The sequence below is a fragment of the Monodon monoceros genome, unplaced genomic scaffold, assembly GCF_005190385.1.
Source record: "Monodon monoceros isolate NGI ecotype Baffin Bay Population unplaced genomic scaffold, NGI_Narwhal_1 Super_Scaffold_2, whole genome shotgun sequence".
NCBI classification, from domain to species: Eukaryota; Metazoa; Chordata; class Mammalia; order Artiodactyla; family Monodontidae; genus Monodon; species Monodon monoceros.
The window spans coordinates 66641287-66713375 of NW_021703776.1; positions in this window are offsets into that span (position 1 = coordinate 66641287).

Here is a 72089-nt window from a genome sequence, read left to right on the forward strand (position 1 = left end):
TGAATGCACAATACTAACTTAATAGTCCTGGGGATCATTTCTGAATCTTAAGTTCAAGAGGCAGATGTCTTATATCCAATAACCCTCAAAAACCCTGGAAATTTAAGTGTTGGTGTTTGATTATAAATCATACAAAATAAGAGATGATCCAGAAGATGGAAGGTTGGCAAATATCATTCTGATTTCTTTCAAAAATAGGGGAAAATTACATTTGGAAAACTATGAAGTGACAGTCCTAGTGTAAATACCTAGCAAAACTATTTAATGGATGTTTTAAATGGGTTTGAATGGTTGGAAAAAATATATTAGCAAGACATTAGTTTATAGAGAAAAACTTCAGCCGGGTGAAATGTGCCCCTTTTTTTTTCTTTGGCGGTCCGCGGGCCTCTCACTGTTGTGGCCTCTCCCGTTGCGGAGCACAGGCTCCGGATGCGCAGGCTCAGCGACCATGGCCCACGGGCCCAGCTGCTCCGCGGCACGTGCGATCTTCCCTGACCGGGGCACAAACCGTGTCCCCTGCATCGGCAGGCAGACTCTCAATCACTGCGCCACCAGGGAAGCCCTGGTCTTTCTTTTTAAGGGATGGTTATATGACAGGTAGGTTAAGGGGATGCTATAGACATACTTCAGCAAGGAATGTGACCAAGTTATAATATCCTTAGGAATGAGATGGAGAAATGGAAGCTGGCTCTTAACACAATGCAATGACCTATCTGACCCAGTTCATCTAATGTGGGACCAATTAGTGAGTGCCCACTGGCAGGCTCAACCCCATCTAAGGCTCTGAGACCATTTCTGACCCAGGTCAAGATTTAGGTCAGTAATTTAGTGACTTAGCATGCAAGTCAGCATGATATCTTGTTTTCCCAGACATCTTGCTTGAAATCTTGATTTGGCATCTTGGAGTCATTTTTGATATCCCTCTTACTTATGTTCATTGTCTGTTAAGTATTGATTAAATTTATCGTATCCAAATCTTCCCTACAGTCATTTGTCTTAGTGGCGATCTCATTTTCTTTCAGCTGTTGCAACAGCCTTCTAACCAGTCTTTTTGCCACGGGGGCTCTGCTTCTCCCAACTGATCCTCCATCTTGGGGTCACTTATCTTCCTAAAAGTCAAATCTGATCATGTTACACTCCTGATTAAATATCCCAAACAAAATAAAGTGAAAACTCCTTCATAACTGACCTAGATCTGTATTTCTAGATTTACTTCCTGTGTCTGTTGGAGTACTCAAACTTTCCAGTTTTAAAACTTACTAAAAAGCTGCAGTAATCAATACAGTGTGGTCATGGCACAAGGCGAGACATATAGAGAATGGAATATAATTGACAATCCAGAAATGAACCATACATTTATGGTAAACTGATTTGACCCAGGTGCCAAGACAGTTGAATGGGCAAAGGATAGTATTTTCAATAAAATTTTTCAAGCACAATTGAATAACAACATCCCTAAGAGTGAATTTGGACCCTTATCATATACAAAAATTGACTCAAAATTAATCAAAGACCCAAATGTAAGAGCTAAAGTATAAAACAGTTTGAAAGATACATAGGTATAAATCTTTGTGACCTTAGATCAGAAAATGGTTTCTTAGATATGACAACAAAATCAAAAGTAATCAAAAAATAGATAATTGGCTTCACTAAAATTAAACATTTTCATGCTTTAGAGCACATTATCAAAGTGAAAATATAACCCACAGTATGGGAGGAAATACTGTATATCATGTATCTGAAAATAGACTACTATCCAGAGTATATAAAAAGTTCCTATAACTCAACAATAAAAAATAAATTGAACCCATTAAAAACTGGCAAAGAATTAAATAGACCTTTCTCTGAAAAAGACATTTATATAGCCAATAAGCATGTTGATGCTCAACATTATTAGCCATCAGGAAAATGCAAACCAAAATCACATCCCCGAGGATAGATGCACTTCAAAAAGTCGGACAATAACAAGTGTTGGTGAAAGTGTATAAAAAATGGAACCCTTGTGCATACGTTTCACTTTGCTAGTAGGAATGTAAATGTTGCAGCTGTTTTGGAAAACAGTTTGGCAGTTAAATGCATAGAATTTTCACATGACTCAGTAATTCCACTCCTAGGTACATATTCAAGAAAAAGAAAAAGATATGTCCAAAAACGTGTACCTAGTATTCATAGCAGTGTTATTCATAATAGTCAAAAAGTGGAAAAAATAACAAAGTATCCATGAAGTGATGAATCGATCAAATATGGTATATCCATGCAATGGAATATTTTTTGGCAATAAAAACCAACAAGGTGTTTATACATCCTAAAACATGGACCACTCTCAAAAGCATTATGCTAAGTGAAGGAAGTTGGTTACAAAATGCCACATATTGTTGATTTCATCTATGTAAAATATTCAGGATAGGCAAATCTATAGACAGAAAGTAGATTGGTACCTAGAACTAGTCAGGGGGGTGGGATACTGCTAATGGGATCTGGGGTTTCTTATCGGGGTTATGAAAATGTTCTAAAATTAGATTGTAGTTATGGTTCCACAACTCTGAATATAATAAAATACACTGAATTATAGACTTGAAATAAGTGGTGAATTTTATGCTGTTAGTTATAGCTTAATAAAGCTGTAATGAGAAAATAAGTTTTTACTAAAGTGGTTAAAGATTTGGAGAAAGGTGAGAGAAAAAACATCTTAAAATTCCTTTCTCCTTACAATGTGTGAGAATGAGGAAATGCAATAAAGGCCATGAAAAATGTTTTATGTCATCTTTCTACTAAGTAATTTTCCTGGCATCTCATTGAGGCAGAGAGATGAAAGCTATCTTCAGTAACAAATGAAAGAAAAAGAGCAAAAAACTTTAGCAAATCATCTAATTTCCTGAAGAGGCAGACTGCTTCCTATGCTGTCACAATAACAAAGACAAGAGTACGCCCGTCATGTAGGCAATAACCCAGTATTTCATGAAGTATTTTAATTCCTAGACTTTACAGGATGTTTTTAAGTTTCAATTAGGTTAGAAATTGTCTTAGAGATCCATCCGAAGACGCTCTTATTGTATACACAAGGCTATTCGTGAAGCTCTGTTGGCCAAGCAGAAATAATCCAAATACGTATCCATCAAAGGAGCTGGTTGAATAACCTATGCTACATACACACAGTTGAGTATTAAGCAGCTATAAAGTAGACTGAGGAATATATGTACCATTGCAGGGCTATCTTCAGGATATATTCTTAAGCTAAAAAGCTCAGTGGAAAATGGCGTGTACAGTGTGTTATCACTTACCTAGGAAAAGAGGAGTGGACAGAGGTAGCAGTTTTAAAATAAATCTTATGTAGACTTGACTTTTGAATTGTCTAAATATTTTATCTGATTCTAAAACAAAGTTTAGAGACTAATCTTAGAGATTAAAAGTAAAATAAAATTAATGGACAAATCATTTAACTGTATTAAATTTATATTTTCTAAATGATCGAGGGAAAAACAAAACCCATTTTTACTTCAAAGGATTCTAGTTACGTATTTTGGCATATGTCAACTGGCTTTTTATGGTTCAATGACCTAAAAAGATTTACTTAATGCTTTCATTAGAATTTTTTACCTTACAGAACATGTATTAAGTGGCTGCATAGTACTAATTTAAATTTATCTGATTTAAACCTCACAGTGACACAGAAGTGTTATGATCTGCTTTTTACATCTACTTTGAGACATTGAATGACCTGCCCAAGATCAGTTCGACTCACCCAAGGTAGACAGCTTGACTGTGTAGTCTAATGCTCTTAACCAAGACCATACTGCCTGTTATTAAATTGATATTAATCTAAAGGCTATATAAGCATCATAATAGGAACTAATACTTAGACAATGCATGGTTCACTTTTATTATCTTTTCCATTAAGGGAAACTTTTTACATTTTACACATCAGTTCAAGTAAGAGTTGATTCAGCTAATTCTCCTACCATAAAACAGGTAGGCGTGAAATTTGAACATGTTTGTAATATTCAAAAGCATAACATTATAAAAGAAATGATTAATCGATAAAAGTGTAAATAGGACTCAAATTGTTTAATTACTATCTACAATTGTTTACTAATTGTTTTTTAATTACTATCAAAGGGGTAATTTTGGCCATTTTATAGATACATTTTGATTAAACTTCTTGGGAGCAGTGATGTCTAATGTATATTCTCATAACACCTATTACAGTGCTTTATATAAGTAACAAATGTTTGTTCAATTAATATATGAAAACTTGCTACAAATAACAGAATCCAGATTCTATAAGAAACAATAATCAGCTTTTAAATGAGTAAAGTTGATAGCCAAACTCATCAATTTTCCTCCATTTTCATTTTCTTTTTGCATCACTTACTCATTCCTTTCACAAACGTTTGTTGAGCAGAGTGCAGGAGGCTCTGTGCATTGGCTGTCCCCTTTAGAGCCCTCTGTATGCCTCTTTCACTAGCTGAGCGTTCTACCTCATCTGGAGTCCTTTAAGGACAGGCCTAAGAGACTGAGTCAAAGGACAGGTGGGACTTTCTTTGGCTGACTCTCTTAGGCAGAAATTACTAACTCACATGCATACAGACACCTGTCAGAAAATCTAAATAAGTGCAATGGGCCAGGTAAAGAGACCATAGGGTGTATGGTGGGTTCCCAACAAACTGGGGACAGCAACATTGCAGATCTCTCTGTTGTCACCATGATAGATTGTGGGAGCAAGGTTATAAGAACTTCCAAAAAAGATGGGAAACTGGATTTTTACTTGAAATATTATAATCTGGAAATTTTGACAGTGAAAAAAATAAATCAAATTACAAAGTGGAGAGCAAAAATTTTAAAATAACATGTGAACCCCTATGTAGTTCTGGCTGAATAGAACCTGCTTGCTGACTGAATTTGGCCTGTAGACCAGCGCCACATGGACCTCTGCTTTACAATATGTTCTGAATATCATATCCTTGTCTAGCATTCCATCTCTTCCCTAGGGGATGAATACTGGGGAAGTTTATACTGTTTAGGAAAGGCCTCAACTTGTAACCAGAGTCGTGACCTTATTCTATGATCTCACTAGGATAGTAGCTCAAAATACAATAAACCCAGCATCCATACAAAATCTACATAAGTTTTTATAAATTTTCTCTTCAAGACCCAGAAGCATAATTTTATAGCCTCTTCACACATGTGTAAAAGTTGTTTTTTTCTTTAATATTCCCCAATACTTCAGACTTTGGTTTCAGTCATTTGTACTTTTTTGACTTTGTTCTTAGAAACTAAGCACACTCAAACTCGAACGAGAGTTTGATGAAAAAGAAATGGTTTTGGAACGCATTAACACTTTCAGGCCTGTGGCCTGATTTCTGTTTCTTACCTGTTTCAAGCAAACGCAGTATCATTGTCTATTTGAACTGAGACTTTGCCTTAGTTTTTTTTTTTTTTTTTTTTTTTTTTTGCGGTACGCGGGCCTCTCACTATTGTGGCCTCTCCCGTTGCGGAGCACAGGCTCCGGATGCGCGGGCTCAGCGGCCATGGCTCACGGGTCCAGCTGCACCGCGGCATGTGGGATCTTCCCTGACCGGGGCACGAACCCGTGTCCCCTGCATCGGCAGGCGGACTCTCAACCACTGCGCTACCACGGAAGCCCCTGCCTTAGTTTTTGAACTTAAGACTGTCAGTTTTTAGACATTAGGAATGTTGTAGTTGGTCCTTTATGCTAAAAACTCTAGAGACTAAAGTCATAGGTAAAGACACTAGAGTCATAGGTAAAATAGATTGAGGAATATATGTACCATTGCAGAGCTATCTTCAGGGTGTATTCTTAAGCTAAGAAAAGGCTTCTTTTCTCATGCCGCTTATTTGCATAAAATGAAAACTGTCCGGCTAGACTAAGAAATTTGAACTTAAGTTTCTTCCTCCCCATTTCAATTTGGAAGGAATATTAGCGCACAAGCAATAACCCATTAAGAATGAGGAGTGGTGACTGATGTCTGACAGCCACTGGTCAAGGAAGTAATATCTCTGGTGAAAGGAATCATCAACCTTAACTGCAAGAATATAGGTAGAACACTGTGGTAGATGTTGGCCCATTCAATATCCAATTTACTTTATTTCTAGTGTGTCTTCTGTACTTCAGAGGGTAGACAATAAGACTTCCTTCAATACTAGGACTTGGGATGTAATGGGAGGTCTCTCAACTAGATGTACTTTCCTGAGACTTGAATTTGGAACTATGGAGAGGCTGGGATACATCTAGCAGAAAAAATGTGGCTCTGGAGCCAGTTGGTTGTCATAGCAACACCCTAATTCTACAGGCAGCTTCTAATTGAAGGAGGGACAGAAGTTCCCTTGGTGGTCCTGTTCTGCGCTGTAGTTTGGGAACCATTCCTAGACACTCAGACTCGAGTCTCTTTCTTCAACCCTCTTAATTCTATAAATCACCTAAAATCCTGTACTAAATCCCTTTCAATATAGTAAAGTTGGAGTGAAGTGTTAGTCACCTACTAAAGTGTCCTGCAGCAAGGCTAAGCACTGAACCTCAAAAGAAACACCGTGACTACATTTCTGGGTAAGGTACTGTGTAAGAAGAGAAAGTTAATTTGAAAGTGAAGGCAAAAGTTCAAGGAGAAGGATTCCTTGACCAAGCCTCTTACTGCTCATTTCAGAGATTCTGTCTCCAATCATCCAATCATGTTGAAGGAACTTCTAATCTCCCATTACTAACCCCTGGTGGTGGCAGTGGGGAGAGTAGTATAATTGTGATTCCTTGGTGACTGGCCAGTCATGTACCACACAAGATCCCCTTGTGCTATAAATTTCAGGGTCTCCGGAGCTTTTCCCATTTCAGAAAACTGTAGGGATAGCTCTGACAGTCTGAGCAGGGACTCACATGTACCCATTTGGTAAAGGCTCAGATATTACCTGAAGCCTTAGCTTATATCACCACTAAGAAAATAGTATGCCCAAATCACATATAAAAGCTTGAGACTAGGGAATCTCTAGGTTTGTTTTATATGCTTACCAATATGTCACCACTGAGCACCATGCAAAATGTAGGCCCTATCTCCCCAGGAACCTGCTTCAACAACTGTGTTCTTTCTCTGGATCACCAGTCTCTCCCCGCTGTGGGCCCTTCCTCCTCAACCTGTAAATATGCTTAGTTCTTTTCCACATTAAAAAGATTCAACCCAACCTCAATCCACACAATTTGCCAATATCTTGCCTTTCACTGTCTAAAATTCTTAAAAATGCAGTTGGGGGTATCCTGGCTGAGACTCTTGGCCCTAATCATTTTGAAAAACTTAAACCATAGACCCTAGAAACTTTGTCATTTCAAAATAGCAAGCAGATTTTTTAGGGGCAAAATAAAATGGTTTTTTTGTTCTGGAAAAATATTTAATTAGACATCTTTGTTAGATAAATATAAAGCAAGCATTTCCCTGTTGTTCTTGTGGAGAACAGAACACTATTAACCCAAATCTGATATTTTTTTGGACCTAGAAGTTAAGTATTATGTTGGTAATACAAACTGTTCTGTATTTCTGGAGTAGATTCACATCTCTGAGACGTTCTTTGCCTTTGTTAATGTGATGGGAGGAGATGAGAACTATTTTTGGTCCTGAATAAATTTAGAATGACTAGTATTGCAAAATGCTGCTTGGTCTTGGGGGAGTTGTGGGCATTCTTATTCAAGAGGTTAAGGAAAGAGATAAGTAGTTAAAGAAGTTAGATGCCTGCAGAAAGGACATGGAATTGTTACGAGGTGGATTACCTGCACCTGGCATTGAAGAGCAGTTGAAAGAGGGAACCGGACTGGTTCCAATACTCAATGTTATATAAATCTGATTGATGCAGAAAGTACTGATATTGGATAAACTGTCCATAAGGAAAGGCTATGATCCTATGAATGGGAAGAATATTTTCTCTAAAGGTGGAAAAGTTTTCTCTATCAATTATTCAACATTCTTGAATACACTTCATTCAAGTATTATATAACCTGGCACAGGAAATGGGGATTTAAGGTCCTGAGTGGCAATACTCCAGTAAAAGTGGTGTCATGGTCTGGCTTTTACATACCGTTCACTAAAATGAACCAGGGCTTATTGGGAAAAGTCTGCTTCCAGGACTGGGACAGAGAAAGTACAAGGTGAGCCTGGGAATTTTATTTTGCTAAAAAATAAGAATGTGCTAATAGAAGGGTGGGGACACGTCAAAGGGCGTAGAATCCAGCTCCAAGTGGCTCCCGATGGTCAAATATGGCATAACTTGAGCATCAAAATAAAAAAATGACAGTATTGATCATAACCAATTGAATAAAATAATAATACATGAGTTCATACTGATATAAATAAGTGAATAAGTCAAACATTTGATCATGAGTAGGATATTCACATAACCTCAAAATACCTCCCCATAAAAAGCCTGATTACAAAGAGATGAAGAGTAATTTCACAGCTACTATCCAGGCAGATATTAGTTTAATCAAGAGAATCAAAGCTAACACCACTAATGATGGGAAAAATGGAAATCATGTAGCACATAATAGATGAAATAAGAACACTATCACTTCTGTGACATTCCTGCTCAAGATGCAGAACCTGAACCTAATCATGAAAGCAGCAGATAAAGTGAGGAACATTCTACAAAATAAGTAGCCTATAATCTTCAAAGGTATCAAGTTTGAAAACCAAGGAAAGACAAACAATTTCAAACTGAAGGAAACTAAAGAGAAATGACAAATGTGTGTGATCCTGGACTGGGTGTCTTTTGCTGTAAAAGACATTAAGGACATACGTTAAAGCTTGAATGGGGTTTGATCATTAGATGGGAAAACTTTATCAATGCATTTCCTGATTTTGATGGTTATGTAGGAATCGACAAATAAAACACAAAAGGTTAATGTCATCCCATTTTATCAGTGGCCAGTAAGGCCTGGATATTTGTGTGAGAAAACGGTGATGTACACTCATTGCTTCTAGTTCTTTACCTCATTCATGCTTTAACATATCGTTAAGTTTTCCTTCTTTTCTTTCTTCTCCATTTTTAACTGCTCACCAAGGACTGCAGTAAAACCTTGGCTAACCGAACTTGTCCCACATAGCTTCTGTGTGATCTTAGAAACTTTACTTCACTTGTGCCTCAGTTCACTGTAATCTATTACCTGGGAAAATAATATAATTGTGGTTGAGACTTAAATACATATAAAATGCCTAGAATCTCTAATGATTAGCAATGTTGAGCACCTTTTCATGTGTTTGTTGGCAATCTGTGTATCTTCTTTGGAGAAATGTCTTTTTAGGTCTTCTGCCCATTTTTGGATTGGGTTGTTTGTTTTTTTGATATTGAGCTGCATGAGCTGCTTGTATATTTTGGAGATTGACCCTTTGTCAGTTGCTTTGTTTGCAAATATTTTCTCCCATTCTGAGCGTTGTCTTTTCATCTCGTTTATGGTTTCCTTTGCTGGGTAAAAGCTTTGAACTTTCATTAGGTCCCATTTGTTTATTTTTGGTTTTATTTCCCTTTCTCTAGGAGGTGGGTCAAAAAGGATGTTGCTGTGATTTATGTCACAGAGTGTTCTGCCTATGTTTTCCTCTAAGAGTTTTATAGTGTCTGGCCTTACATTTAAGTCTTCAATCCATTTTGAGTTTATTTTTGTGTATGGTGTTAGGAAGTGTTCTAATTTCATTCTTTTTCATGTAGCTGTCCAGTTTTCCCAGCACCACTTATTGAAGAGGCTGTCTTTTCTCCACTGTATATTCTTGCCTCCTTTATCAAAGATAAGGTGACCATACATGCATGGGTTTATCTCTGGGCTTTCTAATACAAATCAAAACTACAATGAGGTATCACCTCACACGGGTCAGAATGGACATCATCAAAAAATCTACAAACAATAAATGTGTGGAGAAAAGGGAACCCTCTTGCACTGTTGGTGGGAATGTAAATTGATACAGCCACTATGGAGAACAGTATGGAGGTTCCTTAAAAAACTAAAAATAGAACAACCATATGACCCAGCAATCCCACTACTGGGCATATACCCTGAGAAAACCATAATTCAAAAAGAGTCATGCACCACAATGTTCATTGCAGCACTATTTACAATAGGCAGGACATGGAAGCAACCGAAGTGTCCACTGACAGATGAATGGCTAAAGAAGATGTGGCACATATATACAATGGAATATTACTCAGCCATAAAAAGAAACGAAATTGAGTTATTTGTAGTGAGGTGGATGGACCTAGAGTCTGTCATACAGAGTGAAGTTAGTCAGAAAGAAAAACAAATACTGTATGCTAACATATATATGGAATAAAAAAAAAAGGTTCTGATGAACTTAAGGGTAGGACAGGAATAAAGACACAGACATAGAGAATGGACTTGAGGACATGGTGAGGGGGAAGGGTAAACTAGGGCAAAGTAAGAGAGTAGCATTAACATATATGCACTACCAAATGTAAAATAGCTAGTGGGAAGCAGCCGCATAGCACAGGGAGATCAGCTTGGTGCTTTGTGACCACCTGGAGTAGTAGAGGGGTGGGATAGGGAGGGTGGGAGGGAGGCTCAAGAGGGAGGGGATATGGGGATATACGTATACGTATAACTGATTCACTTTGTTTTAAAGCAGAAACTAACACAACACTGTAAAGCAATTATCCGCCAATAAAGATGATAAATAAATAAATAAATAAAAATGCCTAGAATCGTTCTTGGCATAGGTTAACTGCCCAAAAATGTTAGTTACTCATTATTATTAGAACTGTCTCCATCCCAGAATTCTTGCCTGTAATCCAGACCTATATATTCAAGTGACCACTGGACATTTCCACCTGGCTGTCCCACAGACACCTGGAACACAGAATGCCAACACCTGAGCTCTGCACACCAGCACTTGTTCCCGTTCTTCCCACACCTGTTTTCCCTATCCTCATGAAAGCCTCTGTCAGAAACCTGAATGCCACCTTTGACCCTTTCCTTTTTTAAAAGAAAAAAACTTATCCTATTCAATGGATGACCAAACAACGTTAATTTTAATATCCTTTTATCTATTCCCCTCTTCCACCTTCCTGATTGTCACTTAGCTCATCATCTCATTACCTCTCCCATGTTTTTGTTCATTTGTTTCTTTGTTGGGTGTTTGGGGGAGGGGGTTGTTATTTGTTTATTTTCTGAATGAGATGGAAGAACTCTTAAAGTAGAGGTATTCGTACAAGGGGTCTGACAGGATTGGAGGGTGTGGGTCTGTCCATGTGCCAAGACATCCAGAGAATCTGCAGTAGCCCAAACTCAGGTCTTTTTCAGAAATAGGCAGAGAGGAGTTCAGTTCTGAACATTGCAAAGCTAACTGATACCTCAGTCACCACGGAAGTTTCCTAGAATGAGCTGAGTTGCAGGAGGGAGTGCGCGGGCCCCGCCCACAGCTCCCCTGCCCGCTTCTCAGCCTGAGAGGTATCGGGAGGGTGGTCCCAGGACAAGTCTCCTGTCATCCATAAACATCTCACTACTTCTACCACTATGCCTGAGATACCAACTCAGGTGTGGAGCCAGGGGTTAGGTCATCACTCAGGATGAAACCCCTCACTCTCTATCCTGTTAATGACTGCAGTCTACCTAGTTTTCCTGCTTATCCTTGACTGTCTCCCATCATTTTTCTATCCTACCTCAAAAATAATCTTTCTAAAATGTAAATATGAACAAGTCCACCTTCCCCCCTTTAATGAAGTCACACTGTCTTTAACATAAAATACAACCCCTTAGTATGGCTTCCAAAGACCATTCTCTCCAGCTTTATGCTTTGCTCCCCTTCTTCCCCTTCTCTTGGCTTAATATAGAGTTCTGAACTAATCAGGGTATCCACAAGTGCCATCGACTCTCTCTTAGATCTTTGTGCAAATGTTGTTCTCTCTGGGCTGCTGTTGCCCATATTTCTTGCTTAGCTAACTTTTGCTCTCATTTGAGACTGCGCTCATACATAATCACCTCCAGGAAGCTTTGTCTGAACCCTGCAGTGGGTTACATGCTCTCCCGTCTTGTGCTTCTTTGGCAGCACTCATTACATGGTTTCATAGCTGCCTACATATTCTCTATGCCTGCATTACACTGAAAAGCACCTGAAGGCAGGGACTCTGGATGTGTGTGGATGTATGAGTCTCTTCAGCTCTTACATTGTATTTCTAGTGCCTAGTACATTGACAGAAACATAGAAAGTACTTTTTAAAAGATTTTTGAGTAAGTGAATAACACCAGCTGTATTAGTGACTTTCTCCCTAATTCTACATCGTTTTAGACTGCCATCTATTTATAGCAAATTGACAAATCATTCAATTACAATATATTGACAAGTCAGTCAATGTTTACTTTCTATTCCCAGTGTCTGGCTTTCAATAATTACTCAATAAACATTTTAAAATATGCAGTTTTTAACTAAGACATTGAATCAGATATTAAACTGTTCTTTAAAATTATTTCTTTAAAAATGTATACTTTGCCTATAAGATCTGGACCTTCTAGAGCCTTTAAGATGCCAGCTACTTTTTAATGGCTCGCTCATTAAAGATGAAAATGATTGTCTTTGTAATTTTTCAGGGGTTCCTTTTCTACCATGTATGTCAGTGGCATTGGAACAGTTCCCCACTCCAGCTTAGACTAATGAGTTATTTTCTATATATTTCCTATAGCTTTATAATCATCCAAACTTCACATGGTACCAAAAAGCAACTAGTGCATTTTATACCACAAGAGTTGAGTTCATAAAACAGAAAACATAAAAACAATCGATAAATCCTAACAATGAGTCTCTTAAAAGTATTTTATAAAAGCTCAGAGGAATATCTCCAGGAAAATGCAGACATAGCTTTTAAAAAGTTCTAGGTTTCTAGCTTGGGTGTAAATTAAGCCTCAATGGCTTTAGTTTATGTGATTAAAAGAGATACGACTCAAAGATATTTATATATTTTCAATGACCCTGGATTGGTATTATAAGTATTAATATCTAGCTTATAGGGTACAGTAAAATAAAGTACTAAGCATGGAATCACCAAGGACTTCAACAATGGACCTGTTTTTGGCATTTCTCCCCAATGATAGACAATATTTGATGAAAGTACCTTTACATCTAGGATCTTTCACCACTCTTAGGAAGTACTGACTCCACGGGTTAGCTCTGTGCTGCCACTATAGCAGAATCAGTCAGTTTGCATCCTCAGTTGAATGGTTTCCACTAAAAAATGACTGGGATGTAGCAGTAGAGGCATTCATTGAACTCCATGCTATGACTTTGATGCCTCTATCATCTCATATACATATTGAAGGTTAGTGTTTAGTTCAGGCCCTGGGTGACTAGGACGATAGAGGACATTTAAGACATCAGTAGGTTATTATGAAAACCAAGCTTACAGAAGAAGAAAAGTAGATGCTATTGTATCTAATGATCTTTGCCAGCACGACAAGATTCCCCAAAGTTGGAAAACTGACCCTGCTCCATAAGCAAAGGACATGGCCCATTGACTCTGGAAGGATTCTACAGTCAGAGGTCACCACACTGGAGCCTGTTTACATGGTCACTAGCCTGCAAATAGGCCTACAAGTCCTGGATGTTACCTCTAGAGAGAGACGTTTAAATTATCAGAATCATCAGGAGGTGAAAAAAGCCCACCATTCTATCCCAGGATTCAGGGGAAAAAAACCTGTACATATCATCAATGGGTAAGTTAGCTCATCTCTAAAGTACCTTCCCAACTTAATGTTAGGGCAGCTCGAAGTGCCCATGGTGCCTTCCTAAGAATATCCACATTTGTGAAGAAAGCATTAGATAGATTGAATTCTTTGTAACTCCAAGTCACTTACTCTGAGACTCAGAAGCAAAGTAGGATTTATCAGTAAGGTAAAGATGTTAATACAAACATCACAGTGTCTGATTATAGAAGCACCCAGTGGGTGGTATCCTTCATTATTACTATATACTTACATTTGTATTTCTTGAAATACTTTGATAGTTCTCAAAGCCTCTTGAGCAACAGGGAGTAGTATTATCTGCTTAATAAATACATTCTTGAGTAATCATTTCCACTAAGTTTCTTGCAAAGCTTTGCCATTTATTTCAAATGTGAACCTGTTGACAAATGAATGGCCAAAGTAACTACAGAAGGAACATCGTATCCTGCGTCTACCCAGAGTAAAACGACATGAAAATAAAAAGATGTAAAATAAAAATCCATGTGTTTATTTTAAACTATTTATTGAAATCTGCCTATAAAGTGCTCACCTTAATATCTGTAGGGCAAGAGAGGCTGCTCCTCTATAAGTGTGCAGTCCAATGAGAAAGATTAGATATTGCTGAGATAAGGGGACTAACATAAGACTTAGGAACACTATTTCTTCATGTCTGTTTTATGTCACAAACCCCCTTCTGAACTATGACTAAAGTCAACTATGGAACAAGCTATATAGTTTGTTTTGTGTGTTTCACTGTTTAAAAAAATTTCTAGCAGAGGTGATAACTATAATTTTTTAAGAAAAATTATGGCAAATTCAGAATTTGCATTCAGAATGCAGTATCAGTCGCTTTCTGTCCCTTATTTATTCTTATTCTTCCCTAAGAGATATGACTGCATACTTAGTGCCTAGTTCAGGGCAATGATTCCATCCATGGACAATTTTAGAGGATAAATCTAGGTGCTTCTCTCTTTTCTGCCTGCAGGGAACTTTAGACTGGGAAGAACCTATTAAAGAAATCTCTTGGAGGAAGGCCAACCATTGTTTACACATTTATAGTAATAATATTCCTAGGTCCCTGTCACAGCTTATTTATGGTTGCTCTTAACTTTTCAATATGCGTCATCTACATGGAAAAGGCACAAGCAAATACCAGAATAACAGTCCCTTTGTTATTTTTTTCCTCTAACTTCCTTACTCCCCCTCGACCAATTATAATAACCTGTCTCTACGGATTTTTTTTTTTTAACACTTCCTACTTTAGTATTAACAGTAAATTTAATTAACATGTCGTTTACCCGCACGTCTGTGTCATTGATAAGCATCTCAGAGTATTGGACTCAAACCACCCTTGCAGCACCTGATCATAGCAATCCCCCAATGATGAGTCTTCATGTATCACTGCCTTTGATTTTTAGTCCTTGAGATATTTTAAAAAATCCTGCATAGCTGTGTTCTTAACATTTCTTGAGTATATTTCTGAAGTAAGGTATTTTATGGGACTAATTTTTTGCATCCAGCTGTACCATATAAAAATCAATTGTCATGATTTGCTAAGAGTAAACTCAGCCTGCTCATTCCCCATTGATTTCTGATACCCTAAGTTCATAAATTTCTTTTTATTTCTGTTTTAATTTTTTTCGTTGCTTTGCTCAGATTCAGCGATATTATTTACAGGAATGCTCTCTTAGGAAACTCTTATTTACAGATTGACAAGTGAATATTCAGAAAAATCAGGCAGTCTCTTTATATTCCTTTTTAGGTTGGTTTTAATTATATCTGGCTCATTTTTAGTGGTGTTATAGGGTGGGAGATGAAAGAAGGTTGTCAGTTCCTTGGGGACCAAAACTGTGTCATTCATTCATATTCCTCACAGAGGTTTAAATAGCAGATATTAGCGTTTCCTACAACTCCCAGTAGACCGTAAGCTCTACTGGCATGGAGATCACTTTTACACACGGGACCCACAATGCCTAGCAAATATTGGCTGGCTTTCTCTCTCTTTTGCTCTCAATCTGTGTATTATTCACATGAGCATATGTTAATGGAAATTTTTTTCACTGATGGATAATTTATTTTTAGTGAAATGCACAGATCTTAGATGTAGAGTTTGATAAATTCTGACAAATGCATACACACATGTAACCCACATCCTATCGAAATACAGGACATTTTCATTATCCTAGAAAATTTCCTCATGTCTCCTCCCAGTTACAACCTCCCTGACAGAAGCACTCTTCTGATTGTTTTTCTAGTATGTACTAGTTTTGCCTGTTATAGACCTTCAAACAGTATGAACTCTTTTGTGTTCACATTTTACCAGTTTTTGATGTTTATCCTTGCAGCTCATCCGGCAGTATTTTCTTATTGTTAACGGGCATTGAACATACCAGAATTTTAAACCCATTCTCCTGTTGTTGGAGAATTACTATTAGTTTGAAACAACTAGCATTGTTTACAGTCTTTGGTTATCGTGAATTAAGCTGCTATGAACATCCTATACAAGTCATCTGTGTACGTGCATGTGTACCTATATTTATTTCTCTTAGACAAATACCTAGAAGTAGTGTTGTTAGGTCACAGAGGTAAGTATATGTTTATGAGAAACTGCCAGGTTGATTCCCAAAAAGATTATACTATTTTATGCTCTCACTAGCAGTGCGTGAGTTCCAGTTCCCCCAAATCCTTGCCCACAATTGGCATTGCCAGTCTTTTAAATTTTATCCTAATAGAAATATACAATGGCACAGCCACTTTGTAAAACAGTTTATGGTTCATCAAAATGTTAAACATAGTGTTACCATATGGTCCAACAATTCTGCTATGTACATAATAAGAAAAATGAAAACATACGTCTTCACAGAAACTTGTACAGGTACATTCATAGCACCATTATTCTTTTATTGAAGTATTATTGATTTACGATGGTTCAGGTGTACAGCAAAGTGACATTTTATATATATATTCTTTTGAAGATTCTTTTCCATTATAGATTGTAAGATATTGATAAAGCTCCCTGTGCTATATAGTAGGTCCCTGCTATTTATTTTATATATAGTAGCGTGTATCCGTTAATCCCAAATTCCTAATTTATCCCTCTCCTCCTTTCCCCTTTGGTAACCGTAAGTTTGTTTTCTATGTCTGTGAGTCTATTTCTGTTTTGTAAAGAAGTTGTTTATATCACTTTTTTAGGTTGTGGTATATATATATATATATACACATACTTATGTATACACCACATCTTCTTTATTCATCTGTCAATGGACATTAAAGTTGCTGCCATATCTTGGCTATTGAAAATAGTGCTGTTATGAATATTGGGGTGCATGTATCTTTTTGAATTTGAATTTTCATCTTTCCTGACTATATGTCCAGGAGTGGGATTGCTGGATTACATGGTAACTCTATTTTTAGTTTTTTAAGGAACCTTCATCCTGTTCTCCATAGTGGCTGCACCAATTTACATTCCCACCAACAGTGTAGGAGGGTTCCCTTTTCCCCACACCCTCTCCAGCATTTATTGTTTGTAGACTATTTGATGATGGACATTCTGACTGGTGTGAGGTGACACCTCATTGTAGTTTTGATAGCAGCATTATTCATAATAACCAAAAATTGAAAACAATTCAATGTTTATCAACTAATGGATAGATTAAAAATGATGTATATTCATGCAATGGAATATTAGCAATAAAAAGTAATGAAGTATTAATGCATATTACAATATGGATGAACCTTGAAATCATTATGCTAAGTAAAAGAAACCAGACACAAGACTACATATTGTATGATTCCATTTATACAGAATGTCCAAAACAGGGAAATTTAGACAGAAAGTGGATTTACAGTTGTCTAGGTCTTGGGCGGGGAGGGGAATAAGGAGAAATGAGGAGTAAGACATGGCCATGGGATTTCTTTCAGAGGGGACAAAATGTTCTAAAATTGAAAGTGATGATGGTTGCACAACCCTGTGAATACACTAAAAAACATTGAATTTTGTACACTTTAGATTGGAGAATTGTATGTTCTGAGAATTATATCTCAATAAAGCTGTTTTTTCCAAAAAGAAACTTATGCAGACGGGGAATAAGTGCAAAGGCCCTGAGGCAGGAAATGCTTGGTGTGACTGAGGAGTAACAAGAAGTCCTGGGTAGCTGGAGCGGAGTAAGCACAGCAGAGAGAGTAGTGGGAGAGGAGGTTGGAGAGGTAGGCAGGGGCCAGGATATATAGGGCTGTGTAGTCCATGAAAAGGAGTTTAGAATTTATTATGAATGTTGTAGGAAGCCACTGGAGGGTTCTGGACAGAGAAGTAGCATGATCTGATGGGTATAGTAAAAGATCACTCTGCTGCCTGTATGGGGTGAGAGCTACAGAATGGGAACAGGGAGAACAGTTAGGAGGCTCTGGCAGGAGTCTTAATGAGAAATGGTTGTGGGCGGGACCAGAATGAACTCTGGGATGGTCATGAAAAGTGGTTGGACTTGGGATGTATTTTGAAGTCAGAACTTACTGGCACACTGAATGTTTGATGTAAGGGAAAGCAAACCATCAAGGAGGAACAGGTGTTGTATATCTGTGTGTATATTTGGATGTGCATTCTGCTTTGTAATAAAGAAAAAGCTGACTTCATTATTTTACTTTGTTCTAAAGGCACAGTATTTTATTTGGAAGAGAAAACAAAATGCTCACATTTCTGTCTCTGCAAACTCTTGTTCGTTGGATGGGCATATTCACATAAACTCCGAGAATGTTCTTAATATTGTTGATGTAAGAAATAAAGTACCTATAAAGTTCAAACATATAGTGTTTTACATAAATAGTAATGACCTAAGAGAGAGTGCTTTGTGGAATCTCATATTTCTCTGTGAAAATTTCATGTTGTAGTCCTGTACTGAATGTTTGCAATTGATCACATACTTATTTTTACTTAGTTTTTAGACAATTGTTTTTTCTGTTGAGTGTTTTTTGTAGCCATTTTTACCTTTTCACATGGCTTCTTACATCTTCCATTTATATATTAAAGCTGATTCTACAAGTCTAAGTCCTATTTAAATTAAATCCTCGTTCTCTTTATGTAATCATTTCATAGTTGGCCTCTTTATAGCACTGAATTTATTTTCTAAATAGCATTATTAAGTACAATTTACACGTGGAAAAAGCATCAGCAACATTCAGATTTTGTACTTTAAGTGACCATTTACATGTGTGTTGTACCTTGCATGCATAGTTGTGAAACCAAGAGAAGATAGCCACAAAATTCATCAAGTGCAGTGTTGACTGCAAAAATCACAATGAGCTATAAGCCAGTTCATTTGTGTTTCCATTAGGATGCACTGAATTGCATAATTATGCTATCGTTGTTGAGTGGTGAGCTAACATAAAGGTGCCTGTGGTTATTGCTTAAGATTGTTATCAAGGTAAATAAAGGTCTTAAATATTCAAAATAGGGCTTCCCTGGTGGCGCAGTGGTTGAGAGTCCGCCTGCCTGACGCAGGGGACACAGGTTCGTGCCCCGGTCCAGGAGGATCCCGCATGCCGTGGAGCGGCTGGGCCCGTGAGCCATGGCCGCTGGGCCTGGGCGTCCGCATCCTGTGCTCCGCAGCGGGAGAGGCCGCAGCAGTGAGAGGCCCGCGTACCGCAAAAAAAGAAAAAAAAAAAAATCAAAATAAATTAGTCATCCTGAGACTCTTTTATTGTTGTAGATTTGCAGGCATTTCAGAAAATTCCTTTCTTTTGAGGTAAACCCTAGCTTCATCTTTCTCGTTCCCTATGTCGCTACTGTGTGGACAGGCAATCCTTCCAGTAAGGTCTCTTTTCTGGTTTTAACAATAGCAAAGAGTTTTCTAATTCCCAGAAGTGGCTGATATTACTGACTACAGTTCTCATCCACAAGACATTTTGGAAATCCAGTGATCTGGCCCTTATTCATTCAATGTGGGTAGGGTATAACCTTTGCAATCAATCATGCAGTATGGCTGACATTAAATGCTGCCTGCCCACAAGTCTCCTGCGGCTCCTTTCTCCAGCTCTATTTTTATTTCCACATCAGGAACGCTCTCCGAGGATGAAGAGAGTATGGTGGTGGCTTGTGACTGCCAGGGTGTTGAAGCGGGAGAGCTGCAAGCACTCCTGCTCTTGCTCCATGGATAGACAAGGCTGAGGACAGTTCCTGTTGCCCACAAAGAATTTTAGCTGGAGCTAGATGTCGGCAGGCTGAATCAATCAATCAGAGAAGGCAGGTGCTAGGGATTTGGAGGTGAATACTAAATAAAGGGAAGAGAAACCCCAGGGAAGGGAGAGAGCATAAATGTAAATGGGGCAGTTGCTCTTTCCTGTACCAAGGAAACATTGTGCTATGCTTCCTGCACGTAGCGGGGGGCTGCAGATCAACAGTTAAAGACACAAGTAAAACGCTGGCAAGCTTCCTGACTTAAGCAATACTCCACAAATGTTCAACAATATGAACAGCATTTATTGTTGTTTTGTTATTCAGTCTGATTTTTCCTCATAATGGAGATAGCTTGCATTTTCTTAATTACATCCCATACTGACCAGTGGTCTACAATTGGAATCAGCAATCCAGGAAGCGACTGGTCAGTTTACCTCACTGAAAAGCACTTGGAAATAATCCACACAGGCATCTAGGCCTGCCCTAACTTGGGCTCCACTCATGCTTTGCTCACACAAGCTATGATCATTAAGTTATATGCTTATAGGTCATAACTATACTGAGAGTAAATCCTTATATAGGTACTGTAAATGCCTGTCAATCAAATGTGAATGTAAAGAAAAAGTTATATATATTCTCAGCAGCTCTTTTAACAAACTAAGTGGGAGAGATGGTCTTGTTAACGCTTCTCAATTTTTTTAACGTTATATGACATGCATGAATTAATGTATCCAGCCATATCTACTTTTATAGATGTAGGAGTAGCAATGGTAATAGATCTCAAAGTATCTATTATCAATATTGTGATTCTCATTTTTGACCACTGAGTGAGTTGAGGGATATAATTGAAAGTTGACTGTCTTCTTGACAGGTAAGTCTAGAAGGCCACCCTCATTGTTTATAATGGATAAACCCTATTATCTCATGGTTTTCAGGGGTATTAATTGTACTTGATGTGTATGGTTCCAATGAGGAAGATGTAATATATGGCATTTGGTACTAGCTTAATATAAATCTTTATCATTTTACCACTACACATATTTTAGTTTTCCAAGGGGGGGAGAACAACAGTGTTTGTTATAAGAAAACTCTCTTACATAAATTAACATCTTTCAACTCCCAATTCCCAATGTAATTACAAAAAGCTTTTAAAGAAATAATCTGGTTATAAGGTTAGCTCTTATCACAGCCAGAGATCTAAAACAGGTGGAGTTGGCAAGACATAGGCAGTCATGGACTTATTTTTATTGATATATAATTCACATAACGTAAAATTCACCATTTCAAGCGTGCAATTCAGTGGCTTTTAGTATATTCACTATGTTGTGCAACTGTCACCACTAATTTCAGAATATTTCCATCACCCCAATTAGAAAACCCATAACCCCAAACCTACTAGCAGTTACAATTCTCCTCTTTCCCCTACCAATCATTAATTTACTTTCTATCCCTGTGGATTTGCCTATCCTGGACACTTCATATAAATGGAATCTCAAAATACATTGCCTCTTGTATCTGCTTTCTCTCAGAATAATTTTTTCAAGTTTCATCCATGTTGTAGCATGTAACAGTACTTCATTTCTTCTGTGATTAAATAATATAATAGTGTGGACATGACAAATTTTGTTTATTCATTTACCAGTTGATAGACATTTGAATTCTTTGAATTTGGGGGTTATTATTGAATAATGCTTCTATGAACATTCATGTATAAGTTTTTGTGTTAATATATGTTTTCAATGCTCTTGAGTATATACCTAGGATTGGAATTGCTAATTCAATGCTATGGTAATTCTGCTTTACTTTTGAGAAACTGCCAAACTATTTTCCAAAGTGGCTGCACCATTTTACATTTTCACTAGCAGTATATGAGAATGCCAATTTCTCTTCATACTTGCTAACACTTTTTCCTGCTTTTTTTGATTATAGTGATTTTTTTTTTTTTTTTTTTTTTTTTTTTTTGCTGTATGCGGGCCTCTCACTGCTGTGGCCCGTCCCGCCGCGGAGCACAGGCTCCGGACGCACAGGCTCAGCGGCCATGGCTCACGGGCCCAGCAGCTCCGTGGCATGTGGGATCCTCCCAGACCAGGGCACGAACCTGTGTCCCCTGCATCGGCAGGCGGGCTCTCAACCACTGCGCGACCAGGGAAGCCCTATAGTGATCTTAATCTATACAAAGTGTGATCTCATTGTGGTTTTGATTTGCATTTCTCTAATAACTAATGATGTTGAGAATTTTCTCATGTGCTTATTGGCAATTTGTATATCTTCATTGGAGAAATGTCTCTTCATTGATGAACGCTTGAAAATCGGATTATATGTCTTTTTATTGTTGTGCTGTAAGAGTCCTTTATATATTCTGAGTACCAGACCCTATATAATTTGCAAATATAAAATTCTAAAATTTATAATTTGCAAATATTCTCTCTTTCAATGGGTTGTCTTTTCACTTAATTGATAGTGTCTTTTGACACACAAGTTTTTTTTTAAATTTTAATAAAGTCCAATTAATTTTTTTCTTTGGTTGCTTATGTTTTTGGCATTACATGGAAGAAACTGTTACCTAATCCAAGTTCGTGCAAATTTACACCATTGTTCCCTTCTAAGAGTTTTATAGTTTTAGTTCTTATATTTAAGTTTTTGTTTCATTTTGAGTTAATTTTTATATATTATGTGAAGTAGGAGTCCAACTTATTTATTTTGCATATGAATATCTAGTTGCCTTGGTCATGAATTTTTTTTTTTTTTGCGGTACGCGGGCCTCTCACTGCTGTGGCCTCTCCTGTTGAGGAGCACAGGCTCTGGACACGCAGGCTCAGTGGTCATGGCTCACGGGCCCAGCTGCTCTGCGGCATGTGGGATCCTCCCAGACCAGGGCACAAACCCGTGTCGCCTGCATTGGCAGGCAGACTCTCAACCATTGCGTCACCAGGGAAGCCTGGTCATGAATTTTTAAGAGAGCAAATCCTTAGTAGTTTGAATAACTCAAGTGACTCCTAGGCTGATTCTGTGTCTTATTAGTTGTGCTTAATAGTTTGAACCCTTGAAAACTGTAAATAAAAATAGTTTTTAAATCATTTCCAATTAAACAGAAAATTTGAAGGACAGGAGAAATATAATGAAAAAATAAAAATCACTCATGCATCTAAAACTTAAGGCTAACCCGTTTAACTATTTTGCTATATGTATTTCTATCCTCTGTCTATGCATTCATATCATAATGTGCATACTGTTTTGGAAATCTCTTTTTAATATAATATGAGCATTTTACTGTGGCAATTTTTAAAAATTTTATTTACTTATAGTATTAGATTATGACTGTACTATCAATTTCATTCCAATTGTTATACTTTTTTTTTAAATGTCTCAAGTTAATCTTTTATTTATTTATTTATTTTTGGCTGTGTTGGGTCTTCGTTTCTGTGTGAGGGCTTTCTCTAGTTGCGGCAAGCAGGGGCCACTCTTCACCGCGGTGCGTGGGCCTCTCACTATCACGGCCTCTCTTGTTGCAGAGCACAGGCTCAGTAGTTGTGGCTCACGAGCCTAGTTGCTCCGCGGCATGTGGGATCCTCCCAGACCAGAGCCCGAACCTGTGTCCCCTGCATTGGCAGGCAGATTCTCAACCACTGTGCCACCAGGGAAGCCCCAATTGTTACACTTTTTAAAAAAAAGAAGTGTTACTATGAGTATTCTTTTACCTTAATGTGTTCATGTGACTCTGATTATTTTCCTACATAAATTCATAGGATTTGAATTTCAGTATCAAAGGCTTTTGAGTGATATTGACAACTCTCTAGAACTATTCCAGATGATGGTGGTTATTGTCTCCGGCATTTCTTTTTTATTCTTCCTTAGGATTTTCATCTCTCTGCTTACATTGCTCATCTGTTCTTGGATGCTATCTACTTTATCCATTAGAGCCTTTAGAATATGAATCATAGTTTTAAATTCTAAGTCTGAAAATCCAACATCTCTACCATGTCTGCTTCTTTTATATATATATATATATAAGTTTATTTATTTTTGGCTGCATTGCATCTTCGTTGCTGCGCGTGGGCTTTCTCTAGTTGTGGCAAGCAGGAGCTACTCTTCATTGTGGTGCATGTGCTTCTCATTGTGGTGGCTTCTCTTGTTGCAGAGCATGGGCTCTAGGCATGCAGGCTTCAGTAGTTGTGGCACTCAGGCTCAGTAGTTGTGGCTCAGGCTCTAGAGCGCAGGCTCAGTAATTGTGGTGCACAGGCTTAGTTGCTCCGCGACACGTGGGATCTTCCCAGACCAGGGCTCGAACCCGTGTCCCCTGCATTGGCAGGCGGATTCTTAACCACTGCACCACCAGGGAAGCCCTACCATGTCTGCATCTGATGCTTGTTCTGTCTCTTCAAATTGTGTTTTTGCCTATAGGTATGCCATGTAATTTTTTTCTTGGTAGCTGAACATGGTACTGGGTAAACTGTTATGAATAGGACTGTAATAATGTGGTAGTGAGGGAGGGGAAGTGTTCTATAGTCTATAATTAGGTCTCAGTCTTTCAGTGACCCTATGCCTCTGGACTATGAACTTCCTGTGTTTCTCAGTTTTCTTTCGTTTTGCTCAGGTGGGACAGGAAGGCTGGGGGTGCTGGAGATAGGTATTTTCCTTCCTCCGGGTCAGCTAAGCTCTGATAATACCAGAGCTTAGGCTCTGATTAACTAGCTTACCCTGAAGGCAGGCCTTGTTAAGAAGAACAAAGTGCCTTGGTATATTTTAAGTGGTTCTTTTTCCCCTCCCCCAGGTGGAAGTACCAGGAAATTTTTCTCTGATATTTACTGTGGGAACCTGGTCAAACTGCTGCAGGTAAATCTCACAATGTTGTGGAGGTCTCCTTATGACTAGGTTCTCCTAGTTTTTGACTCTCAGACTTAGCACACTGTGCCTCCAGCAATTCATCAATTACAGTTCAGGTTTCCCTACCCAATCCTGGTTCCCAAGGCTGTTTCAGCTCAGGAGTCTCTACTCTGGTAAGCCACTCCTCCTTATATTTGCCTGCCTGTCTTTCCAATCAGGCCAGCCATTTCCTCAGTGTCTTCCCCTCTCCTGCGGTTCCATAAAAATTTTCAGTTTTTCAATGTGTTCAGCTTTTTACTTGTTATTAGGACATAGTTGCAACTTCCAAGATCCTTATATTGCAGAACTGGAAACCAGAAATCAGTGATCAACTTTGAATTCTTTTACTAGGAATGTAGGATTTACAAAAGATAGGTAGGAAGAGAAACCTAGCTACCCTTTACTTTAAATGGAAAGAAGGTTAAGGAAGATGGGTCAATTGAATTTTTACTTTCAAAGAGATAAGAAAATAAGTGTAGCCGTTGAAAGAAATATTTAGAGGCATAAGATTCTCTAACTTAAGAGCTGAATGAGGCAGCATTATAAGTTTTCCGTGGTCAGGGCCTAGATGTCATTTCTTTTGTAAACTCTTATAACATAGAGCAGTCAGTCAGAAAATACTGATTGGCAACCGGGAAGAAATTATTTTCTTACAGCCATGGGCTAGTTACCTCAAAATATCTGAGAAGCATAGAGCCCCCTCTAAGGAGGAATTCAACCATAGTTTAAGGGGATGGGCAGTATTGTGGGCCTAGGTTTTCTACAGTATGGTTTTTTCCCTGCCTCCTGCCATGGTTAATTAGACCAGTGGTGAGCAGCCAGTAGTAGGCTGCTCAGGATCCCATGATATGGCCTCATACAAATAGATGACTGGGTCAGTTAGATTCTACCTCTTAGAAGATTGACCTGGGAAACTTTCTGAGACTAATGTCATGAAGAGGAAGGAGATGACGCTGAATGAGTATATTGCCGAGGACATAAGGTAGAACAGGAACATAAGGCATGATGACAAACCAAAGGCATGAGAGAGAAGAAGCCATTAATTAAGCAGAGACTATGAGAAGGTGAAAAAATAGAGTACAGGGCGCAGATTTTCACGGTTAGAAGAAAAGATTGGAACAGATGTCAGAAGAAGAGATTGTCATCTACGTATTCCTACTGGTAGGATTTCTTAATTCGCTTTGGATCCAGAATGCTACTCTCAGTAAGGTCCAGGTCTGCTTTAGCTCCTGTTTCATGAAATTCTACCTCATTTACTGTTCCATATGTATCTTTTAATGACCTACCCATCCAGCCCTTACTTAGTTACCTTATTGCAACAGAAAGGTCTAAACAAAACAATATATATGGACTTTTCTCCATTTTATCTATTTTTATGTAGATAAAGCTTGAAATATTTCAATGTCTAAGACAAAAAAATGCTGGATAATTTTCCATAAACTCATTAAAAGGGAAATCTCCTTTAATTCAGAATACTTGAATAATATTTGACCTTCTTAAATTGATTTTATTACCTAGTTGTCCATTTAATTTATATTGCTTATGTTTAAGTTAAAACTTATTATATGTTTTAGAAGAATGTATCTAATAAGAAGAAAAAAATAGTTTCTATTAACATACTTCAGACTATGAGCAGCTTACCAGTTGGGATTTAAGAGTTGTTCCCAAAGGCATTTATTTTTTAAATTAGTAGTTGGCTTATGAATGCCTTAGGCTTTCCTCAGGGACATCAATATAGGTCTGTTTAGAAATACAATAGTGGTTTGAAACTTATATTTTTAGCTTAAAACCACAATTACTGAATTTTTATACAAACTAAATTATGCACAGTAAATTTGCTTTATTTTTGTTTTTGCTCCTAAAAGATATAAAAATTGAATAAAAGTTAATTTATTTTTGTTTTTCCAAAGGCTTCCCTTTATATTAAAATAACTCAAGCCCCATAAATACAGTACCTTAATATTTTGATAAAGTATCATTTGGTCAACTAGATCCCTTAAGCAGTGGACATCTATCTTTGACTAGAGGTCTTTAGTGATACTATACAAAGTTAATACTGTAAGAAGAGCAACAGAATAAAAGTTCACAGGTATTTTGACCTATCTTACAGGCTCACTGCCAAAAAACACTTGAAAGCAAAGGAGATGCTCAGGTGGGTTGGTGACCTGACACAGTAGACAGAAAAATAGGAATCTTAATTGTTCATAATACAGATGGTTTAGATGAGAGGAGAAGAGGGGGTAAAAAGTAAAAAGGCAAGCTGAAAGATGTGAAAACAGTTGGAAAAAATGCAAAGAACCTTAGACAAAATCAGTATACTTGAGGAAAATTATATACTATGTCCATAAGCCTACTCTACAAAAAAAGAAGGGAACAGTATGATTCATAAAGCGATATTCAATCGCTTACCCTATAATTTTCTTAGCACTTATTAATGCAAAGTAATGGAGAGGTGGAAATGTTCTTCTAGCTCTAAAAGAGAATGTAGACATCTGTTTATATACAATTAAACAATGATAATAAGAAAATTTTCTTGGGACACTATGATAATTCTTTTTTTAATGTTTCATGAAGGAAAAATTGGCTTTTTCTTCCAGTATTATGGAAAAATAGATATTCTAAGAACTGTTTGCCATACAAAACATCATGCTTCAGGAAAGTCAATCACTTACCTTAAAATATGATAGATTAGAATAGTCCAGAGCACCTATCATAAACAAAAGCAAATTATTCTTATGAAATATAACTTCAATGATGCCTTTCAAGATTACTATAGATGCAATCAGCCAAATAAATGGTCTTAATAAAATATAGGAAAAAGCCACCCACCATGAGAGAAAATCAGAAGAAAATTTCAATTGCAGAAATAGAGCTCAGAAAACATTAGATACTAAAATGATCATCAAAATATATTTTTTAAAATGAATATGGTATTTAAGAAATAAAAGGCAAAGTTAATAACATGAAAAAGGGAATAAGGACTATTACAAGTAGTTAGGCAAATTTGAAAACACCTATAGCATTTAAAATAAAAACATAAATATTGACATTTAACACTAAAAAATAAAATAGTTAAATAAAGATTAAATACAGCTGAAGGGAAAATTCATGAGCTGAAGGGAAAATTCATGAACTGAAGACAGACCTGAAGAATTAGGCAGACTTCAGTTTAGAGGCATGAAGAGATCAAATTTATATAAGAGAGGTTAAGAGTCAAGGAGAATAAAATAAGTTCTTTCGTTTGTCCCAGTGTATTTCTAGATATAATATATAGAATGAGTCAGTCAGTATTCAAAGTGATAATAGCTGAGACCTTTTCAGAATAGATGAGAGACGAATATTCACAGTAAATTCCAAATAGGATAAGTAAAAACAAAGCCATATCTATGCTTGTAGTAAAATGCAGAAGTCAAAAACAAAAAGAACTTAAAAGAAGTCAGAATGAAAAGAAAGATTCCTACAAAGTAATGACAATAACCTGATAGGAAACTTCTCAATAGTAATAATGGGAGCAAGAAAATAATAAAAGATTTTCTTCAAAATATTGAGAGGAAAAATAAGTGCTAAAATAATATTGTGTACCTATAAACAGTTATTTCAGAAGACAGCAAAATTAAGGCAGTTTAAAAAAGTAAAAATGAAAGAATATACCAGCAACAGGATCTGTAAAAAGAAAATGATCCCAAGAGGAAGATGTGAATGCAAATAAGACTGAAATTCATGAAGATGTGGAATGAGATTAGTAAGCGGTGAAATTCCTGTTAGCAATGAAATTAGTATTATTAAATTATATATATATATTAAAAACTTATTGTTTCTAATAATTTTGGAATTTTAATAAGAACAAGAAAGATGTTAATTAAGTTTAGATTTTAAGTATGCAAATTGAAGTTTTAAGGTTGCCCACAAAAAATAATAGATTAGAGCAGAGGTCAGCAAGCTTTCTCTGTAAAAACAGTAAGTATTTCAAACCTTGCAAGCATATATGGTCTTTGTAATAACTATTTAACTTTGCCACTGTGGTATGAAAGCAGCCAGAGACAACATGTAAAGCAATGAGCATGGCTGTGTTCCAATAAAACTTCATTTATGACAATAAGCAAGGCAGGGTTGACCTGTGGGCTGTAGTTTGCTTATCCCTAGGTTAGACGGTATAGCTATCAAACAAATAGAAATATGAAGCAAAATAAAAAATAACAGATTTACCAAACTTTATCCATCTAAATGTGGGAAAAATATAGAAAAGAAACAAGATTGGAGAAATCAAATGGATCCATAATGACAAAGATAAGTAGAACCAATAAATATAAACAAATTAAAGTACCTAAAATAGAGAGATTGCTAAAAAGGTACAAAACAAAATCTGATTTTATACTCTTTACAAAAGAACAAAACTTGAAAACTAAAATCTTAGGCCACAGAGAGTTGAAAGTAAATGTAGAGATAAACCAAGATACACCAAGAAAATACTAATCAATAGGAAGCTATTATATCTGTATAAATTTTAAAGGAAGTATACTTCCAGACAAATTTTTAAAAATCATTGTTATAAAGAAGATAGAACAGAATAATAAATTGTAAATTCATCAGGAATATATGAAACTACTAATATAAGCAAAAAGTGATAGGATTACAAGGGAAAAAATAGACAAATGCCATCACGATAATGGAAACTTTTAATATATTTCACTCAGGAATTGATAGAACAATCAGAAAAATATTAGCAAAGATATGGAAAATTTAGCTATAGGGACAAATGTATCTAATGAATAACTTTAGAACTTATTTTCTGCTGTGAGGAAAGACCCGTCCATAAAAGCAAGTCTCAATAAATTTTAAAGACTATCATTTTTACCACATTCATCCACTTCAGGGCTGTTAAGAAACAACTTAATTGCATAGCCTTGATAACAAAACAATTGTTAATTATGTCCATAATAATTTATATACTCAGTATGTTGTCAAAAGTCCTGCTAGTGGTTTTCTTGAAACATATAAAATCTGATTATAAAAATGTTTGTGGAAAAGTCTGACCAATAATGACAATTTTGAGAGAAAAAAAAAAAAAGCTTACTCTACCAGAAATTGACTTATTGTGAAGCTTTGGCAATCAAGACAAATTGACCAAACAGAACAGAATAAAGAATCTAGAAATAAATCCATACATATATAGAAATGTAATATATGATGTAATATTATTGCAGATCACTGGGGAGAAATGAATTGTTCAAGAAATGGTGTTTGAAAAAAGTAGCTCACTGTGTGAAAAAATAATATTGCATTCATACCTCACAGAAAACACATGTGCACATGCAAACATACTCACATAATAATTTCAAGTGCATACATTATCTAAATGTGAAATCCATATCTTTAGATGTTTTAGAAAAATATATAGAAAAAGAATTTTATGTTTGCAAGTCATAGAAATATTTTTGAACTTATATTTCTGTCCTCTAAACACTCAATAATACTTACATTTGCTAGAACTAAAGAAATAAGTTGCTTTACTTCTACATTTGGTAAATGCCTGAGGCACAAGCCTAAGATTATATTTACATGAATGCTTCACGGTGCAACACTTCATAGTACAATTGGGCAACTCCCCGCTATGACATAAAGCCAATTGAAAAGACAGACGGTTTTTGCAAGCAAATATAAGACTGCACAGTGACAATTCTCTGAGTGGTAGCAATGGCATTTGAAAAATTATACAACATTCTTGGGATATATACAATGAATGAGTTTGATGAGTAACTCAGAATTGTGATTATTAAAAACACTTCTCCCCCGAATTATTTTACAGAGCTGATGGCCTGGTTCTTTTGTAGGCATCTGTCTTGTGTAAGTAAAATGCTGCCCAGAATTTAGCTGCATGAGTAAAAGTTCACCATTTTTACCTTTGTTAATTTTTCACGAGCCTGTAATATAATTTCAGGGTAGGTAGGGAAAAACTTCCTACTTCAACTTTAGTTGCTGTCCCACATTTTGTTTGAATATTTTGACATTCGAACAAAAAAGAGAAGAAACAGTGCAGGTGGTAGAGCAGCTTTTATTTGTAGATAGCTAAAAGATGAAAGAAGATATGCTAGTCTCAAGCTTAAAGTAACAGAAGCTGAGCAGTAGAGTTGGATGCTGAATAGGACTTCTCCTGGCCTCCAGATGTAAATAATAGGTTATGTAAAAGGAGAATCAGACTGAAATCAAACTTCTAATCTGTACATTAGAAGTTGGAAGACCATGGAATAACAACTATGAGACTCTTGGGTGAGAAGGTCTGAACGTGAGAATCCATTATTCTAGTTAAGATAGCATTCACTTGTTAAGGGGAAAGAAAGTTACTTGTTAATATACAGTATTCAAAAATTATATCAACCACATACTTTAAATGAGGAAAATACTTGGGTAAAGATTCTGACCAAGTTGAATCACTTTGCTGTACACCTGAAAATAACACAACATTGTAAATCAACTATATTTCAATAAAAATTTAAAAGAAAACAAATTAAAAAAATTTAACCAAGTAACAAATCCCAAAGGAGACATCAAGAGAGGAGATGATAAAGAAGAAACAGTAATGAGCAATGAGCCTTCTACCCCATTGTGGATAAATAAATACATTAATAGATGGATAATGTTAAATAATGATGAGGCAAATGAAACATTTACAAATAATCTAGGACAGGAAGAACTAGAAGATTTGGTAAAATCTACAAGCTGAGGTGAGAAGGATAATGATGAAGTAAAAACCTTTACTAAGGGCAATTTTAGAGTGGAAAAAGTAAAGATATTTTTTATAAGTTTTATCTTTTGGGCATAAGAAGAGGCACATTGTTGGAACAGGAATGGTGAGTGCCTTATTTTTATGTGATAGTTGAGAATAACTGCCAAATTATGTGTTTTATTTTTGGAATCTTTTTTGCTTTGTTTTCACTTGAGTTTTTTTTCTGCTCATTTTTAAAATATTGAATATAGTTGATTTACAATATTAGTTTCAGGTGTACAACATAGTGATTCAACATTTTTATAGGTTGTATTCCATTTAAAAACTCTTGTACACTGTTGATGGGAATGTCAGTTGGTACAGCCACTATGGAAAACATTATGGAGTTTCCTCAAAAAAAAAAAAAAAAAAAAAAACCACTAAAAATATAACTACCATATAACCCAGCAATTCCACTACTGGGTATATAGACAAAGGAAATGAAAACACTAATTCAAAAAGATACATGCACCCTAATGTCCATAGCAGTGTTATTTACCATAACTAAGAGATATGGAAGCAACCTAAGTGTTCATCAACAGATGAATAGATAAAGAGGATGTAGTATATATATACAATGGACTATTACTCAGCTATAAAAAAAAAGAATGAAATTCTGCCATTTGCAACAATGTGCATGAACTTAGGAATCTATTTTCTTGGTAGAAAAAGTAAAGAAGAACTTTAAAATTAACAAAGGGGATAAATGGGATGAATCATACCATCTTGATCATACCAGCTAACATATAGATCAATAAAACAGGAAGGCATGAAGGATGATAGTGAACATAAATTAGAAGAAATACAGCCAAGTATATAAGATATTATATTAAATGTGTGAATGGCTTTAAATCCCCTTAAGTCAGAGATTCAGTTTGGATTAGAACGCAAAACCCAGAAATACACACTTCACAAGAAGTGATAAAGGCAGGCTGAAAAAAAAGAAATTGGGCAAAGAGACACAAGGCACTGCAAATTCAAGTAGTCATAGCAATATTAATATTAGACAATGTGGTATTTAAGAACGCTAAACAATATGAAGAGGATAGGAGGGAGCAGTAAAAACTATGATTCATGAAGAGGATGTAATAAACACAATCCTGTATGTCTAAATATTAGAGCTGATACAGAGAGTAAAACTAATTTGAAAGGCCATGTTGCTCAATTATGATGAACGAGTTTAACATATTCCTTTTATAGTTGGAAATACTTAACATATAAAAATTAGTAAAGTCATGGAATAATTGAATGAAATAACATCTATATATACATAATACATCAAGATGCAAAGTTTATATACTTAAATATGAAATGATGGTACATATTTGCATATATCCATGAACAATTACAAAACTAGATTCTTTACCTCAAAAAACAAAAATAATGCCACAATTTCTTTTCAAAACATAATAAAGTTTAAAATAAATAATGAAATTAAGTGAATGGTGACAAAAATGTTAATATCCTAGAAATTAAGAAACACATTCCAGATAATCTTTGGTTTAGGGAATATAAAAAAATAAAATTACTTTCAAGCAAAAAAGGAATAAAAAGGAAAACATTTCACCACAAATTACAGGGCACAAAGAAAAACCTATAATCAAAAGAAAATCAATAAGCTTACATACCTTCATTAGAGTAAAAGAATATTACTGTGTATCTCAAGCAATTGGGAATTGCATAATAAAATAAACATAAACAGGAAGAAAGATTAATAAATACAAAAGCTAAAGTTAATAAAATATAAATAAATAACAAAGAAAAAGTGGTAGCATTATACCATGAAAAACTAAATCCCAAATTAGACCTTTGGGAAGAAAAAGTGTTAAATACCATATCAAAGGAAGAATTTTTAAAAAACAAGAGAGTAAAAATATACTTGATAAGTAATGAGAAAACTCACAAATATTGAAGATTAATAGATCATAAGAAACTATTCAATTCTATGGCAAGAAATTTTAAAAACTAAAGGAGATGATCAAACATAACCCCCAAAAGAAAGAAAAACTTGACTAAATGATGAACATAAAAGAGATTATAATGATTAAAGATTACCATTAAAATGAAATAGGACAGGTGGATTCACATGCAATTTGTATCCAAATTTTAAATATAAATTCCATGTTACTTAAACTATGTCAAACTATTGAAAATGATAAATAATTCTTAATTACTTTATGAAGGCTATATAACTTTAATATAAAAGATAATATATGCAATGCCCCAATGAAAATGACAGGCAAAGCTATCTGATTAATAAGTTGTAAAAAAAAATATATTATCAAAGAAAACTCAGTAATGCAAGAGTGGCTCAATAACAGGAAATTTGTCAACATAACTCAAAATATCACTCTTGTTGGGTAAAAATAACATGATTATACCAATAGATTCCAGAAAATTATTTGAAAGTCAACAGCCTACTAATAACTTTAAATAAGATGAAAAAAATAGATTCAGATATAATAAAGGTTTTTCAAGAAAAATTTATATCATGAAAATATCATTCTTATCTGAATTAATGTGTAAATTTAATGATATACATAGAACTTCATTTTGTAATGATTGAAATATATGATTTTAAAATTCAAATGTAATTTCCTAAAGATAATTAAAAACTATAAATACTAAAGGGAGCCTTGCCTTTCCAAATTACAGAACTATAAAGCTACTGTAATTAAATCAATTTGATATGGGGACAGAGCAGGGAAATTAAAAAGGACAACACCATAATAATATCCAGATATAGTCTACAGTATATATGATTTCTTTGTTATCATAGTAAAAGTGCTATTTAAATTCAATGTGGGAAAAAATGGCTTATTTAGTGAATGGTGCTGGCACAGTTGAATATATATTTAGAAGAACATAAAATTATTAACTTCTGTCTCACATCATATATTAAAAATTCAAGAAAAAAGTAATGACTTTTTTTTTTAAGGGAACAATCTTAGGGACATATTCAGTAGCATGATGGAGTTTGGCTCATAACAGCCTGCATAAGACAATCATGCACATCTTTTCCCAGCTCCGTATTCTGGGATATCATGTTAAAACTTGAAATTGGCAGTGGTCGAAAATGTACATCACAGAAATTAGCAAATGCTACAAATCAGGGCTTCCATTTCTACCCCACCTGGAGCCAGTTGTTAAACATTTATCAACATATTACCGTGTACATAAAATTGCCTAATACAAGGCTTGAAGGATATCTACATATATACTTCTCTATTCTAAATTTGGGAAACATTCTTAACAGGAAAACTACAACTGAAAAACAAAACCCAAAATACTTGTCTATTTCTCCTTTCAGTTCCATCAGCTGATGCCTCATATTTTTTAGTTGTATACATGTTTAGGATTATTATGGGTTTTGGAGAATTTACTTGTTCATCATTATATCATGCCTCTATCTGTGCTAATCCACCCTTTTCTTTAGTCAGCTTGGACTGAAATTAATATAGTTATTCTAGCTTTCTTTTGATTAGTGTTAGCATGAGAAATCCAGTGTAATTCTTACCTTTGTTTCTCTGTAGATAAGAAAAGTGTCCCCTTCATGCCCCTGGGTTTTTTCAAGATTTTATTTTTGTCTTTGGTTTTCTGAAGTTAGAATATGAATATGAATATGGAATACATGTTTTTGTTTGGTATTTATCCTGCTCTGTGTTCTCTGAGTTTTCTGAATCTGCAGTTTGGTGTTTGTCGTTAATTTTACAAAGTTCTTAGCCATATAACTTCAAATGTTTATTTTGGTCTGTTTTCTCTTTTCCTCTGGTATTCCAATTATGTATATGTTACATCTTTTGACTTCATCTCACTGTTCTTGGATGCTCTGTTCTTCCCCCCCCCCCCCCCCCGCATATTCTTTATTCTTTTGAATTTCAGCTTGGGAAGTATCTATTGATCTATATTCAAGCTCATGAACTTTCCTCTTGACGTCTACTCTATCGATGGACCCATTGAAGGCATCCTTCATTTCTCTTGCAGTGGTTTTGGTTTTTAGCATTTCCTTTTACTTCTTTATTAGAGTTTTCATCTCTCTGCTTACATTACTCATTTGCTTTTGCATATTTTCTCCTAATTCCATTAGAGCCCTTAAAATATTAATAGTAATATTTAAAATTTTTCTAATCTAACATCTGTATTACATCTGAGTCTGGTTATGATGCTTACTTTGTCTCTCCAGACTATATTCCTTCTTGCCTTTTGTCATGCCTTGTAATTTTTTATTGAAAGCTGGACACATTGTAGAAGGTAATAAAGTAAATAGTCCTTTAGTACAAGAATTTATGAATTAACATATCATTTTAATTATTACAACATATTATTAATTATTAATATAGTAACATATTTTAATAGCTAAGAGTTGGACTAAAATAGGAGTTACAGGTTCCAGAGGCTTCAGATTTTGCTAGTGTCCTTGTTTTTATCTTCGCTTTTGACTTAAGGCTTTCCTAAGTACTCCTCCTCAGAGGGTTTGTGTGTTATAGATTTTTCAGATATAATCCACTGTTATTACACTGGAACCCTGTTGGTGTGCTGCTAAGGTATGGGGGAAGATGAGTGTTCTATAATCTTCTAATTAAATCTCAGTCCTTCAGTGGACTTATATTTTCAGGACTGTGATACTCATAAACTGTACTCCAGTGGTACAGCTTTGGTTTTTTTTTCTCCTTTGCCCCATTATTCCTGAATCTGTGACCCCTGATTGCTGTATATCCCCTGCCCCCTAATTAGGTGAGACAGGAAGGCTGGAGGGAGCTGAGTGGGAGCGATTCCCTTCCCCTAGCAGAGCTTTTTAAGTTATTTCCTCTGGAGTGTAGGCATTTGTTATGGACAAGTTTCTGGGCTGGTTTTGCAATGGCTGCTCTTCCCCTCCCCCTGCCAGAGCCACTGGGGATCTTCCTAGAATCCTCAGCATAAGGACTTGGTGGAATTCTGGGAGAAGCCCCAAAAGCGTGGTTGCCCCTGGAGTTTCTCATTCTTCACTTGTTCATAATCAGCCTCCAGTAATTCATCAAAATTACATTTAAATGTTCCTATCACCACATTATTGCTCTCTAGTAACTTCTGCTCCAAGAAAGCAGATTTCAGTTGCTGTTTCTTCCTTGAGGCACCTGTCTCTCCAGATTTTGGGCTGATAGTTTATCTGCAACTCTGGTTCTCTGATGGTTCCAAAAAAATTGTTGATCTTCAGTTTGCATAGCTTTTTCTTGTTGTAAGGATGGGAATGATGCCTTTCATGCTATTTGAATGTGGGAGCTGAAACTGGAAGCTGTATGATTGAAAAAGAATCTTTTGAGCATATAAAAATATAGAACTTTAGTATTGCAAAAAATAGCATAGGCAAAGTTAATTTGAAGAAGACATAGCTTTTGGAAATATCTATTTGCAACCTACCTGACAACCAAAGGGGGGACATTTCTATACGATACAAAGAAGACTTACCAATAGACGAGATAAAGATAGGCAAACCAATAGGAATGTGGTCAGTTCAGAAAAAGCAAACCGAATGGCCAATGAACTTATGAAAAATTATTAAATTAATTAATAGTTGTGTGAATGCAGACAGAAGTAACAAAACTTGAAAATTAATATAAAAAAACTCAGGCACTCCTACATTCTGGTAGAAATATGAATTGCTGCAAACTTTTTGGCAAACAACCTGGCAGCAATCATTAAAAGTCCACAAACCTTTAGCCATAGATAACTCAGTGTTTCATAACTATCATAACTCAGTGTTTCATAACTATCATATAAATAAAGTCAAATTAAGGTATTCACATGGACGTTGATGGCATATAACTGTTAACAATGTGAATGCTTGGTGCTAGAAAAATGCTTACATAATAATGAAACAGCCAAACTGTGGGATATTTTGCACTAATTTAAATGAACAAATGAATTACAGCTATGCCTGTTGAGTTGGAGGGATTGCCATAAAGTATTTATGAATAAGAAAAGCAGAATGTAGAAAATATGTTTAATATTTTAACTTTAGAAAATAGCAAAAAGGCATACATACATAGATCTACATAAAGATTTTGCCAAAGTTGCAGATTCTTTTTACAGTATGATTTTATTATGGCAAAATAAGCAACTGAGCAAAGGGGATTTTTAAAATATCCCTTTATATGCATGAAGATGCTTGTATAAGTTTGAATAAGCAAGTTGAGATGTATGGAAAAATACACACAAGACATGCGTTTGCTTGTGATAGGAAGACGGGGTGGGAGAGGGGACATGGAGCAGATAACAAACTTTTTTTTAATATATCTTTGTACTTCTTCACTACTTTCAAGCTTATATTATAGTAAATTGGAAAAAATCAAATATACAAGTTCTAAATTAAAAAATATATATACAGATTTTACTGAGTATATCAGTCTGGATTTGCTGAAGATACCAGTCACAAGTATTAAAGGAACAAGGGATTTAATATAGGAATTAAGTGTTTCATAGCTGTGGGAGTAGCTGAGGGAAGGATGGTCTGTAAGCCTGTATCTAAAAGATCAGAGAAAGTTACTAGCCACTTGAGCAAAGATACTGAGTCAGTTCCCTCATGATCTCCCTAGAAAAATGTTGTTTATTTCAATTCTGCTTTATCTTAACACTAAGTTCTTTCACTTATAAACTCCATTAGTCATAGTTCCAAGCTTAACCAAGATGACATGGCACAATCCAGCACAGTCCACCCTTCTGTCAACTTGGCACTCATACAATCCTTTTAAACTTTCAAATGAGGCTAATAACCACATCATGCATCTGACTAATAATTATATCATATTATATATTATAACTGTATTATATATAATGTTATATATATATAATGCAAATAGGTGTACGTGTGTATGTATATAGATGCAAGAAAATACATATCACTATAATAGTCCTTATTTCTGCATTGTGGTCACATAGGCATAAGGTGGTATTACATCTTCCTTGTTTTACTCCTCGTGCCATATCACCTTAATAATTGGATTTGTCATGGGCTATTGGACTGAGGGCCTGAGGTCCTTACTGACTGTTGGCCAGAGGCTTCCATCAGTTCCTTGCCAAACAAACATGGCAGCTTTCTTCCTCAAACTATGCAAGCTGGAAAGACAGTAGAGTCTAACAAGATAGAAGTCATAATATTTTGTAACTTAATAATGAAATAGCAACACATTCTGTGAGAAACTAAATCCATTACTGTACCCTGCTGGTTAGAAGAATGTCACTACATTCATTCCACGCTCAAAAGGAGTGGATTGCACAATGGCATAAATATCAAATGGTGGGGATTGTTGGGGCCGTCTTAGAAGTCTGCCTATCACATTGGGCATACTTCTTTCTGCCACCATTGTATATTAGCAAGCCAACTGCACCAGTCACTAGAGTCACCACTTTTTTTGTCTGTTAATTCTATAGTACAAGGAACTTACAGTGACTAGGTGGTATTCTTAGCTTTTAGTTTAATGGAGCCATTATTTTATCTCCTTGCAGAATCATTATTTTATTGGAAACTTAAATCTCTAAATCAGCAGAAAACTTTCGAGCAGGGAAGACAAATTCAAATCTAGCTTAAGTGTTTAATCCAATAAGAACAGATCACTGCCCCTTTCATGAAAGAAGTATAATTAACCTGCTGTCATATAGCTGTCTGCCCCCAAACCCCCACAGTAGAATACTATTATACCAGGGGCTCATGGTTCGTCTCTACTGTTGGTAGGTCAGGCACTCAGCATTGATATAGCCAAATCAATCTTGTTAAGTGGACGCCCATGTTTCTGAGTGTATCTATTTCAGCTCTACATTTTAGTACAAGGAACATGACCACAGGGTTTCTTGAGGGACCCTCGGTTAAACAGCATCAATCACCTGGCTCTCTTAAGCCCTCTTTCTGAAAAGTAGATCACTGTGTTATTTTGTTTCCCCAGGAATTTGTTAGCTCAAACCTAGTGTCCAGTAATCTCTAAGATGTTTGTTTATTTCTTTTCTAAAGCACAAATACCTCAGTAAATGGCTGCGGGTTCTTTTGGAAAGATCTAAATAGTTAATGTACAATATACATTTTTGGCAGTGTAGCTGTATCCTCACTCAAGGGAATCAAGCCTCCTTTTCATTTAAGGTGCTCTGAGCCTGCAAACCACTCAAGTCTGGGAAGTGAATAAGGACCACGACTATTGTGATAACGCAAGTCAGGCCTCTACTCACCAGTCCCAAAGGCTTGTGCTTATACAAATCAGGTAGATTTAATGTAGTAGTCTTTTCATCTCTATTAGTCCTAGGAATATAATTATTAAGCCACAGACAAGGATCTCTACATGTCTACATGTCCCTCCTACCCATTATGGTAACCATGCCTACCTTGACTCTGGTAATTAAGTTCTAGATGCAATTAAATTCATCACGTGGCTCCTCACCACTTCAGAATCCCACCATCCTCATTGTTTTCTGGGAGTCTGCTCCACTGATAGCCTCTCTCTGTCTTTCCTGACTTGCAAAGAATAGCCATTAAAGGCTTTCAAGGTTGCTTGTTTCCCCGTCATCACTGTATTTCTGAAAAACTTGGAGAAAGGGGTGGGTGTGAGCAGTGGAACAATAACTCCATTCCTATCTCCATAAGCCTTTGGATACTGCCTTCTTCAGTTCAGTTTGGCCACCACAGGGACCCAGTTGTAGTCAATCAAACAAGGTGTTACAGTTATTCCCAATTGTTCAGGGTAGCACGGTGAATCCAAAATCACCTGTCAGTGATTCATATAAAAGAATCCAGCTGAATCATACAGTGTATTTCTTCTTCCCTGTTCTAACATCCTTAGTGTTCATTCCCAAAGATAACTTCCCCAGTTTCCACTGATGTAAATTGTCAAAATATTGCAATGTTTTTGGTATGTGTAATATCACCTCCAGAGTAAGACTTTTTTTTTTTTTTTTTTTAAGGCTTGAATCCATTTAAAGGTTTAGAATCAATGAGAGGTGATGGAGTGGGTTGTTATGAGAATCAGCATTTCTCCCATAAGGCTACAGGTTCTTTAGTAAGAGAAGCTGAATTTACTCAGACAAAGGAGGTTCCTACTAGGTGGAATTTGGGGTTTCAAGGTCCTCAGCTTCATTGGAATTTATCCTGATATCTCTATCTCAATCTTTAGGGTTTCACTCCTTCCCAATCAGTGTCACAGACATACTATAAAAAACCCCAAGAAGTTATGAATTTGACTCACATTTTAATTCAGCCACTGGAAGTATTAGATTTTGCATTTGGTTTTCAAAACTTTCAAACTTGCAATAAAAGCAATAGGTAATCTTTCAGGGTAGTCATAGGTGTTTCTGGTTCCTTACTCAGGATTTGAGATGGGAATTTAAAGCCTTGACCTCATCATTTACTTTTCTCCAACTTTTCCTGTGCAGTTAAAATAGCCAACCATCTCCCCATGCCCCCACTCTGTCCTTATATTTTATATTATCATGATTTTTCTTTTTTGTAGGTAGGCAGGTACTTGGTCACCCAAAGTTGTAGGCGCCTGACTCCAGGGGATAATTTAAGAAACTATTTTACAACTGTATATTGTGGTCTATATCATATTTACCACTGACATGAGGTTATTAGTGCCTTTAAATCTAATCATGTTATAGAACCAATTCTAGATTACCATCTTTAAGATTCTGTTCCCCTGGATCCACTTTTAGTACCCAAAGCGATATAAGTCTGTCCTTGTCCAGGAAAACTGAGCCACTACAAGTATTACAGGAATAAATTGTTTAACATGGGAATTGAATTTATACAAATTTGTGTGTAGCTGGTAGAGATTTGTCTACAAAGCTGCAGCTAGAAGATAAACTCTCTTTAATCACTTCATTCTGAAGCACTAGCATGAGTGAAAAATCTTGCAAGATGTTTGAGAAGTTATACACATGAAACCTCAAATTGGGAGCTCACGAAGAGATTTGAAGAAGCACCACAGTGAATGAGGTCATCATGTTTGATTCCCATGGCCTCCTAAGAATAATGGCTTCTACCTCACTTCCACTTTCCAAATAGTTTGTGAGATCCTCTCACTGGCAAATGTCAACGTGAAACCACACAGAGAAGGGGATTCTGTGAAATAAATTTCCCAAACTTGAATGGAAGAAGTAGCAGTTGTGTCAGGTTGTCAACAGACAATCCAGAACAACCTAGTTCTTTTCTATCTCTGATACAGTTTTCTAAATGCCCAAAGTCTAAAAAATCCAGTCATCCTTAGAAACACTCTATATTAGAGTGTTGAATTCAACCACTATTTTTTTGAGTGCTCTGTGTCGGATATTACACTTAAATATGGGGATACAAAGATGAACAAGTCAGATTTCTTCAAAATCTCATAGGTTAGCAGGGAAGGAAAATATGGCAACAAAAAAGTGGTTTTTATTGGAAGGATACTACTAATAATGACATAATTCAAGGTAAAGTGAAGAAAAATGGATTTTTGGCAGGCGAGCAAAGTGAAAGTCATTCTAGGCAAAGATGTCAATGGGCATATGTTCTGAAAGATGAAATATTTAGAGGAAATTCAAGGATATTTGTATGGATGGAAATTAAGAGTTCCAAGAGGCAATAGGGGAGATTAAGTTGGAAAGCAGGCAGAAGTCAGAAGAAACACATATAAGAGGTTTAAGCATTTTCTGTAGGAAATTGAAACCAATAAAGAGATTTGAGCCCCAGAGATTTGTATAAAAATCACTCTTATAGCAATAAAGTGGAGGAATTGGAGTGGGTCAAGGCCAGAGGCAGAAAGGTATTTTAGGAGGCAAATGCCATAGTCTAGGTGAAAATTATATAAATGCTGTGGTAGTTGAAGAGAGGAGAGTGGTTTCAAAAGAGGTTCCACTTAATTTAGTGATTGACTGATGGGATCTGGAGATGTGCAGGGAGAGATGATTAGGCATAACCTTTCTAGCTCTGGCTTGGTTGACCAGATAAACAGGTAAAGGCCATTAGCTAAAGTGGGAGCTCAAACTAACATGTTCTTCTGTAAGAGCTAAACTGTGGAGAAATATCTTGATCCATTTTATTACTTTGAAATGGAGCTATTTTAAAATTATAAAATGTATAAAATGTTCCATGGTACATAAAAAGAACATACTTTAAAATGTCAAAATAAGAAATATAATGTATATGCCAATTTAGCTGCTCAACATGACCTTTCACATCTGTCCGTTAGAAACCCTTGTAAACAGTGTGCTGTGAATGTCAGAAAATGTAAACAAAGGTGTAGGAAATTTATGGAATTTAATCTAAGCCATTCACTTTATATAAGTCAAGGCATATTTTTTTCATTTCCTTTTTTTTTTTCCTTTCTCTCTCTCTGCCTTTTGGGTTAATTTATAAACTCTGAGTTCACAGTCTGCATCTTCATCTTATAGTTCTCTTGCCACAATGACTAACATAGTTCTGTTCATAAGTACACTTTCTGAATAAATAAATGAATCATTTAATTAATAAACACATGAAAAGAATGACCCTATCACAAAGTACTGTTTACAGCATTAGATTAGAGTTGGGAGAACCTGGGTCCTCAGTTCTGTCACTTTAGCAGGTGACCTAATTCTCTTTGAGTCTCACTTACGTTACCTGAAAGACTGATTACTTCATATTTTGAATTTCTAAGACTATTTTCACGTGTTTATTTTTAGGAATGCCCTGCTTGATAGGATAAGCAATGTATCCTATTTTTGTATTCTCAACAATTAGTCTAGTACCAAGCATATGATAGATGCTTAATGAATAATAGTTGAAAGATTAGTTTATTAATTATCAGGAGTGTGAAGGAAGGTTAAGGTCTGGAAGGTGGGGTCAAAAACAATATCTTGAGGATCTGTAGTACCCAAGAGCAAGAAAAGATCAAAAACTGAGGTTTGAAAAAGCAATAATAAATCAATGGTAAAAAGCCATGGGGTAAGTTTGGAATACCTCAACTCCAGCGGAGCAAGCCTGCCCTTGGGATCAAAAGGAAAAAGTAGGCTTAATCTTGAGCAGGAGTGATTTGCATCTGGCCTGTTTTAGGTTTTTAACTAGTTGTGAGAATTTTTTAACCAGTTGTGCTAGGTTTTGAGAAGGTAATGTAAGAAATAATTAGCTGGAGATTCACTGGTTCTGGGTTGTTCCCATTTGTTTGACTCTGGGGGGTGGTGTGGAGTGGTGTAGTGGTAGTGAGTGGAGGATAGTTAATGAATTGGAAAAGAATGTTTTTCTTTCAACTCTTATCTTAAATGTATTTTTCAGAGTCAGAAACATTCTATGGTTAAAAATCTACGCAGGTTTCCACCAGTATCTGTTCAGATCATGTCCTCATAAGGGTGCCTGTCTGAGGCATAAGAATCTACCTCAAGCTCTGTTTGCCAAGTTATGACCCTGGGAAGAGGAAAGGGAGAAGGCAGACACAGGAAGAGCGGTGTTTTTAGTCGATCTGCCCAACAGGAACCTTTTCTCTAATTTGCATAAGGGTGCTTATGTCCTGGCCCTAAGGGTACCAAAAGTACATCCAAAAATCAATAACACTGGTAATAATAATCACCAGTGTAGATTCTGATGACATAAAGTACTTCAGGTTTCTCTATATAATATTCGTAATATTTATCACATGGAAGTTCCACAAACCTGATGCTGGAGAGAATAATAAATCATTTCCAGTAACTTTATGCATAGCAGCTACATTATATCTTGGTACTGACTGCATTCTTCTGAAGGATCCACAGAGAAATAAGAAACCCGTATGCAAGCATTGACCTGCTACTGTGAGATATTACCCCTTGATCTTTGTGAGAGACTTTTTCTAATTTCCATAGCTTAGAGACATGTTGATGAGCAAGTGACTGATTAAAAACATTTCTTATTGAATTTGTGCACTTCCTGAAAAATTAGCTAGGATAAAATTTTAGATTCTTGAATATGTGATGTTTTAGAGACTTTATAGGCGGGGTTGATTAGCAAACATTTTTCTCTTGGGTTTTTTGTCTGTATCTAGTTTTCTCAGTCTTCATTTTGATTTAAAAAAAAGGAAAATTTCAAACCAGGCAAATATATCCAAATATTCTCAAATATTTAAGCCAACTTATGACTTGGTGGTACGTAAGATGGCGAAGATGCTTTAAAATGTATTTATTGGATTCCTGTTTCTACTTAAGACAAGGAATATTTGAACTGGGAAAATCGTAATGGCCATAAACCTAACTTGCCACTTGATGAAGAGATCTCTTCTTTGTCCTCTTCTTGAATACTTTCTATGAATGAAGTGGGAAGAGGTGGGGTCACTTGTTTCCTATATGTCCTACGTGCATTGTTGGACACCAGTAATTCCTCTTATTTTGAACTGAAATTCTGCCTTCCTGAGGATTTATCACTTTAGAGTTCTTCTCACCTCTCTTCTTCTAACCTGAGGTACTCAGCAATATTTTCAAAACAGCTAATATTTCACTAGGTCAAAACAGTTCTAACCTGAGTTTTTGTCTCTTCCAGCCTGAGTAATTGCAAGTCTGCCACCCATTCTGTGTACCATCTAATTTCCTGTTAAGTTCATACTCTTATTTCTCTTCCTCTTGCCAGTCTTTAGTTTTGCAAACAACCCCTTAAAAGACTGCTTATGTTTGAATTCCAGTTCCACTCCGTACTAGCTCCATGACTTTGGATGGTTATTTAACCTCTTTGTGCCTGTTTACTTATTACACATAAAATATTCATTTTACAAATATTTGTTGAGCACCTACCATATACCACGCAATCTTCTAGGTGGCTGAGAAATAGAAGTGACATAAACAGAGTACCTCACTCTCATTCTTATGATGGCTCCTGGCACATGGTAAATGATATTAGTTATGTGTGCATGTGTTTGTGTGTATTTGTGTATGAAGATGGTGTCCAAAGTAGTCAAACTATGTCAGACATACTCTCACTAGTGCTGAATACATCAAGATTATTACCTTCTTAAAGTTGAATGAATATTACTTCTTTGAAAGTAGCATAAAATTGCTTTAGTAGCTGGGTTAATTATTGTTCTTGTTAAGGTTAAGGTCAACTGATACTTTGTTATTACTATTTTTTTAAAATAACACTGAGTGCTGTTATTGGTAAGTATAGAAACTCATCCGTGTGTGGGGTGCAAAGCCTTGGAGAAGCCCAGAACCTATCCTATGTGTATTTGTACATGGGACAAAGTTTCCTTGACCCCCTCTGCCTTCCTTACTGCCAGCTCTGCTTCACTTTGTTTGCCTTTGACCCTCTCCACCAGCGCAGTGGTTTGCTGAAGCCAACTTGTACCTGCTGTTCAGCTGATTGTGGAAAATTCAGGAATTTTACAAGCTGGTTGAAAGCTACTGTTGGTGGCTATGAAGAGAGTATTTACATCACAGAAATCAGCAAACCCTGCACATCAAAATTTTTTTTTTTTTTTTTTTTTTTTTCTCAGCTCACCAGCACACAGCTCCAGCCCCAAAATATTTGACCAGTGTTTCATTTTTGTGTTTTTAGTTGTCAGTTGCACTCTGCTTAAATGTTTACTAAGTGAGGTTTTTGGCTGATACATGTTAAACTGTACCTTCCATCTAGAATATTTTTATTTCAAGACAGGAAATTTTTTTAAGATGAAAAATCTTTCAAAGTACATAGGAAAAAATTTTGATGGTGGGAGGGAGTTCCTAATTACTTTCATGAGGACAGGAGTCTTTGTTTTTGTCACTGATGTATCTCAACCACCTAGAAGGTTATATAGTACATGGTAGATGTTCGATAAATATTTGTGAAACAAACTCATGCTTTACATGTAATAACTAAACTGAAGCACAAAGTTGTTAAATAACTGTGTGAGGTCATGCAACCAGTACAGAGTGGAGCTGAAATTGAAATATAGGCAGTTTCTTAAGCTGCCTTTTCTCAAAATGAAAAGAGTTAAAACAGCTGGTCTGTGATTTATTCACATTCCACCCAAGGGGGATACCCTGAGGGAAAGAATAGAAGGTAGGTGACCACATCAAATCTCCTTGTCACCTGGAACTTTGGATAAACAGAGCAATAATATTACCCAAAAGAAAGAGACTGTATGTGTTTAGTATTCCTGAAAGGATGCTGCTTCTAGGGCACGTAAAGCCCTGGGCAAATATTTTCCAAGGATTGGGGGATGGGAACCCTGCCTATATAAATAATTTGATTACATGACGTGTAACAAAATTAATTAGTACTCATGATGTATAGTGATATACTGATGAAAATTTAGAGTAATGAACAGAGAAGTGGTACTTAAGTATTTGTTTATTTTCTGATCAGAGTACATGATGATTCTTCATGGTATCCAGATAGTACCTCTTTTTGTTCACATCCAGGAGCAATGTTCTTCATGTTCTTTCTTGTCAAATGTGCCCTTCCTGACAAATTTTCTATTTCCCACACAATAAAAAGGTAATGATACTGTTGTTACAATGTCATGGATCTTCAAACCTTATTTATATTGAAAGAATATGGATCTTATTGGCTCTACAGTTCCCTAAAACCATATATTTATTAGTCTGGTTGCATCATTATGCAGGGTGCTATAGTATCCCTCATGCACCCATGAATATGGACCTCAAGGGCTCTCTTTAAGGTTGTAACTGGGCTTTGTTGTTGATACCCACAAATGTAAGACTTTCATTCATAGAGTGTGCAGGAAAATGTGAACAATAATTTACTTCAAATATAGACCACATATTCCAACCATGTGTTCTTTTGAACTCCTCAGGCCATAATCACTGCATTCCTATGATGAGACTTCAGTCACTGTTGACCACAACTCTTTTTTCTATTCACCAACACCAGGGAATAATAGGCAGGAGGTCATGGGTAGAGAAAAAAGAGAGATTCTATTTGTGCAAGGAATGCTTGTCATTTGTCCAGTTCAGCTTAAGACTGGCCTAGGAGAGCATGATATCACTACGTCAATCAGATGCAAGTGAGGACATTAACTGCAGTGGCCCATTAGTGTTGCAAAACAATGATTGAAAAATCCTTGGAAGAGATGGTTGTAACTACCTGAGGGGACTGCCTTACATGTGGTATAGAACCTGCAGAAGCGGTAGAGTAACTGCATTGTGTGCCAGCACTAGGGGACACAAGGTAAAGGATGCCTACCACCACCTCTACCACTCTTGGGTACTGAAGCCCATAGACAGCACCATGGTCAGGACAGAGACAGGTGAGAGCTGACACATGGGCCTAAACAAGCAGCCTCAAGCCCAAGGATCAGAGGTGGACTCTCAGAAATTTATAGCCCTGTACTTGTCCTGTGTCCGACATGAGCGAGAGTCACACAGAATCAATGTATAAGCACAATTCTGGTAGCCAAATTTCATGAGATGTAATGAAAGAAATATTCTGTCCAGTGGAAGCAATCTGTTTATAAGGTCACCCTCCTGGAACTGGGGCCCAGGCCTTGGACCGTGGAGCAACATCAAAACCCATAAATCTCAGAGCTTCTCAGGGCATCTGGTCCATTCCATGTGTAATATAAAGGTTCAGAGAGAGCTCCAAAGAGAAGAAATGGAAACCATGGCACATGTAGCTCCCTACCTGTAGGGAACTACTGGTTCCAGGCAGTCCCAGCCACTGGAGGGGACTTAGAAACTTTTGTGGAAGACATTTCTAGCCAAGGGACCCAGATAGAATCTGGTCCCGGCCAAGGGCATCTTGATGAGACAGTACTGCTGGTCTCAGGCAGTCCCAGCCATCAGAATGAGACAGAAAATTTTGAGTTAGGTTCTCCTGGTGACCAGGATCCATGTAGAACAAGATTTGAGCTTAGGGCATCCTGCCTGGATGGACTACTTCATATAGTCCCAGACACTGAAGCGGAACTTAGAAAATTCTGATGATGGGACTCTAGAGTCCTCTGAGGGACCTGTCCTGGGGCAGGGGCTCTACTTGGTAGGTCTGAGGGTGGAACTGTTCCCTGGCTAACGGATTATTTCATAAACTTAGAATCTATGAGTCATGGCTTCCTGGAGAAGTCCATATAAGTGTTATAACTCTCTAGGATATTTATGGAGATGTTTCACAATTAAAGCCTACTTCTACTATATGAAGTAACCCCGCAGACTTCACTTTTAGAGATTTATTTTTCATCTATTATTCTGGGCCAAAGGTTAATGTTTCACATGGCAGGATAAGACTCGGGGAACTGCCCTTGATGTCCTAGGCATCTTTCTGCTCTGTGGAGTCTCTTGATTATCTGCATCCTTGAAATTACTAGTAAAACATAATGCCTGGTAAAATCTCTGATTTGTTTAAGTCTGATTTGCCAGTCAGATCTTGTATGTGACTCGGATGGTAAATAGGGCTGATATTTGGGGGTATGAACCATGTACTTGGTGGAACATTAGTTGCCTACTCATCTGCTTCACTCAGAAGTTGACAGGTACCAAAGCAAAAACTTTGTTCTTTTCTTTCAGCGAGGGAAGAAGGGAAGAGTGAAGAAGAGCTGTCCAGTTTCTTTTTTTAATTCTATATTTAGATATACTGAAAAAATTATGTATGTGTACACCACTATGTATGGTGATGGATGTTAACTAGACTTATTGTGGTCAATAAGTCTAGTTAACATTCATCACCATTCATAGTTAAAATTGTTTTTTCTTGTGATGAGAACTTTTAAGATTTACTCTTTTAGCAACTTTCAAATATACAATCCAGTAAAATGAACTATAGCCACGATGCTATACACTACATTCCGCCATGACTTATTTATTTTATAACTGAAAATTTGTACCTTTTGCCCATTCCCTCATCCCCCGCCTCTGGCAACCACCAATCTGTTCTCTGTATCTATGAGTTCAGTGTTACTTTTAGATTCCACATATAAGTGAGATCATATGGTCTTTTACTGTCTGACTTATTTCACTTAGCATAATGCCCTGAGGGTCCATCCAAGTTGTCACAAATGGCATGATTTAATTCTTTTTTATGGCTGAATAATATTACATATATATCATATATATATTATATATATATCACATTTTCTTTATCCATTCTTCCATCGTCATACACTTAGGTTGCTTCCTATATCTTGGCTATTGTACATAATGCTTCAGTGAACATTGGAGTGCATATATCTTTTTGAGTTAGTGATATTTTTTCTTCAGATAAATACCCAGAAGTGGAACTGCTGGATCATATGGTAGTTAGATTTTTACCTCTTTTGGGAACCTCCATACTGTTTCCCATAGTGGCTGCACAAATTTCATTCCCATCAACAGTGCACAAGGATTTCCTTTTCTCCACATCTTTACCAACACTTCTTACTTCTTATCTTTTTGATAATAGCCATTCTAACAGGTGTGATATTGCACTGTGGTTTTGACTTGCATTTTCCTGATGAAACCTTTTCATGTACCTGTTTGCCATGCATGTCTTCTCTGGGAAAATGTCTATTCAGATCCTCTGCTCATTTTTAAATTGGACTGTTTGGTTTTTTGCTATTGAGTTGTGTGAGTTCTTTATATATTTTGGATATCAACCCCTTATCAAATACGTGATTTATGTTTTATCATTCATTGGGTTGCCTTTTCATTTTATTGATGGTTTCCTTTGTAGTGCAGAAGCTTTTTAGTTTGATATAGTCCCATTTGTTTTTTTTTTTTTTTGTCGTCAAATCCAAAAAAATATCACTGCCAAGACCAATTTCAATGAACACACCTACCACCTATGTTTTCTTCTAGGCGTTTTATGGTTTCAGATCATATGTTCAAGTTTCTAATCCATTTTGAGTTAATTTTTGTGTATGATGCAAGACTGTGGTGGTTTCGTTTCATTCTTTTCCATGTGGCTGTCTAGTTTTCCCAGCACCACTTATTGAGGAGACTGCTCTTTCCCCATTGTATATTCTTGGCATCTTTCTTGTAAAGTCCTTGACCATATATGTATGGATTTATTTCTGGGCTCTCTATTCTGTTCCATTGATCTAGGTGTCTGTTTCTATACCAGTGCAATACTGTTTTCATTACTATAGCTTTGTGATATAGTTCGAAATTAGGGAGCATGATACTTTCAGCTTTGTTCTTTCTCAAGATTGCTTTGGCTATTCGGGGTAAGATCTACCTAGCTTTTAAATTAAGTATTCCCAGAGAAATATGCTATTTCTATTTACATGGCTAGCTGGCAAATAAATTTAGAAACACCTTTCAGTAGTCTATGTTAAGAATAGAGACATTGTACTCAAAATTCAAAGCATGCATCACTCGATCAAAATAAACTGTATACTTCTTCTACCCAACCCTTCCTCTGTAAAGGAGAATTATCACAGCAAAGCCCAACTTTTTCTAAATATTTTTGACTTTGAGGCTACACACTTTTAGGACAAGTTATCCAAACAGAGGTGTTGATTTGTATGAGTAAAACTCAGCCAAAATCTCTGAGTTTATATGACTTCACAGAAGTCAAGGTGATCATTTTTGGACACTGCAAACTTAGCTTTTCGAATCCTTGAGAATAATTTATTAATTAGGCTTAATTGATATGTAATGTCCATTTTGAAGAACTGGCCCGAACCATAGTTATTAACCATTATAGTTTAATGGTGTTTACTGTAAATTTATTGAAACTTCACCATGTGTTAGGCATTGCTCTAAGAACTTTATGTGAAATATCTCATTTTATCCTTCCAGAGACACTTGAAGTAAATACTTTTATCCCCACTTTACAGATGAGGAGGCTGAAGTTTGGGGAAATTAAATAGCTTGCATGGTACATAGTTGGTAATTGCTGTGAGTGAAACAGTTCAGATTGATTTCAACATGCAACCAAACTTCAAGCTCAGAATGGATGTGGCACCCCAGATGTAATAGCTGAGTAATTATAGATGATTCTTCTCTAGCTCTTTATATCTACATCCTAAGCTGAAGGAATGAGTCCAGAAATTCAGAAGGACTAAAAGAGTGCACTTAGGCCACTCTCCTTTTCTGGTAAAATTTTAGGGACATGGAAATAATTATAAGTAATATATATATTTTTACTTTCTAGCAAACTACCTCCTCCATTCCCAGGTTCACACTACATTTGGAGGAATGGCCTAGAAGAGAGATAGGATGGAGTGGTAAGAAGGTGGTGGTTTGCATTGAGTTGATGAGTTTTGTCCCCTTCTCTCATTTACTGGTCAATCACACTTATTAATAAATACCTATATTTTATAACGATAGGAAGGTTTTGATATTTGGTATAAAATATGATACCCTTCCAAACTTTATGCATTTAAAAATAAAGAGAAAAAGTTGAGTATAAGAGTAAAAAGTTACAGAATTCTTTTATTATTATATAAACCACCTTATTAAATTATGGTTGACATGTAAAAAGCTGTACATGTTTAATGTATACAACTCAGTGAGTTTGGGGATAAGTATATACCCATGAAACTGTCACCACTATTAAGGCCATAGACATATCCATCACTTCCCAAAGTTTCCTCCAGAGTCTATTATTTGTCTGTGTGTGTGTGATATGAGCATTTAATGTAAGATTTACCCTCTTAGCAAATTTTAACTATTTGCTAGCCATAGTTAGCTATTATTTTTAGCTATAGGCACTGTGCTAATATATAGTAGATCTTCAGAATGTATCTAGCATAACTGAAACTTTGTACCCTTTGACTATCACCTCTCCATGTTCTCCTCCCCCCAGTTCCAGTAATCACCATTCTACTCTCTTCTTTTATGAGTTCAACTAACTATTTTAGACTCCACATATAAGTGAGATCATACAGTATTTGCCTTTCTGTGTCTGGCCTATTTCACTTAGCATAATGTCCTCCAGATCCACTCACGTTGTTGCACATGGCAGGATTTTCTTCTTCTTCAAAGCTGAATAATATTCCGTTGTATGTGTATACCATATTTTCTTTATCCAATTATCCATCAATGAACATTTAGGGTCTTTTTTTTTTTCCATATCTTGCGTATTGTGAATAATGGGAGTACAGGTATCTCTCTGAAATACTGATTTCAATTCTTTGGATAAATAACCACAAGTGGGACTGCTGGATCATATGATAGTTCTATTTTGTAATTTTTTGAGAAACCTCCATGCTGTTTTCCATAATGGCTGTACCAATTTCATTCCCACCAACAGTATACCAGGGCTCCCTTTTCTCCACATCCTTGCCAACACTCTTTATCTCTTGTCTTTTTGATAATAGCCATCCTAACAGGTGTGGGGTGATATCTCATTGTGGTTTTTATTTGCATTTGCCTGATGATTAGTGATAAAACCCACTTTACTGTATTTTTACATCTTATTGAAAATACTCCCCTATGTGTAAGATGCATCTTTTATATTACTTATGGTCCACACATTATAATTTACTCGTATAAATATAACCTTACAAACTTATACTTTAGTTCTTAGTTTATAACTTACTTTAAATTATGTACATTTTTATACTTTTGTAATAGCAATAATGTTTTTGTTTTTTATCCCTTCTAAATAATGTGCCTTTATTCAGAAGCAAAGGTAGTTTCCCATCAGTTTTTAGTGGGTGGATGCTTTGCATTACATTTTAAATGTTGCTTTGGAAACAGGCAATTAGTTATAAACCAGGCCTGCCGCCATCATTTATTGATGAAGAAACACTGATACTGAGTTTCTTCTTTTGTAAATTTGAGATAAGCTGTCTTCCCAAAGACATCTTGATAAGAGGAATGAATGTAAATTGTCATTTTGACAGGCCGTACTTTCCTGTTTGTTTACACATCTGCTCAAGGAGAAAAAACTATCAGATATTTTTGCTGACAACGATAAACAAGAGAGGGAGTCTTGAGTTGGCATCTGAGGACAGCCTGTCAGGGCCGAATGGAAATTCAATCCCCGTTCCAATGAATGTCATTGCCCTACAGGGGGTGCCATTACGACAGCTGATCTGTCCCCTGAAGTTTGAAGTCCTTGCTAACGACATGACTGTAATTCTTAGACCTGTCAACAAGGACCTGACATGCTTTTTCAGTCCAGTAGGGTACTGTGAGCTATTTTCATATGTGTGTTTTCAGGACTGTATACCTATTTTGAAGTGACTCTGTTCTGTGGTGGGTAGGAACACCAAGGACCGTTTAGTTCCTACCAAATGATTTGGAGAAAGAGCTAGTTCATGTTAGAAAGTGAGAAAAAAGTGACAATTTTTACTACAGATACCAAAAAACTTAACTCAGGGAACAATATTATAATAAATACCATTTAATTAACTATAAAAAACATATCCAGAATGTCCTCTGCCTTCACAAGTACCTATCCAGCCCAGCTCATGGCCTTAGTCTTACAAAATAGCTTTGTTACCCCCGCCTCCTCTTCCTTTGTAGGAAGTCAACTAGCTCTGAGTTTGGCAGAAAAACATTACTCTCTTCTCTATTTTCTCTCTTCTCCCCTCCTTGTGTCAGAAAATATCTAATATTTTCTATTCATCATTACATTAAAGAAATGCTGATGTATTTTCAGAGACTCAGTCTTCAGAACCAATGTATCAGAACCAAAGGAACTGGTAGTTTTATTCTTAAGTCAGATTTTTATTCTTAAAGATGATTTAAGATCAATAAAATTGATCAATTAAATCCAATTAAATTAACTCAATTAAAACCAATAAAAGAAGTATAAATATAACCAAAAAATGATTTGAGAATTTTAGAATAAAGAATCAAAAAAAAACTAGGGCTTCCCTGGTGGTGCAGTGCTTAAGAATCCGCCTGCCGATGCAGGGGACACGGGTTCAAGCCCTGGTCGAGGAAGATCCCACATGCCATGGAGTAACTAAGCCCGTGCACCACAGCTACTGAGCCTGTCCTCTAGATCCCATGAGCCACAACTACTGAGCCCACGTGCCACAACCAATGAAGCCCGCGCACCTGGAGCCCGTGCTCTGCAACAAGAGAAACCACTGCAATGAGAAGCCCAAACACTGCAACAAAGAGCAGCCCCCGCTTGCTGCAACTAGAGAAAAGCCTGTGTGCAGCAGTGAAGACCCAATGCAGCCAAAAATTTAAAAAAATAAGTAAAACAAATAAATTTTTAAAAAAAGAATCAAAAAACAATTAGTTGAACTTTTCCCCAGTAAAACAGAAATGATAGTGTGTTTAACTTGCAAAATAACCTAGATTTTCCACTTTAAAGCCTGAATGAAATATGTGATAAGATGAAGTAATAAGTGAAAGTGACTTGCCCAGATTCTGAAACTTAATAAGTACTAAATAAATGTTGATATATGAATGATGGCCTCTGACTTCTGCTGTTTTGACTAAAGATAAAATCCTAAAAATTTATTATGTGTGTGCTGCTTGATTTTTCTTTTATTATTATTCTAATGGTATGACAGGACAAAAATTACAAGGATATTCAAAACCCAAGATTATTTTCATGGCTATTGTGGTTTTATAAATTAACATGGACCACTGCATCATCAGTAGAGCTACGGCATCCATACCAACTGTGAATACTGACTCTGTAGATTGAGCTTGTCACAATCAGTTTTCTCATCCCACGGCCTGCTTGGCTGAGTTAGTGTAGACATGGCCCACGGAGTACAAAGTCTTTCAGAATCTGATGTAAAACTAAAGAAACCCATGACAAAGAGACCTACAGTACAAGTATTCTGAAGTTATTTTTGTTTTTCTACATTATTCCCCTTCTCACTTGTATTCTGTTTAGGGGCAAAGTATGATATAAAAAGGTAGCCAAGAATTAGTTTTCATAGTCCTTTCAATTACTTTACTAAAAGTGATTAATTTTATTTATTATTACTTTAACCAACAAACCCCATGGGATGGGTTTCTATAAGGATGTGCCTAGTACCAAAATTCGATCTTTTAACACTACACCTTTAGTAAAATATTAAAAAAAAAAATCCTGACAAAGAATTACTCTGATCTTTTTCCTTTAGACTATTAATACAAATTGATTCTGGTTTCCTGAACCAGAATTTTACTTGGTTTTAATCCATTTTTGATAGCATAAGAAAGAAAACAGCTCTTTCTAAATTATTCACCATGTTGTTTAATGAGTGAGCACTGCACAATGTGATGGCTCCTGAAAATCCATTAGTCTATTGTGAAATATATAATTATAGACTACTATGAAAATAAGAAATTTTTATTACACATATGCATCTGACAACCTGCAATTAGTTTTAGACTCTCTAGCATATGTTTTACTTAATGGTGAGTGATTATGCATTATCATTTAGTTATGGATAATTTCAAATACTCATCTATTTTTTTGTGAATCTAGAAATAAAATTAAGCATTTGTCAAGAAGCAAAAGAGTAAGCTTTTTCTGTTTTTGCCCAGTACCAAGAATTATTATGAAATAAATAGTAATAAAGTAGCTTTCCTTTGAGTAAATTGCTGAATATTTTTTACCATATATATCCTGCTGTTATATTTATGAATGGTGCTGTTCTTTTATATGAGTTATTCATGAGTAATTTTTCACATAAAGAGGAATCAATAGTACAAAGAACTGTAGAAGCTGTTATGAGTTGCATTAATTAAATACCACTTTTTTCCAGAGTAGTCATTCTAAACACTTAGATTTCATCAATCTACCCTAATTAGAAGAATGTATAATCAGGTTACAGAACAAATTATACTTTTTAATGTAACAGTACCTGACCATCCTTGAATAGTCTTTTGTTATTATATAATGTTTGATGAACTCCCAAAGTTTTTCTACTTGGTGGTTTTGCTATATCTCATAGATAAATTTCTCATAGATAAATTTTATGTTTAGAAAAATGATATCTAAATAGGAAAAACATGAAACTTATGAATCCATTTCTTCTCCATATAACAAATGAAACTGCCATCAAAATACAAGGCCTTACGGGACTTCCCTGGTGGCACAGTGGGTAAGAATCCGCTTGCCAATGCAGGGCACATGGGTTTGATCCATGGTCCGGGAAGATCCCACATGCCGCAGAGCAACTAAGCCCATGTGCCACAAGTACTGAGCCCGCATGCTGCAACTACTGAAGCCCACGTGCCTAGAGCCTGTGCTCTTTAGCAAGAGAAGACACCACAGTGAGAAGCCCGCACACTGCAGCAAAGAGTAGCCCCCGCTCAACGCAACTAGAGCAAGCTGGTGCACAGCAAGGAAGACCCAACACAGCCAAAAAATAAATAAAAATTTTAAAAAAGGCCTGAGAAATGTTCTTGATTGTTTTCTCATCCTATAAATCCAGAGTGAATGGGATTAATGAGTTAATATTTCTAAAATCAGAATATTTTTATTGAGATTTGTAAGCAAGGGAAAGAAATTTAATATTCCTTGTGACATCTATCTTGGTATTTATGGTTTAATTTGCATTTTCGACAGGTTATATTGCTTAAAAAAAGCAAATCCACACATTATAGGATGTAAGTAGAGTGATTGTAATTAAGTTTGGGCTGTGTAAACGTTTGCTGAAAGTAACTAACACCCTAAAGCAGATTTTTTTTTGTAAAAGAGGGCTAGAATTATCTGCTGTGGCTGTCTTTGAAATATAAGTGGCCTAGATAACTGTATTGCTTCTCTGTTTGTTTTGATGAAACCTTAACTAGAATGCTAGATGAGTGGTACGTACTGAGTAAACTTATTGTTGTAGGCAGAGTAATGGCCCCAGAGATGTCCATAACCTAATTCCTGGAACCTATGAATATGCTACTTTATAGGCAACAGGGATTCTGCAGATGTGATTAAGCTAAGGTAGTTTGAGATGAGATTTTCCTGGATTTTCGTGGTGGGCTCAGTGAAATCACAAGAGTCTTTATAAATGGAAGAGGAAGAGGGAGGCAGAAAAAGGGAGAGGGAGATGTGACTAGTGAAGAATAGTCAAGACATGCATGTGGTTGGCTTTGTGGCCACCTAGGAGCCAAGAAACGTGGGTGATTTCTGGATGCTGGAAAATTCAAGAAAACAGATTCGCCTTCATCCTCCAGAAAGGAATGCAGCCCTACCAACACCTTAAATTTAGCCCCATGGGACCCATGTTAGATGTCTAACCTACTCACATCTGTTTTCCTACGTGGTAAGTTAAAATCGTAAGATAATAAATTGGTGTTGCTTTAAGTCACCAAGTTTATGGTAATTTGTTATAGTAGCAATAGAAAACTAACATCCATTAACCACAACAACCATATTCTGACAGCAACCTTTAGTAATAATAAAATAGGTGGTATTTATTGACCTCTTATCATGTGCCTGCAACGTAAGAATTTTGCAAAATTTATTTAATTTAAATCTCACAAAAAACTTATGAGGTTGGTACTATCATTAGCTCCATTTTAGAGATGTGAAAATTGAGGCTTCAGTTAAAATGTAAGTAAATAAGTACTGCATAAGCTTTCCAGAAGTCTGATTTCAGTCATTTCTCTCTGTCCTTCCTGTCAGTTAGCGATGGGATAAACAGAGTCTTCTTTCTCTTCAATTCTGGTTATTGAAAATCTTTCCAAAAGATTTTCTAAGTTTAACACTCATTTAACTTTAGTCAAATATAATGAACACAATTTAATATTTTATAAGTGAGCATCTTACAGTACCTTAAGATTATAATTAAAATCACCAATTCTTAGTGGGTAGAAATGTAGAGAGACAAATGTCAGGCCTTGGTCGATTCTATACTTAACTGTATGTCAAACCTCAAACAAATCAACGTTTTCTTGTCCCTGCTGAACAAAACAGTGCGTCACTTAAGTTTTACATTATATAGATTTCCATCATCCAATACTGGATATTTTGATTAAGGTAATATTTCCTTTTTTCATTCTTTACCTGAATCCATCCTGTTTGTTTTTATCCCATTATTAATTTGAAAAAGCTAATGTGTAACATATTTATCGGAGAACTATAAAGCCATATTGTATTTAACATGTATCAAGTATCCTGTATTCCTAGTAAACTTGCCTGCACAGGAATTGTTTCTTTTACTTAATGCCTCCTATATTTTTCTTTACATTTTTAATTCTTCCAGATTTGCATTGTTACCTATTTGTCATTTGCCTTCTGAATCTGATTAATCAAATCTACTTACGTTTCCTAAATAGTTTTTTTCTTCTTCTTCTTGGTTTATATTGTGTACAGTTGTGGACAGAAATTATTTTTCTTGGACTCGTTTCTCATTTTCTCTACAATTTTTAATATGTTAATACCATTCAACTCCTATTTTTCACTTAGGTAATATCTGATGATGACAGCTGTTGCAGTATAAATTGTACACAAGGCCGTTTTGATGATTGCTCCTTGTGCACGAGGCAGGGTGTTAAAGCTTGTCCGTCTTCACTCAGATCTTCCTCCACAGAGCTTAAGCGGGTTACAGATTCCAGCCTCCTGACACAAGAAAAAACAAACAAGTAGCAAAATAGTAAAACAACCAATCGCAAATGTCATCTCTTACAAGCTATGAAATAGTGCTAATGATAATTATTATCATGATTACTAAGGGGGGAGCCACAAGACCCACACTGCTTATTTTTGGTCACGTGCCCAGGGCTGAAAGGTACACAGAGGTATTTGGAACTCTGACATAATTCTTCCATCGGCTTCCTACAACCACTGCAGGTTTATAAGACAAAAGGGGATTACAAAGGAGCAGGTCAGGCCCAAAACCAAAGCAAAACACTTAGAAATATCCAGGATTTGGACCCCAAATTTCTCTTCGGAACTTCAGGCCCCCATGAATTAGTTAATTAGTTGTTCTCAAAGTGTGATCCCAGTCCTAGTAACATTAAAATCACCTGGGAACTTGCTAAATGCAAAACCTCCAGTTCCACCTCAGACTTACTGAATCAGAAACTATGAGGAAGAAGCCCAGGAATTTGTGTGTGTGTGTGTGTGTTTGTTTGTTTGTTTGCGGTACGCGTGCCTCTTACTGTTGTGGCCTCTCCCGTTGCGACGCACAGGCTCCGGACGCGCAGGCTCAGCAGCCATGGCTCACAGGCCCAGCCGCTCCGCGGCATGTGGGATCTTCCCGGACCAGGGCACGAACCCGCGTCCCCTGCATCAGCAGGCGGACGCTCAACCACTGCGCCACCAGGGAAGCCCAGGAATTTGTGTTTTAACAGTCTCTCCAGGTGATTCCGGTACACGTCGATGTCTGAAAACCTGTGGTGTAGATCCTAGGGGAGCCGAGAGGTCCTTTCTCAAGGACTAGGCTTGTTTAAGCAATTTTGATGATGCTTCCTTTTTTGTTGACTGTACCCCAGCTCTCTGTTATCCTTCAGAGAGTGGAGTGACCTTCCAGGGCAGAGAAGCAGCCACAGTGCAAGCAAAAAACAAACAAAAACAAATTAAAAAAAAACAACAAAACACTAATAAGACCTCATAGTCCTAAACACTTATAATTTCTTTTCACTCTTAGAATTCTGTTCCCCAACACATAATGGGCCAGAAGAGTTCTCAAAGTGTGGCCAGTTGGACATATGTTGTTGCTGTTTTATGACATGCACTAAAACATCAGAGAAATAAGTTAGAAATGTTGTCAATAAATTCAGGTTTCCACAGATGACGGGTCCCACTCCTAACAAAGTTACTGCCTTTGAGTGAACAAACAAACAAGAAAACAATCACCCTCATTGTTGCCAATTTATCCTTTAAGGAGTACTTTTGTGGCTTTCCATGCAGAATGTACTATACAACCACAGCACACCCACCAAATCCCGAAGCCAGCTACTTGATGGCTGCAGACAGCTGAAAATTTGAAACTGAATAATCCGTGAGGTGTGGTGTTTACTAGGAACGAGTACTCTATTTCATTAACTAATTTAAATACCTTTATTATGACCCTTAAGAAGTTCTCTGGTTTGGAAAATTGCAATTTGATGACAATTCAAATATTCTAAATGCTATGATATGTTCAGTGCATGTGATAAATTCCTTATTTCAAATTTAAATTGAGTTGTACAGCTTTCATTAATAAAACACTTGTTTCTCACTGCTACCACTAAATATTAAACATATTCTAAAATACTAGTGAAAAGAGAGTCAGTTTTTAGCTTTTCAGAGTTACACATATGTCCCCATTTGTCTATGTCTAGGATTTCTGTGAACATTCCTCTTTAAGGTGGAAGGAAAAGGAATCCTTTAGCAGCATTTAGGATGAACCCTTGTCTGTAGCTAAAATAAAATATGTATCTTTACTTGGTAAAGTTCTGTGGAGGACTTTTTCAGATTTTTAAGGGTAATATTAGTTGAGAGGCACTCCCTTTTTGCTTAAAGTATTTCAGTAGCTTCCTACTCGATCGTCCTTGTTCCATTTTTTTTTCCTTTTAATCCACCTTACTACTAAATAAATTTTTCTGCAACTTTTAAAACCTTACTTTCATTAAACCCTTCATAGTTTTTCATTACTTGTGGGCTAAGTCACTTTGACTTCATCTCTTATTCTATTGTTTCATCTAGATTTTGGAAAACTCATGAGCATGAGTATGCATGCTCATGACAGATCTGGTCCTGTACCAGGAAGTATACAAAGCCACAGTATCACCATGGTGAATCTTCTCTTGGAGTGTCATTTTTACTCACTAATAAGTAGTTTAAATAATAACAGTTAATTCATGTTCACTTAAAATAAATCAAGAGTATTTTATGCTTGTACAGTACTACTTTGAGCTCTGTTTTAATTCTTCTCTGAAAATGTTTGAGATGATTTGCACTGTACAAACTTTCCATTCCATCCAGCCATGCAGAAATTGGCATTATCTCCCCTTAAGGTTGTCTAGATTCTGGTTCTCTAGGGTGGACTCCACTCACCAGTGACAGTCTCTGATTCTCCTTTTCATCAGGAGGATTCACTATACTGTGCTACCCAAGAGTAGGTGATTTGCCTAGAAACTTACAGATTCCTTCAACTCCTCTAAGTAGCCAGATTTACTTAACTTGCTCAGATCACCTTGATTTGTCCAAGCTATTGAACAAATAGCTGACATTGTAAGGATTTCAGGTTATACTTCCTAATTACTAAGATTCCTCCTCTTAATCGTGACTGGAATGGGTTACTAAACAAAATAGAAGTTTTATAAAATATATTTCATAAAACATGTAAGATGATGTTGAATGTGACTTTTTTTGGCGGGGAGAGAGTGGGGGACTCATAATTCTGAGTGAAGTCCCAAACTAATGATGAAGAGATAAGTATATCCATGTTCTACAGAAAGCACAAGATTGCTGCCATGTATTTCTTCCAGGGCTGATTAAGGGGCAAACAAAACTTTCTGAGAACCTCACTCACCATGCCATTTGGCCTACAACAAGAAGGTAAAACTAGAGAAACATTGGTTAAAGAAGAGGATACGTTAGAGTAGTGAGTCCTTGATCTAGGAGGAGAGTGCTGGGGTGGTCTGATAGCCTCCCAACCCCAAGGTTTTTAAGAAGCTAAAAAATTCAACATTATGGAGGTAAATTTTACATGTATACAATAAAATGCACCGCTTAAAATGTATACATAGTTTGATAAATTTTGATAAATATAATTACTACCCATGTAATCACAACCACAATCAACATGTAGAACATTTCTATCACCAGGAACGTTCCTTTGTGCACTCCACTGTAGGTCCTAGGCAACCACTGATTTGCTTTCTGTCAATTTAGATTAGTTTTCTCTTTTCAAGAACTTCATATAAATGAAGGCAAATAGCACGTGCTTTTTTTTTTTCTGTCTTCTTTTGCTCAGCATAATGTTTCTCAGCTTCATCCATGTTGCCTGTATCAGTATTTATTCCTTTCCATTGCTGAGCAGTATTTCATTGTATAAATATATTACAATTTAATTATTTACCTATTGGTAGATATTTACATTTCCAGTTTGGGGCTACTATGAATAAAGTTGTCATAGACATTCATATGAATCTTTGTGTGAACAGTAATTTCATGGGTCTGTGTAAATGGACTGGGATAGCAACACTGTATGTTAGGTGTATGGGTAATTTTATAAGAAGCTGTCACAATGTTTGCCAAAATGCCATTATATATTCCTACCAGCAGTATATGAAAGTTCCAGTTGTTCCACATTCTTAGCGGCATTTGATGTCATTAAAATTTTTGTTTTTCATTTATATTTCTGTCTGCTGTTCTGATTGGTTGATTTCCATTATTCTATCTTCCAGAGCACTTATTCATTTTCCTGCATTTCTTTTCTGCTATTTATTGCATTTAGCTTCGTTTTCATCTTGGCAATTGAGTTGTCTAATTTTGGTTGGCCCCTCATAGTTTGTAGTTCCTTGTCACAGTGATCTGCATTTCTATCAACAACCTTCTGAATTCCTTCAGCATTGTTATTACCTGCTTTTTGAACACGCAGTAGACTGGAGAGGTTTATTTCATTGTTTTTTCTTTCAGGGAAATTCTCTTGTTCTTTTAATTGGGAGTGGTTTTTATAAGTGGTTTTACTTATATTTATGTGACTCTATGAATTTAGGAGAAACAGTTATCCATTGTGGGTTTTTTTTTTTTGAAATAGTTATAGACATTGTGACATTTTATTCCTAAAGACTTCAGCACGTATCACCTAAAAACGAGCATTCTCTAACATAGATACAATAGAGTTATAACACTTGGGAAATTTTAAATTGATACAATTCCATGATCTGATAATATATTTAATATTATTACCTAATATGAGTCCTTATTCAAATATCCCCAGTTATTTCAATAATGTCTTTCATTGTATTTTTAATCATCCAAGAGCCAATGAAGGATTACACATTGTATTTAATTACCTCTTTTGTGTCATTTAATCAAGAGCAGTTCTCCAGTCATTTTCAGTCTTTCATGACATTGACATTTTTGAAGTCCTGGCCAGTTATTTTGTAGAACGTTTTGAATTGAATTTATCTGATGTTTCCTCAAGATTAGACTCAGGTCATGCATTTTTTGGCAGGAATATCACAGAAATGATGTTGAATCCTTCTCAGTGTGTCGTATCAAGAAGTGCCTGAGGTTGGTTTGTCCCATTCCACTGTGGTTTTGATGGGCTGTTTTTATGTGGGAGCATCCCTGGGTAGTCTGCATGAGTCTAGTATTTTTGGTGCGAGGGCTGTTTTTGGTATGGATGGCTGCTACATCTTTCCTCAGAGTGTGCTGGCCATTATCCCCTTGATAGGGGGTGTAAGTGGTGTTGTGGTGACCAGAGCCTGCACTGGATGTTGGGTGGGGCCTCCTCTTTGTTCTGTGGTTGCCACAGCCCTGTCTGGTGCAGGTCTTCTCCCCAGTTATTGGAGTAGAAGCTCCCAGATCTGGTTCTAAGCTGTGGTCATCAATCTTTTAAATTTCATTATCTCAGTGATTTTTAATTTGCATTTCCCTGGTGAGTAATGATGTTGAGTACTTTTTCAGGCTCTTATTGTTCTTTCACATATTTTCATGTGAGCACCTGCTAAAATCTTTTGTCCATTTTTAAATTAGATAGTTCATCTTATTATTTTGAATTGTAAGAGTTCTTTAAATATCTAGATACAAGTTCTTTGTCAGATATATGTATATATATGGTGTGTGTGTGTGCATGTGTATATAAATATCAGCTTGTAAATTCTTATAGAACTGTTGGTATTTTAACTGGGAAAATTGACATCTTAACAATATTGAGTCTTAACTATACTGATACATTAAATTGGTATGTCTTTCCATTTATTTAGTCTTTTAAGATATCTCTCAGCAATGTTCTATAGTTTTCAATACATAGGTTTTGGACATGTAGAAAATTAATCTGTAAATACTTCATTTTTTGGATGCTATTGGAAGTTGTATCATTAAAAAATCTTATTTTCTAGTGTATAAAATTATAGTTGATTCTTATATTTTAGTCATATATACTGAGACATTTAGTAAATGCACTTAGTTCAAGTACTTGTATTGTAGGGTTTTTTTCTATATACACAGTCCTGGTTCCTGAGAATAGTGACAGTTTAATTTTTTTCCTTTCAATTCTATATGCTTTATTTTTTTCTCTTCTTGTATAATTATAGCTGCTAGAACCTTCAGTAGAATATTTATTAGAGTGCTGAGAGCAGACTTCCTTTCTCCCCAGCTTTATTGGCATATAACATTGGAACATTATATAATTTATATATATAACTGACATATAACATTGTAAGTTTAACACCCATTGATTTGATACACTTATATATTGCAAAATGATTACCACCGTAGTATTAGCTAACACCTCTATCATGTCCCGTAATTACCATTTCTTTTCTGTGGTGAGAACATATAAAATCTACTCTCAGCAACTTTCAAGTATAAACTACAGTATTATTAATTATAATTGCCCTGCCATACATTAGATCCCCAGAACTTATTCATCTTATAACTGGAAGTTTGTACCCTTTAGCCAAGCAGAGTTTCACTTGCCTTACTCCCAAAATTAGCAGGGAAACAGTCTTTCACTATTAAATACGGCATCAACTGCAGATTTTTCATAGATGCCTTTGGTCAGATTGAATTTTCCTTCATTCTTAATTTGCTAATAAATTTATATAAGTGGTTGTCCAGTATATTCACATACATCTATTGAGATAATCATGTTTTCTCCCTTTATTCTGTTAAGATAGGGAATAACATTAGTTTTCAATTGTTAAAGCATCCTCAAATTCCTGGAATAAATGCCCCTTGGTCATAATATTTTTTTTTTTTTACATATATTGTGGGTTCAATTTGATACTTTGTTAAGGATTTTTGCATTTGTGTTCATGAGAGATAGTGACTTTGTAGGCTTCTTTTCTTGTAATGCTCTTATCTAGTTTTGGCACTGGAGTACTTCTGACTCCGTGGGATGATTTGGAAAGTGTATCATCCTTCTCTATTTTCTAAAATAATTTGTATAGGATTGGCTTTTTATTTTTTGGTATAAATGTTTTATAGACTGCAACAATGAAATTATCCTGAAGATTCCCTGTGGAGAGAGTTTAATTAGCCTTTTAAATTCTTGATATATGGCTATTTATACTTACTATATCTTATTTCAATTTTGGTAATTTATATCTTTCAAGGACTTTATTTTGTTTAAACTGGCATAAAGATGTTCAAATTATCCTTTTAATTTCTGTAGTATCTGTATTGATATGCCCTCTTGTATTCCTGCTATACGTCATTTATGCTTCCTTTTCTCTTGATTAATCTAGGTAGAGGTTTATCAATTTAAATGATTTTTCTAAAGAATCACCTTTCATTAATTTTTCCTTGTTTTTTCTTTTATTGATTTATTTGATTTATATTTCCTTAATTTGCTCTTCTTTTGCAAGCTTTTTAAGATCGATGCTTAGATAATTTATTTTAGATCTTTATTTCAATATAAATGTTTAAATCTATAAAATTCCCTCTAAGTACCACTTTATTTGTATCTCACAATTTTTTTTACATGTTTTCTTTCATCATCATTTGTTCAAAATATTTTCTAGTATCTTTTATGACTTCTTTGATCCGTGGGTAACCTAGGAGAGTGTTGTTAATATTCAAATTATTTGGCAATATTCCATGAAACTCAAAAACAAAAATAAGGTTTCTAACATAATTATGTTGTAGTTAGAGAATCTAATCTGTTTGAATGCAATCTTTCTATATTTACTGAGACTGCTTTTAGGGCCCAACAGATGATCTATCTATTTTGGTGAGTATTCCATTTGCACTTGAAACATAATTGGAAAGTGCTGTTCTATGAATGCCAATTAAATCAGGTTAGTTGATAGTGTGATTCAGTTCTTCATTGTACTTAATTATTTTTTAAATTATGATTTCTAATAATTCCTGAGCAAAGAGTGTTGAAGTCACCAGTCAAAAATGGATAAGCATATTTATATTAGTATGTCTTTGGAATGAATTGCCCCTCTTATTACTAAGAAGTTTGCTTTTCTATCCCTGGTAAATTACTTGTCCTGAAATTTACTTTGTCTAATATTAATATAACCACTCCCAGCTTCCTTTGATTAGCATTTTTGTAGTTCTCTTTGTTCATCCTTTTACTTTTAGTCTATATATATCTTTATATTTAAAGAGCATTTCTATAGACTGATGTATATTTTGGTTTTGATTTTGATTCAGTCTAATAATTTCTACTTTGATTATTGTGTTTGGTTCATGTATATTTAATGTAAAATTTTATATAGTTGAGTTTAAGTGCCAAATAATATTCATTTTCTATTTGTACCATTTTTGCTGTGGTTGTTCCTTTGTCCCTTGGTTCTTGCCTTCTCTTGGATTATTTTTTGTCTTTCATTTTATATGCATTACTGAAGTATAAGTTATAGCTCTTTATTTATTTTTTATTGGTGGTTGTAGAGTTAACAATAAGCTCCTTTATCCTATCAGAGTCACCCTCAAAATAATATGATACCCCTTCAGATATAGTGTCAGAACCTTAGAAAGTTTGCCCCTAATTCCTCTTCCATCCTTTATGCTGTTGTTGTAATACCTTTTATTTCTACCTATGTAATATTTCTGTAATGTTATTATTCCTTCATCATGTTACCTTTTAAATAAATTTTAAAATGTGGATTTCATTTATATTTACACACATAATTACCATTTCAGAAGCTCTTGATGCTTCATGCAGATCAAAGTTGTCATTTGGTACCATTTTTCTTCTGCCTGAAGAACTTTCTGTATCATTTCTTGTAGTGCCTATTTGCTGGTAGCACATTTTATTTTCAGCTTCTTTTGGTCTGAAAATGACTTTTTTTATCTTCCTTTTTTTTTTCTGAGTATAAAATTCTACAGTAACAATGTTTTTAGCACTCTAAAGGAATTATATTTCTTATGGATAGCATTGTTTTTGAACAAGGCTCTGATCATTCTTGTCTTTTTCATATGTATTTAATTGTCTTTTTTTTCTATGATCACTTTTAAGATTTTCTTTTTTTGATTATGCATGCCTTCGTGTGGCTACTTCATACTTTACTTTCTTCTTGCTTTTGAGTCATTGAATTTCCCAGATCTATGGGTTTATAGTTTTCATCAATATGGAAAATCTTTGGACATTATCTCTTTACATAATTTTTTCTGCTGATTCCACCTTTTGTCATTTAAATTACACATCTGTCAGACTACCTTAAATTGTCCCATAAGTCACTGTGGCTTTGTTCATTTTTTCTTTTAGTCACTTTCTCTCTGTGTTTCAGTTTGAATATTTTTTATTGCTATGTCTTCACAATTACTGATTTTTTCCATCAGTGTATAATCTCCTATTTTGTCTATCCAGTGACTTTTTCATATATATCTAGTGTATTCTTTACACCTAGTTTAGCCTTCCTTGTAAGGTGCAAATCTTCTGAAGTCTCTCTTATCTGCTCTGATTATTGGATCAAATCTCTCCACTATGCCTGATTGGTACTTGAATACCTTCTAGTCCAGTTTGATCTCTGGGAATTATTCATCTTACAGCTCTCCATTAGCTCTTTGCTTGGTCTTTGGAATTTCATCCTATGCCTGATAGCTTAGTATTCAAAAACAGACTAGAAAAACCACCTTAGAGGTTTCTGGAGTTCTTTCTCTGTATTCTCACTCCTCTCTGTATACTTCCTGAAAAACTGCAGCTGCCTCAGCAAACCCAAGCCCTGATTTCTGCCTGAGCTCAGTGAAACCCCCAAACTGTGCTTAGGTTCCCCTTCCATGTGCTGCAGTCCACAGTGTTCCTCCAGGCCAAAAGTCAGGGAGAATGAAGGATACCTCATTTGTTTTTATCCTCTTAGAGATCATGGTGTTCAACTCCTAAAAACAGTGATTTCATTTCATTTTTTTTTTTTTTTAACCAGAGTTCTGGTTGTTTACAAAGTTCAGGCAAGACCAAATTACTTACTTTAATATGGTAGAAGTCTCAGAAAAGGACACACAGTAACAAGTCAAGAGGCCTCTTTTAAAGTTTCAAAATGACAACATTGTTACATGAAGGGGGAGCTTTCAAAAGATGTTTGGCAAAAAAAAAAAAAAAACCAGAAAAAAAGTCATTTTATATTTGCATCTCTCTAAGTTCAGACTGCTCAGTAGACTAGGACTTTAGGTGAAAATGCTTTAAAGATTTGGCGGTGGGGATGCATTTTCTAAACAAGGGAAAACAATTTGAGCAGAAATAAAAGTAGAAAGGACACTGATGTTTTTCAAGTTCACAGGAGACTGACATGCAGAATCTTGGTTTGTATCAGAGGAATCAGCAACTTCATGTTCTGATTTAACTCCCTGATAAATTGGATGTGGTTTGTTTCAATATTTACATCACTTCTGTCAAGTTTCATAATATCAGCTTGGATATCTGATCACATTTTGATGCTCTTTTAACCTCTCTCTATACTTTGAAAAACACAAGAGTTACTATTTCTGGGGATTGGTGGTGGGATCAATAAAACCACTGAGAAATTTAGAATATTGCTTTTCTGTGGATCATTTCTACAGGGGCAAGAGAATCAATCACAATCAAAAATTTTCTCACCACATTTCTCTATAAGCAGAATGTGCTGAATTGAAATAAATCTTGTGATAATTTAACTTGGACATTCTGTGTTTCTGGCCTCTGAACTATTTTCTTTTTTTTTTTTTAACATCTTTATTCGAGTGTAATTGCTTTACAATGGTGTGTTAGTTTCTGTTTTATAACAAAGTGAATCCGTTATACATATACATATGTCCCATATCTCTTCCCTCTTGCATCTCCCTCCCTCCCACTCTCTCTATCCCACCCTTCTAGGTGGTCACAAAGCACCGAGCTGATCTCCCCGTGCTATGCAGCTGCTTCCCACTAGCTATTTTACATTTGGTAGTATATGTATGTCCATGACACTCTCTCACTTTGTCCCAGCTTACCCTTCCCCCTCCCCGTATCCTCAAGTCCATTCTCTAGTAGGTCTGCATCTTTATTCCCATCTTGCCCCTAGGTTCTTCACGACCATTTTTTAATTTTTTTTTTTTAGGTTCCATATATATGTGTTAGCATACGGTATTTGTTTTTCTTATGCTGACTTACTTCATTCTGTATGACTGACTCTAGGTCCATCCACCTCACTACAAATAACTCAGTTTCGTTTCTTCTTATGGCTGAGTAATGTTTCATTGTATATATGTGCCACATCTTCTTTAACCATTCATCTGTTGATGGACACTTAGGTTGCTTCCATGTCCTGGCTATTGTAAATAGAGCTGCAATGAACATTTTGGTACATGACTCTTTTTGAATTATGGTTTTCTCAGGGTATATGCCCAGTAGTGGGATTGCTGGGTCATATGGTAGTTCTATTTGTAGTTTTTTAAGGAAATTCCATACTGTTCTCCACAGTGGCTGTATCAATTTACATTCCCACCAACAGTGCAAGAGGGTTCCCTTTTCTCCACACCCTCTCCAGCATTTATTGTTTGTAGATTTTTTGATGATGGCCATTCTGACAGGTGTGAGATGATATCTTATTTAGTTTTGATTTGCATTTCTCTAATGATTAATGATGTTGAGCATTCTTTCATGTGTTTGTTGGCAGTCTGTATATCTTCTTTGGAGAAACGTCTATTTAGGTCTTCGGCCCATTTTTGGATTGGGTTGTTTGTTTTTTTGATATTGAGGTACATGAGCTCCTTGTAAATTTTGGAGATTAATCCTTTGTCAGTTGCTTCATCTGCAAATATTTTCTCCCATTCTGAGGATTGTCTTTTCGTCTTGTTTATGGTTTCCTTTGCTGTGCAAAAGCTTCTAAGTTTCATTAGGTCCCATTTGTTTATTTGTGTTTTTATTTCCATTTCTCTAGGAGGTGGGTCAAAAAGGATCTTGCTGTGATAGATGTCATAGAGTGTTCTGCCTGTGTTTTTCGCTAAGATTTTTTATAGTGTCTGGCCTTACATTTAGGCCTTTAATCCATTTTGAGTTTATTTTTGTGTATGGTGTTAGGGAGTGTTCTAATTTCATTCTTTTACATGTAGCTGTCCAGGTTTCCCAGCACCACTTATTGAAGAGGCTGTCTTTTCTCCACTGTATATTCTTGCCTCCTTTATCAAAGATAAGGTGACCATCAGTGCATGGGTTTATCTCTAGGCTTTCTACCCTGTTCTATTGATCTACCTTTCTGTTTTTGTGCCAGTACCATACTGTCCTGATTACTGTAGCTTTGTAGTAGAGTCTGAAGTCAGGGAGCCTGATTCCTCCATCTCCTTCTCAATATTGCAATATTGCTCAATATTGTTTTTCCTTCTCAGTATTGCTTTGGCTATTCGGGGTCTTTTGTGTTTCCATACAAATTGTGAAATTTTTTGTTCTACTTCTGTGAAAAATGCTGGTGGTAGTTTGATAGGGATTGCATTGAATCTGTAGATTGCTTTGGGTAGTAGAGTCATTTTCACAATGTTGATTCTTCCATCCAAGGACATGGTATATCTCTCCATCTCTTTGTATCATCTTTAATATCTTTCATCAGTGTCATAATTTTCTGCATACAGGTCTTTTGTCTCCTTAGGTAGGTTTATTCCTAGATATTTTATTCTTTTTGTTGCAATGATAAATGGGAGTGTTTTCTTAATTTCACTTTCAGATTTTTCATCACTAGTGTATAGGAATGCAAGAGATTTCTGTGCATTAATTTTGTATCCTGCTACTCTACCAAATTCATTGATTAGCTCTAGTAGTTTTCTAGTAGCATCTTTAGGATTCTCTATGTATAGTATCATGTCATCTGCCAACAGTGACAGCTTTACTTCTTCTTTTCCGATTTGGATTCCTTTTATTTCTTCTCTGATTGCTGTGGCTAAAACTTCCAAAACTGTAGAATAATAGTGGTGAGAGTGGGCAACCTTGTCTTTTTCCTGATCTTAGTGGAAATGGTTTCAGTTTATCACCATTGAGAACGATGTTGGCTGTGGGTCTGTCATATGTGGCCTTTATTATGTTTAGGAAAGTTCCCTCTAGGCCTACTTTCTGGAGGGTTTTTATCATAAATGGGTGCTGAATTTTTTCGAAAGCATTCTCTGCATCTATTGAGATGAACCTTTGTTTTTTCTCCTTCAGTTTGTTAATATGGTTTATCACATTGATTGATTTGCATATATTGAAGAATCCTTGCATTCCTGGGATAAACCCCACTTGATCATGGTGCGTGATCCTTTTAATGTGCTGTTGGATTCTGTTTGCTAGTATTTTGTTGAGGATTTTGCATCTATGTTCATCAGTGATGTTGGCCTGTATTTTTCTTTCTTTGTGACATCTTTGTCTAGTTTTGGTATCAGGGTGATGGTGGCCTAGTAGAATGAGTTTGGGTGTGTTCCTCCCTCTGCTATATTTTGGAAGAGTTTGAGAAGGATAGGTGTTAGCTCTTCTCTAAATGTTTGATAGAATTTGCCTGTGAAGCCATCTGGTCCTGGGCTTTTGTTTGTTAGGAAGATTTTTAATCATTACAATTTCAGTGCTTGTGATTAGTCTGTTCATATTTTCTATTTCTTCCTGGTTCAGAAGGTTGTGCATTTCTAAGAATTTTTCCATTTCTTCCAGGTTGTCCATTTTATTGTCATATAGTTGCTTGCAGTAATCTCTCATGGTCCTTTGTATTTCTGCAGTGTCAGTTGTTACTTCTCCTTTTTCACATCTAATTCTATTGATTTGAGTCTTCTCCCTGTTTTTCTTGATGAGTCTGGCTAATGGTTTATCAAT